The following is a 72,089-nucleotide window of genomic DNA, read 5'->3' on the forward strand; positions in this document are numbered from 1 at the left end:
AAACACATAACCTTAACACTTTCAGTTTACTACAAGAGCAGAATCAAAGACCTTTACAAGGTGGGAAGCACCTTAGGAGATTTCTAAACTAAATTTTTGACACTTAAAGGAATTCTTTAAGCGTGTGTGTGGGTGTGTGTGTGTGTGTGTGTGTGTGTGTGTGTGTGTGTGTGATGAAAACAATAATAATTTCAACTACATTTGCATGTAGTGGGAATATGTAGTGACATATTTACTCCAAATTCACTTATAATGGAAGTCTAAGGTTTACACCAAACACATAATTTTGTAAAAACAGTTATTTGCTCAATTTTTAGAAATTGAGCTCCAAGTCAGTTCAGAGATGGGACAAATTTGTGGTTGTGTGTTACCACTGGAAGTGTGTGTGTGTGTGTGTGTGTGTGTGTGTGTGTGTGTGTGTGTGTGTGTGTGTGTGATCAGAGAAAACCACAAAAGCACAATTTTGTACTGTATTAATTCTAGCGATGGAAAGTTGGATAAAATTCCATAAGAAGCTTCAATAGGACTTCCTCATCATCAGACCCTAGTGTGTAACAGTAGTAATATTGAATTTGTGTTGTATAGTCTATCCATTTATCCAACCATCCGTCCATCCATCCATCCATCCGTCCATCCATCCATCCATCCATCATCCATCCATCAGTCCATCCATCCATCCATCCATCCATCCATCAGTCCGTCCGTCCGTCCATCCGTCCATCCATCCATCTGTCCATCCATCCATCCATCAATCAATCCGTCCGTTCGCCCATCTGTCCGTCAGCCCGTCCGTCCGTCCGTCCATCCATCAATCCATCCATCCGTCCATCCAGCCAACCATCCTTCCATCCATCCTTCCATCCATCCATCCATCCATCCATCCAGCCAGTCATCCATCCATCCATCCAGCAATCCATCCATCCATCCATCAATCAATCCGTCCGTCCGCCCGTCTGTCCGTCAGCCTGTCCGTCCGTCCGTCCATCCATCAATCCATCCATCCTTCCATCCATCCATCCGTCCATCAATCCATCCGTCCTTCCATCCAGCCAACCATCCATCCATCCATCCATTCATCCATCCATCCAGCCAGTCATCCATCCATCCATCCAGCAATCCATCCATCCATCCATCCATCCATCCATATTCTGTATCACTTATCCTACACAGGGTCGTGGGTAGCCTCTTTATCCTAGGAGGCTAGGATAAAGGCAGGGGACACCCTTTATGTGGTGCCAGCCCATTGCAGGGCACAATCGCACACACACTCACACACCCATTCACACACTATGGACACTTTGTCTTTGGACTCGGGGAGGAAACCCAGTGGAAATCCCTGAAGCACAGGGAAAACATGCAAACTCTGTGCACACAGAGTAGAGGCGTGAGTATTATATAGTCATATAGTTAACATTCATTGATGGTGTGATGGCCAAATCAGACCCTTTGACATCATTCTTAGAAATTATGCTTGTATATTGCATCTAAGTTGTGATGTCAAGGTGCTTTTTTTTGTGCCACTACAGTGACAGCATCTCAAAGTACTACTTACTTATTTAATACATTATTCTTCTAAATACTTACTATTAAACATATATAGTTAGTTAGCAACTTAGCAGTTTATGTTTAGCAACCAAAGTGATATTCCAGTAATCCAAACAAGGATAATCTGTAATCAGTGACAACATACAGGCAAGAGTCGAACGGCAAAACAAGAAAACAGGGCTCTCGAGGAAATACTCAACAAAATAGTACTTTAAGACTTCGCATTGATACAGTTACACAACAGGGGATAAAGGAGACAAACTAAAAACTACAATCAAAAGTAAACAAAGACACAAGCAGGCAACAAAGCAATGACAGGGCAATGAAAGGACAGGGACGGAGACAGGTATTGAAATGAAACCAAGCTATGAGCTCATTGTCAATTGTGACAAAACATGACACCATTTTCTGGAGATATTTGCTAGCTAGCTGTTTGCACTCTTTTGATAGCCCCTTGTTGCAATGCTAGCTCGATTATTGTATAGCTAGTAATGCTACTTAGCATGTTGTAAAAACTCACGACAGAATTAAAAAGCTGAGCTCTTGTATTGTTAGTTGGTTAATTCTTTCTTTCTTTCTTTCTTTCTTTCTTTCATGCAGAAGAGGGAAACATGTTTTGTTTGTGGTAACAGAGATAGAGATTGGATCAGAAAATACTGTGTGATTTCTGCACTGACAGATTTCATGCAACTCTCTGAAGTTATCTACGTCTCAGTCGCAACATTTTACTGGCCGAGAAGGTGGGGCACTAGATCAAATGTGTGTGTGTGGGTGTGTGTGTGTGTGGGGGGGGGGGGGGGGGGTAACGTTTGGCACTGTGTCAGTGTCAGCACCCAGATGGTTAGAAGAGGAGCTGAGTGACAGTCTAATGTACATGATGCACACTGGGGAAATCTCCAGGTGCTCTAAACACACACACACACACATAATAACATTCATAACATGTGACCTGGTGTGTGTGTGTGTGTGTGTGTGTGTGTGTACAAGTGGAAAAATGTGGGTCAGGTTTATATTCAACAGTTAGTGTCAATTAACTGTAGCAATGCTAATACTATACCTATACTAAACCAAATAGTTTGGCACTTTTAGTTTTTTGTTTGTTTGTTTGTTTGTTTTTACATAAGTAATTAAGTGAAAGTTTCCATTGGTGCAGACACTATAACATCAAAACTGCCACACATTCCCATCCTTGAATAGTCTTTGTGAATAGTGTTTGGTCCACTTTTCTGAAACAGGAGTGACTGCATTCCCTCATAACAGCAAACAAAATGGCCGACATGTGAATGAGGCAACATGAAACCAGAAACGTTCTCTATTTCACTGGTAGTGCAGATCAGTGGCTTTGAACAGTGCAGCTGACAACATGAAGTTGACAGAGTTGACCACACACACACACACACACACACACACACACACACACTCATTCTAACGTAGTCATAGATTAGCAACACACTATTAGCTGCATGTGTGCGTGTGTGTGTGTATGTGTGTGTATGTGTGTGTGTGTGTTAGAGAGAGAGAGAGAGAGAGAGAGAGAGAGAGAGACTCTTGCTTGCTTTCACAAACAGACCAAAAGCCCCGTGTCAACACACACACGAAGGCTCGTTGATGCCACCATGGATAAATATCTCTGCCTGCTGACAGCCAAGACCATGGAGAGAATCTCTCTTATTCACCCTCCCTCCCTCTCTCTCTCTCTCTCTCTCTCTCTCACACACACACACACACACACACACACACAGAGTGGATGATGGGGGGATGAGAGACAGCAGATGTGAAGACATGTTAAATTGCCCCTGTGATGTATGGCTTAATGAAGCTCTTGTGTTGATCGCTCTCGGCATTCATCACTGGTCTGGTGAGGGAAGCACCTCTCTCTCTCTCTCTCTCTCTCTTTCTCTCTCTCTCTCTGTTTATTTCTCTCTCTCATTCTCACACTGCACAGAGAAATTCTGACAAACTGCAATTCCATTTAACCTTGGATGGCCGGCGCTAACATCTTCCACGGGCCGATTTTCAATAAGGGCTGAGGGAAAGCTGTGATTAAACCAGAATCACACACACACACACACACACACACACACACACCTGCCTTGAAAACTAGTTTTTTTTTTTTTAGTATTTCTAGTGTTTACACAGCTCAATCACTTTTATTTCCATTATTAAACATACTCAAATACTTCAATATCTTCCAATAAAGACATTCCTCAATCCATACTTCCCTATTCACACCTTGTATCCTCCTTGTCCACCATCTCTCGTCCCCTTGAACACACCACTCACCTCTGCCCCTATACAAACTCAATTTACGCTTGTTGATGGCAGTGCCAGCATTTGTTGGGTCTACGGTGAGACAAGGCTGCTGATTGGGATGATCTCCTTATGATTGGACCTATGATTGTCAGAGCTGACCTATAATTCCCTGCAGTACCTCAGTGATTCAGTCTGAATGATAAGGAGTGCACACACACACACACACACACACACACACACACACACACACAAAGGTTAACTAGCTGTGGCACAAGCCCACTGACCTGTGTGTGTGTGTGTGTGTGTGTGTGTGTGTGTGTGTGTGTGTGTGTGTGTGTGTGGTATAGGGACCTCATAATATTTTACACTGTGACCTGCTTGCCTCAGAATGGTGTAATTAAATCAACAAACTGGTTATACACTCATTTATTTAACAGACACTCGTTACTACAGTGACTTTGGACGCTTTAAAAAAAAATCTATTTGTCTGTTTGATTAAGTTCAAATCTGATCTTCTAGTTTGTTTCCTATTTGAACTCATTCGATTTCACACATAAAGAGTAGTAAATAATAAACAAATCAATCATTTTAAAACTCTCAGGTTAGGTTTGTTTTGTGAACTGTATACTTAGCATATCTTTGTTACCTTTAAGTTACATACTAAAAAATGATTTGCTTAAAATGTATGCAATTCAATCTAAATATGAAAAGAAATGAGAAAATGAGAAAAAATCTTATTTAATTACTCTTTTTTTCCTTATTAATGTAAAAAAGAGGCATGCTGAGGTTACACGTTATTTATAATTATAAACAGATCAGACGTGTTGTTATTGATGATGTGTTGTTCTTTAATAAATAAATCAAAACGTATAAATCTGAGGTGCAGAGGAATACAGCAGAATATTCAGGATGTACTGTTACACTGTGGTTACAGGAACTCTGGTCCATCGCACCATCCCAGCGTTGATTATTTGTCTTTAAGTCTTCTCTTCTTTAAATATCTCAAAAATGTGTATCTAATGAAAGGAAGTTGATTTCCTGTGCTATTTTGCCCAGCGTGGTGGAATACGCAGGAGTGGAACATGCAGACTGTCGTGATAACGCAAAGAAAATATTCAAATCGAAGAAGAGTGTTAACACTAACTATCATAGGAAGTTAAAACTCTCAGTGCATGTGATGCTGATTTATGAAAATGATGCCAGATTGGGCTTAAAACAATAGAACGGTGGAAAGTAATAAGGGGAATTACTCCCGGAATCATCCTCTGAATAGAAATGGCAATATTTTCATATTTAGACATTCTAAACTTAGAAATATAATATTTGAAAGTAGTCTACTTTACAGTTTACAGTTATTCATTTAGAAGACGCTTTTATCTAAAGCGACTTACAAATGATGAAATACAAGCAAAGCGATAAATCAAGTGGAGAACAATACAAGTAGTGCTACTGTACAAGATCTTTAATTGAGTTCTAGGAAAGCAAAGTGCGCAGAGTAGAGGTGTATGAGAGTAAGGTTTTTATTATTATTAATATTATAAAAAAGGATAATGTGGGGTTGGCATTTTAGGGGTTAGTTATGTGTCCACAGAAGAGGTGGGTCATTAGCTGTTTTTTGAAGATGGTGAGAGATTCTGTGGTCCGGATTGAGGTTGGAAGTTCATTCCACCACTGAGAGATATTTAGTGTGAAGGTTCTGGAAAGCGACCTTGAGCCACACTGAGTAGGCACTACTAAGCGTCAGTTTTTAATTGATCGCAGATTGCGTGAGGGCATGTAAGCCTCAAGGAGAGTGTTGAGGTAGGAGGGTGCTGTTCCAGACAAGGTCTTGTAGGTGAGCATCAAGGCCTTGAATTTGATACGGGCGGCTACAGGAAGCCAGTGGAGGGAGATGAAGAGGGGTGTTACATGGGTTACATGGGCTGGTTGAAGGCGAGGCGTGCTTCTGCATTCTGAATCAGTTAATATGTTGAGATGTTTCCTTTAGAGACAGAAAAGAAAACATACTTTTCAAGGTCATTTTTCCATTGCATTGTATACTCAGGTTTAATAGGCAGGCTGTTCATGTTCTTCAGCCCAGATATACAGAATATTCTACTTCTTGCACTATACAGACTCTGGCACTCAGTTAAGCAGCTTGCACGTCAAAAAAAAAACAAAAAAAACCCTGCTGCCTAAAATCCTTAATAAACAGCATGTTCCTGCAATTGGACCGAAACAGGCTTGAATTATAGTTCCACTGCAGTCAAAATATACGGCTTTCCATGGAAGTGGACTGTGACCACTACTCTCGGGTGAGCTCAGAGAGCTTGTGGTTCGTACCTGCCCAAACAAACCTAAAAATTAGGTTAGGCCTACCTAAAATGCACTAGATTTCTATTTTACTTGTATTAATACTGCAAATGTGATGCATAAAGTCACTCATGGATTCACATCAGAGTTAAAGATCTTGCCTGAGAGCTCAAAAACTCAAAAGCACAAAAAGACTCAATGTTCCTGAATGCAAGGTAGCTATAAAGCGCAGTTGCTCTTACTTACAGCAGAGACTCAGCTCAGATAGTTAGCTATCTTTGAGATTGATGGAGGTATTAGACTGCATGTTGAAGCTTTGGAAGCTGGTCTGTTTGAGCAGAGGGTACAGATGAGTGAGGTAAAAGAGAGCTGGACAGAAGAAGGCTCTAAAGCTCTGCTGCATCGCTCTTTTTAGAGGTAAATGAAGCTAGGAATAAATCCCACTGGCACCGCTATCAGCAGGTCGAATGGCATTGTGGATAGTGTACGAAAAAGGGTTAACCAAAATGAAAATAGACGAAGATGTCGATGAAAGAAGTTTAAACTCAAAAGGTCAGCTGGGAATTTCATTAAAATAATATACTGTAAATCTTGGATGCAGTTGAAGAGGTTCATTAATAAAGGTGTTAATGTTAATTAATAAAGATTGACATACAAGTCGCTCAGGGTGGGTTTTTCATTTAACTCTATGCCTGTGTGTGTGTGTGTGTGTGTGTGTGTGTGTGTGTGTGTGTATGAGACCTGGTTGTAGCAGTAATTACATTACCTGCACTACACACACCCTCAGCTGATAATTCCTGACCCCTGTGACCCCCCGTGACCACGTTTTCACCATTCTACCCAGATTAGCCATCTTCAGTCCTGGTCAATCCTGTATAAATCAATCCAGTATAAATTATCACCTCCACTAAAGGCTACTGTCTGATTAAAAACAATACACATCCCGGTTAATATATGACAAATCGAGAGAGAGAGAAAGAGAGAGAGAGAAAGAGAGAGAGAGAGAGTGAGAGAGTGAGTGTCTTTTCTCCTCTGGGAAATCTGCTGCTCGGAACTCTAATTAAATCACTGTAGCTCTCCGGTGGAAGCCTGTTTATTCACTCGGGGCCAACACAGACAGGACACAGGAGGTGTCTCTCACTCTAATCAAACGATACTGTCGTTCCATTCAATATAGGAATGAAGCCTGGAAGAATTAAGAGACTGCTTCTCTATAAGTTTGTTTGCTCCCTCCAAAGTTGTCCAAATGCAAAAGAGAAAAGCTGTTCCGAAGCAGAGGATGAAATAAATCATCGTTGGATGCCATGAAAGGTGTTCATTAGCACGCTCCAAGCAAATTTCATCTCTAGGTACAGTAGCTCCCTGTATATTGAATGATATCTGCCCTTACATCACACTTTATACTGACAGATAGCCTTCGTGAATATGATATGTGGCCACTCCTTATCGCTCCATGAGCTGAGTCGTCAGGCTGACACTTTTTTTTTTATCCTTCGTCTCATTCCTTACGCATCACTCCCTCTCTCCGCCGATGATAGACAGTGAATAACTTCCGCCATTATGTCCCCGGGACGAGAAACAAGGCCTCTCAAGAGGATAATTACAGGAAGCTGTCGGTCCATCTCCTCCTCACACACACACACACACACACACATTTACACTTGCTTACACATGCTGACACAGCTGCAAACCCTGTTTCTGTCTGAGAGCAGACTGAGAACACACAGAAACAGGTCAGGCCGCCGAACACCATTTAAAAGAGGCGATTGACACAATATGAAACTTTCATACTAAGTAGTGTGTCAAAATACTGCAATATCAATGGTAAAGTAAAATATGCTAGTGTGTTCACGGTGTTGTTTATGAAGTGAGGCAGAATTAAACACGGACTTCCTGTTTAGAAGGTAATAAGAAAAATCCTGCACCAAAAGAATGTAGAAAGTAATAAATTTTAGAATGTGTTAGGAACACTGTGTCATTTGGACTATGACCTGTTGCAGTGCATTGTGGGATTTCATCAGTACACCAAATAACACTGGGTTGTCATCATAATATTAATAATAATAATAATAACAATAGTAATAATAATAATAATAATAATAATGTTCCTTAGTAATTTAATGTCATTTCCTGATATACAGTAGGCTCCATTGAAAATGCATGGTAATTAAGAGGTTACTAATTAGATTATTAATAATTACTTATCAAAACCTCTGACAAATTGCAATTAGACCAACAGGATAAAGAATCCGATCTGAATAAAGATTCATTCGTTCGTTCGTTCATCTTCAATTACCACTTTATCCTGGTCAGGTGGAAGAAAACACCCTGGCTGGGACACCAGTCCATCGCAGGTCATCATGCACACACACATTCACTCACACATCCACACTTGGGGCGATTTAGTGCATCCATCTACTGATATGTTTTTTGGCATGTGGAAAGAAACTGGAGAACTCCAAAGAAACCCACACAAACACAGAGAGAACAAGTGAAACTCTGCACAGACAGTAAACTGAGCTCGGGATTAAACCCAGGACCCTGGAGCTGTGAAGCAGCAACACTACTCACAATTTTGAAACATTTTATAGTTCAATTAATATAAACAAAATAACATGATAAAAAATAATCCTACCATTAGGCTGTTTCTCCATGACCTGTATCTCCTGTCTCTTCACTGTGATTCGTCATGATCAATGAAGGTCAAACTGCCCACAATATTACAGTGATGAGTTAAATCAACATGAGCTGCACTGTACATGAACTGCAGTTGAGCTATAAATCTCAGAGACAGGTCAGAATTGGGATTGTCATTAGGGTGGCAATGCTTATTTCAAGGCCACCCTGTGCCAACCCATGTGGCCATGCCCCCTGAACCTTATTAAATAGCTTATAAACGTTATCGATATTAAATAAACGTATTAAATGTTTGTGATTTTAATTTTCTATTTTATTTTTGTTTTGTGGTGTGCTTGTAAAAGCACGGGGGGAGGGGGGGGGGACAACAAATATTTCACGAGATGAAACCTTTTTCCGCATGTAATTATCTGAGTAATATGTGATCACGTGAACATAAACACAAAACATAAAGGTGCATTTACTCAGGCTATGTCCTGGTTGGGGTTGAGGTTGGGGTGCGGGGGTGCGGGGAGGGGGTTGGGAGCTGATTGACATTTGACCATAAAAATGTGTGTGCATCATTCACGTGCAAGTTTCTGTAAGAGGAAGAAGCACTTTTATATATATATATATATATATATATATATATATATATATATATATATATATATATATATATATATATATAAAAATATTTATGAGCTGTGGGTCTGAGAAAATGTTATAATACAGAAGGGGAAAAAATGCGTGATGCGGGAAAGTTTTCTGAAGCTTTTATAAATTAAATAATTAGCTTCCTAGAGGTGGAATGATTTCAAAACACTGACTCGCTTTCTTACAGTTTTAGAAAAGTCACCAGTGAAACAAACAACAACGAGACAAAGAATCAACAAACAAACAAACATGAATGATTCATTTTTAGGCTGAATTTTGATCTGTCTATGAAAGTTGCTCAAAGTCAAATTTCATTAAAAGCAACGTGAGATCTAAACTATCCAATCTGATCATTTGTGTAGCCTACAATTTAAAAAAAAATTTTTTTTTAATGATTGTGTCGAGAGCTAATTAAGTGATGTAGGATTATTCAGCCTTCAGACATTTGCTATTTCCAGTTATACAGGAGTCCAACTACTTTGTCACTAGTGTTTATCAAACACTCATTTTCTGCAGGATGCTGTTGGTTTCGCATGACTGCTTTGACAACTATGTTTAAACCCTTAAGCAAAAAAAAAAAAAAAAAAAAAAAACCGACTGGGAGAACATATGTAAAATAATAATAATAATAATAATAATAATAATAATAATAATAATAATAATAATAATAAAGAAAAATAGCCTAATTAAAAGAAAAGACAATAAAGATAACATACGAATGCTTGATTTTTGGAGTCTTTATTGTGTGGAGCACAGCGTGTGTTTGTTACTGCTAAACTGTGTGAGCTTGCTGGTCATCTCTGTACGAGTCGTGTTGTTTGTGGGCTTCGTATGATATTTTATAGCCTGCTATTTCACGCAACACTGCGTCCGCTAATTTCTTTATGATAGGCAGCTAATTGCACGGCGGGTAATTACAGCGGTTTGAGTAGCGCGCGCTTCCATTATAACAATTTTTTTTAATTAATACGTATTTGAACTCTAAAAAAAATTAAAGAAATATATAATAAGAAAACGCACAAATAAAAAAACATGCATATAATTATGCTTGAGAGGTAGGCTACTTAAAAATCCCGCACTGCTTGAATGACCTGAAGAGCGCGCACCTACACACACACACACACACACGCACACACACACACACACACACACACACACAAACTTGCATTGCATTAGAAGAATTTTTCAGCATCAAAACAGCAATTAAATCGCCCTCTTGCCATTTTTTCCTGACATTAGAGCCAAGCGGGCATTTGTTTTTTTGTGTGTTTTTTTTTTCTTCCCCCGCAGGATTGTTCGAAAGCACGCGAATCGCGCTGCGTTTTGTCCGCGCGCGCTGGTCCGTGATAATGCGCTCATTATGAAGCCGCGAAGGGAACAGGTTTCAAACGGGGATTCACGAGCGCGATATCCACCGCCATCAGTGTGAGAATAGACGAGCTGAAAAGACGGAACATCTGTTCCGGACCGGCCTGCAGTTTAGCTCAACCTGTACACCGGGCTTTGAAGTTTGCGACAGGGGTGAATGATGGGGACCTTATGGCACTGTAGATGCATGAGAAAATCGTTAAAGACTACATGCAGAGAGAGAGAGAGAGAGAGAGAGAGAGAGAGAGAGAGAGAGAGAGAGAGAGAGAGACTTGCTATAAACCCGACAATTCTAGAAAAACTTGGGGAAGTGTTGCATATGAGATTTAACCCGTTTGAACATTTTATTTTCTTATAATTTTCTTTATAATTTTCTACTGCAAAACATTTAATTGTACAAGGAAGCTTTTTATATCTTGAATCTTGATTCAACACCGAAACAAAACATTTCTGAAAATAAATGAAAAGACCTTCAAACTGAAGTACAGGATTTCTGGTCTCCCTGGAAACAAACAAACAAAAAAGTTCATTAGAACATTCCTTAAAAATATTATTTAAAACAAAGGATGGCTCTTATTTTGTAGCAGATAATGAACTAAAGAATCATTTCCAATTCTCAAGTCTTTCTACATAAACATTTTATGTGGCCCCAACAAAATGGTTAAAGAACAAAACATTAAAGAATTCTTTGGGGAACCAAAAATGACCTTAAAGCTCTAAAGACCTATTTCAGCACATTTATATTGATCAAAAATGCAACAAAGAAAATATAAGTAATAAAATAACGATGACAAAATACGTAGTCAGATTTCAGAGTCTAAGAACTACAAGAATGTTTAGATCATTATAAGAAATATCACTTACACTAGATGATTTATCACAAAACTATTTTAATTCTTAGAAACTCACAGACAACATAACACACAAAATCTGTCATCATATCAATAAAAAAATAAAGCGACATCTTCGCACATTTTTTCTACAACCTCTCAAGAGTGTACTGGCCTCACTGGTCCCAGTCTGATATCCAGATAAAGCGACAGGGATTTAATAGACTTGTGTCGTTTCTTTCTCTCTCGCAATAACCAGCTTGGTCAGACAGCGTATGCAGGCCCGGACAGGATACACGTCATATCATGCAAATAAAACTACGCGTGATTAAAACACGCCACTTTATTAAATTTGAATTTCAAATGAAATGTAGGCTGTCGGCGTGCAGCGCATGTTAATGGACTCAGTTCGGTTCAGTGCATGCACTTCAGGAGTCTTACATTTAGATATAATTGTTTTTTCCCCCCTTCTTCTTCTGTAGCCTATTATCATCATTATTATTATTGTTATTATTATTATTATTGTTGTTGTTGTTGTTGTTGTTGTTGTTATTATTATTGCTATTATTATTATTATCATTACTACTACTACTACTACTACTACTACTACTACTAATAATAATAATAATAATAATAAATACATTATTTGCATTTACCTATAAACTAATCATGACAAAGAAAATTATACACCCTTAAAAATGGTTCCATAGACCTATATGTTTTTTTTTTGTTTTTTTTTTTTGTTTTTTGTTTTTTTGGTTTGTCAACGCTATGTAGAACTCAACAACAGAGGATTTCCCCTTTAAAAAAAAAAACTTTCCAAGTAGAGCTCCTTTAGAAAGGACCTAAAAACCTTTTGAGGAACTCTTTGTCTAAAATAATGAAATACTCCAAACGTTCACCTTGATGTAAATGAAGTGAAAAGCAATGGGGCCAACGAGGATGAAGTTCATTCATTTTTTTCCCCTTCATATTTGACGCGCACGTCCTGCCACGTGCACACCCACTTCCGCCCCTTGGGCTGGTCAACCACGCCTTCACAAGGCACAATGACCCGTGAGCCCCACTTCACAGATTACACATAATTATTAGGATCCGTGTATGAGGACTGACATAAAAGCAGACATTCATAGAAGAAGAAAAAAAAGGTTCAATCAAAAATGCTAAAAACCCTAAATGGTTCTTCACTTTGGGGAGAACCTGTAGCTAAAGATTCCATGTAGAACCCTACAACACAGTATTTCCTTATCAAGTTGAATACCTTAATGAAACTATGAACCCTTAACCACCCAAAGCGCCCTTGAGTAACCTTTGTAAGTGATGCTGTGCAAAGAACCAAATCTTACCATCTTCACTTACACACTCTCATAAAATAGGGTACTAAACTTACCATTCCTTGTTGATAATGTGTCCTTACACTAATGTATATTTACCTAGGAAGGCATAAAGGTACATTTAAAGCTTTATTCTAAAATATCTGCATAATAATGGACCACCTTTCCAGGTGAAAGAATGTACAAAGGATCATGGTACCACCTTACACTCTGAGATATAAAGACCCCTTAAAGTTGTCCCATTAGTATGTAGGCGAGCATAATTTAAGGGGCCTAATTGGACCTTAAAACACTGGTGTACATTTAAAGATTTTCTCTAAAAGCTAATTAAAAGTACACCAGGTAACAAATTAAAATGATAAATGGCACAAATCATATCTCCTTATATCTAACCCTAACCCTGGTCCCATGCCAGCGACAAGAAAAAGTACAGTTTTTCTAAGAGTGTGTCAGTAAGGATGATAAGATTTGGTTGGTGTTTTTTCACAGCATCAGAAATAGACTGGCACAGTTTTACAAACAAAGGTTCCTCGATGGTACTTTGGATAGTTAAAAGTATTCAACTTGGGAATAGAGGAAAGCACTTTGTTTCTGAAAGTGCATCAACAAAGAAAGGTACAAAGAAAGTTGTTTTTTTTTTCACTTCTAGGGTGTTTCACTGGGATGTAAGCATTAATTCTTCAGCCACTATAAAACGTGGCAAACGTTTTATAGTGGCTGAAAAATTAGTGTTTACATCCTAGTAAAAAAAAAAAAAAAAACCCTTAGAAATATTATAGGCCTTATAAGAAAAGAATATGGCTGCCATGGTTTGATATATTCGCTTATAAATCGATGCTGCGTTAAACAGTCGTTCCAGGTCCTCATAGAGAAGAAGGGGGGATCCCCATCAGAAAAGATGACCGGACCTTGCAGCCACGCCCACTTGTATGCTTTAACATCTGCACTTGTGTTGAGAAGCTCGAAGAGCAGAGACGTCAACTGTAATGACGTCACGACTTCTACGAATCTGATTGGTCGAAAGCCGACTCCTGCGGAACTTCAAAGGCAGAGTGGAGCTACAACTGTACTGAGAAAGGGGCGGAGAGCACAGTGTATGACAATACTGCTTTAAAAAAACAACCCGAACAAGCGCGTAGTCTATAAATGTAAAGGTATTCTCAAAGGTGGACACTTCTGGGATGGCAACTTCACTTCTAGGGGTGAGTAAGAGTTTACCGTTTGCTTCTGAGTGGTATTTTTTTTTTTTTTTTTTTTTTTTGTATTTTCGTTTTTTCCAGATTTAGTTTGTCTTGCTCGTAGTTGAAGACACGGATCACGCTCAAAAGTTTGAAATCGATCTGCACATTTGTAATAAAAATATAAATGAAAAGAAATATATTGAGATATGTTTACATGTACATATATACTTCTACAATAGTTCAATTACATTTTAATTTGTTTAATGTATCACAAAAAGTGTCGGGTTTTATTTGTAGAGAATATGCTACTTATAAAAACGTGCATAATTATATAATATAATATAATATAATATAATATAATATAATTTTCTGTTTAATAAGTTCTTATTTTACCTTATTATATATTTTTAGAATATTGTTCTGAGACCACGCGTTTTTTCCCCTCTGTGGCTCAACATGTTTTTGTATTTGTTGTCTGTAATCACTCCAGGAAGAGCCCAAGTTTGGATCTACTCCTTTAGCCATGCTGGCTGCAACCTGTAACAAAATCGGCAGTCCGAGCCCTACATCTGCCATGATATCGGACAGCGCGTCGTTTGGAAAAGGCTTCCATCCTTGGAAACGAGGCTCTCCGGGAAGCTGCAGTCTCGGGTCGAGTCTGTCGTCTCGAGGAGGAAACGGCCTGGCAGAAACCTTTAGCGCAAACGGTTCTCCAGTTTCCAGCGCTTTCTCACTAACGACCAGCAGCGTGTCCGGGAGCCCCTTCGGGAGCGATTACTCCGCGTTTCAGACTTCGGTGTCCATCTCAGGCGGATCTCAGGAGCCGAACTCACAGCCAGTGTTCATCTCCAAAGTGCACACTTCGGTGGACAGCCTGCAGGGCATCTACCCGAGGATGGGCGTCGCGCACGCGTACGACTCTTGGTTCAAGTCGGGCATCGCGGCTGGGGACGTGGGTGCGTCGGCTGGCGCATCGGCCTGGTGGGACGTGGGCACGGGTTGGATCGACAATCCGCTGGGCGCCAACGGCCTCCAGACCTCGCTGCATTCTCCGTTAGGAGGCTACAACTCGGACTACTCGGCGGCGCTCGGTCACTCGGCGTTCAGCGCTGCTTCATCGCCGCACCTACTCGCCGGCGGGCAGCACCTTGTGGACGGATTCAAACCCGTATTGCCGGCCTCATACCAGGACTCTAGCCCAAGCTCAGTGGCGGGCGCCAGCGGAGCCGTCCTAACCGCATCGCCTGCTGTAACCCTCGCGGGCTCTCCACGCTCGTCTGCGCGGCGCTATGCGGGCAGGGCGACATGCGATTGCCCGAACTGCCAAGAAGCTGAACGGCTCGGACCGGCAGGAGCGAGCCTACGGCGCAAAGGGCTGCACAGTTGCCACATCCCGGGCTGCGGTAAAGTCTACGGCAAGACGTCTCACCTGAAGGCTCACTTGCGCTGGCATACGGGCGAGAGGCCGTTCGTGTGCAACTGGTTGTTTTGCGGCAAGAGATTCACACGCTCCGATGAGCTCCAGAGGCACTTGCGCACGCACACCGGCGAGAAGCGCTTCGCCTGCCCCGTGTGCAACAAGCGCTTCATGCGCAGTGACCACCTCAGCAAACATGTGAAGACACACAGCGCCGGCGGCACCGAAAACTCAGCATCGAACGGCGGCGTGTGCAAAAAGGGCAGCGACACCGACAGTGAACAGAGCGCGCCGGGCAGCCCTGCGTGTCAGTCCCCGGATAACGCTGCGCACTACGGATCCAGTCCAGACGGCAAGCACGAACGGCCACAATTCAATCAACTGAACAATCTGAATTTGTAAAAAAATAAATGGTAAAATTGCGTCAAGGCTGTGTCAGTACGCCTACTTCTATCGATCCAGTACAAAAAAACTTTTTAAAAAAAATGTTATCTAATATTTTATTCAAAAGTCTCAGGTGTCTTCATAAACACAGACAGGGAGCAGTGACAACTTCCAGTAGCCTACAGTGTAAAAGCCTGGAGACCTTCGTGGAACATCAATGAAAAAACACCCTTATGTTTACTGTATATATTTAGGTTCACTATGAGATGTCTTGTTTGATTTAACTATACTGAGGCACTTTACTCTTCATATTTAAAAACGGTTTATTTTATGATAAACCAAATACACCATACACTCAGCAAGACAACCCTGAGTACATCTGATATTTTAAAAACTCTGAATGGTGTTTGCCTAAAACAAAAATCGATCAAATGTTGCTTAGTTGTCAGAGAAGGCTCTAATGGCCTTTAGGACACTTGTGAAATGTATACTCAAGCAAATTTAAAGAATCCAATCTCAGTGTGGTATTGTACCGTAGTTTTTAATTTCTTTGTGACTCGAAACTGCTCAGATATTTACCACAGTGCGGGACATGTTCAGTTTCTCCTGGAAAACAAACTGAAAAGTTGTACATACAAGTGTCTTTCAGTTTTATTTATCCACGAGTTTGAGCTGTACTTTGAAGTCTGTCAGAGTCGCACTTTGAATTTATATTTATGATTTTAGAATAGGAGCATTTCTATCAGGTTGTTAATCTTTTTTCCCCCCCGTTATTTAATATTTTTTTTGTTTGTTTGTTTAATTTAATTGCGCATGTGTGTTTGTATTTACTGACGATTGGTTTTAAGGTTAATATCTCTTAATAAAGTCAGATTGAGTTTGACTACAAATGAAATTCACTTGTTTTGGTCTCCGATGCAGCACTTAAACGAGTCGGGATAATCCTAAATTATTTGTGTTGCTCTGTGAACTGCGGCTGTGTGTGTTAAACAGAAGTTAAATAAAACTTTATTATCGAATTGTTTTTTTTATTATTATTTATTTAGAATTTTATAAAGCATGCTAGCATGTCCTTGTAAGGGTTAAACTCAGTTTGGAAACGATTTTCGGGAAAACTTCAACACTCGGAATGAAAAATCCTAAAAACAAAAAAGGAAAGAAAAATAATGAAATTACGTCCAACACAATTACACAATTACACAATTAATAAGGTTGTTTTTATATAATTCAAATGTACGATTGGAATATGCTCTTTTTATATAAGTTATCAGTTAGTTGCCATGCAAGGCTTTATAACGCGTTATAAGGAAGCCAAGATAGTTGAGCCATTAGTCATTCTAATGATTATTGTTGCTGCTGCTGTTGTTGTTGTTGTTGTTGTATTTTAAACCAGGTAAACATAAATCTGGTCATGTATGGCGAATTTCTTGCTTAAAGTCAATCAGTTCAACTTGTCACTTTATTATTTGGAGTGAAATTATTCAACCTGTCAGTTTATTAAAAAGGCTAAATATATAGATCAATATTTCAGTTAACAACAAGGAGGCAAGTTTACGTGTTAACGCGCTTTTTGTTCTGCTCTGAAAGATTTAATGAAAAATTTATTTTCAAAAAAGCATCACAAGTCAAACAAATATTGCAGGACTTTTTTTCTAAAGAGTGAAAAAGCTGAAGGAGGTCAGTTTAGTACTCAGTTTTGAGAGTGAGCTGGGCAAAGTCTGTATCTCCTCAGCCTGGATCTTCACAGTGCCACTGAAATACTGGACACTCTCAGGCTGAACATAGAAAATAAAAAGATCCTCCTTTAAAAAGTTGGAAAAGTAGGAATTACGAGTTTACAGGGGCAATATGAGGAATAAGGAGGGGGAAAATAGAATATGTAATATTTGTGGTAGTTGTGGATTTAGGGGTTTAAAGACCTCTCTGGTAGAAATAAGTTATTGCAAGTAAACTTCATTATATATATATATATATATATATATATATATATATATATATATATATATATATATATATATATATATATAAAGAATATAATGCCTTATGAGGTTGGAGAACACATGGTGAGGGATCTGAAAGCATTCCTCCATACAGAATCTCTCCAGATCCTTCAAATTTCGAGGTCCATGCTGGTGGACTCTCCTCTTCAGTTCACCCCACAGGTTTTCTATGGGTTTCAGGTCAGGGGACTGGGATGGCCAGGGCAGGACCTTAATTTTGTGGTCAGTAAACCATTTTTGTGTTGATTTTGATGAATGTTTTGGATCATTGTCCTGCTGGAAGATCCAACCATGGCCCATTTTAAGCTTTCTGGTAGAGGCAGTCAAGTTGTCAAAAAATCTGTTGATATTTGATAGAGTCCATGATGCCATGTATCCTAACAAAATGTCCAGGTCCTCTGGCAGAAAACAGCCCCAAAACATTCAAAGGCCACCACCATATTTAACCGTGGCCATGAGGTACTTTTCCATATATCTGTGTGCCAAAACCACCTCTGGTGTTTATTGCTAAAAAGGTCTATTTTGCTTTCATCTGACCATAGAACCCGATCCCATTTGAAGTTCCAGTAGTGTCTGGAAAACTGAAGACGCTTGAGTTTGTTTTTGGATGAGAGTAACGGCTTTTTTCTTGAAATCCTTCCAAACAACTTGTGGTGATGTAGGTGTCTTCGGATTGTAGTTTTGGAGACTTTCTGACGCCAAGATGCAACTAACTTCTGCAATTCTCCCGCTGTGATCCTTGGAGATTTTTTGTCCACTCAAACCGTCCTCTTCACAATGTGTTAAGACAATATAGACACACGTCCAATTCCAGGTTGATTCATAACATTTCCAGTTGACTGGAACTTCTTAATTATTGCCCTGATGGTGGAAATGGGTATTTTCAATGCTTGTGCTATTTTCTGATAGCCACTTCCCATTTTGTGAAGCTCAACAACCTTTTGCCGCACATCACAAGTATATTGCTTGGTCTTACCCATTGTTATGAATGACTAAGGGAATTTGGCCTATGTGTTACCTCATATTTATAGCCCTGTGAAACAGGAAGTCATGGCTGAACAATTTCCTATTCCTAGTCACCCAGTTGTACTCATATAATGTAAAATATCAATGGGAATATACTTCAAATATGTTTTTCTCTTATGAATTCATAGGGGTGCCAGTAATTGTTGCACACCTATACTTTAACAAACATGTTTGTTTTTTTTGATAAACCTGTGCTATGTTTGCAATTGTTTGAACAAAATATTAAAACTTTAAACAATAAAGACAATTTTTCACAGCCTTTTTTACTCATATTTACAAAGGGTGCCAATACTAGTGGAGGGCACTGTATATATATATATATATATATATATATATATATATATATATATATATATATATATCTGTGTGTGTGTGTGTGTGTGTGTGTGTGTGTGTGTGTGTGTGTAAAAGGCATTGTTTGCGTTTCAGTGTGAACCTGGCGCCCTCTAATGGCGCTTAATGGAACTGCAGCCAGCTGGAACGCAATCAGTATGGGGCAGGGGTTTCTGACTCGTCTATGTAGGAACATTTCAGTTGACATGGAATAAAATACAGTGTATAAGCCATGCACACATATGGCACATCACGTGCGCATTTCCCGACTCTACCCCTAACAAAAGTATACAACTGAGGCCAAAATTTAGGCTTATATAGGCTACACCTAGACTAAAGATATTCAATCTCATTTTCCACAACTCAACACATTTCATGTTACCTTACATTGATTTTGGCAAGTGAATTATGGCATCTAATTTCACATTTTACATCAGAGGTAATTTTACAGTTGACCAGAGACCACTTTTAAAACAAGTGAGCAGCTTTAATGCACTAAATGAGAATTTCAGCGTATCAAAAGTTTACATTCACTAAGTTGACTGTCTCTTTAAATACTCTGGAAGATTCCAGAAATTAATGAAATGACTTCTGATTGGTCAACTGTCATAATTAGGAGGGAGCACACCTGTGGCTGTAAAAGGGCTTACCTTTAGAGACAGTGCCTTTTTGCCCTTAACACTATGGGAAACTTCAAGCAACTCAGCCAATGAAAAGGAGCAATTTCCAAACGATTTAAAGTACCACAAACTTCTGTACAAACAACTGTATATATAAATTATATTATATTAGTAATTATATATATATATATATATATATATATATATATATATATATATATATATATATATATATATATCTCAAATATATCAATGTCTGACACACAGACATTGCACTGTTCAGGAAAGAGGCAAAAAATTAACTCCCTGGGATAAACCAACTTTGGTCCAAAAGGTTTAACTGAACCCCAAGACAACAACAAGGGAACTGGTGAAGGAGTTGGAGGCGTCACGTACCAAAGTATGTATAGTACATCCATCATTAAGAGAGTCCTGTCATGTGAGGGAGAAGCTCCTACTCTGAGACTGACATTTTAAAAAAGCCAGACTGAAGTTTTCAGGTGATCAACAGCCTTTTGGAGACCTGTTCTCTGGTGAGATGAAACTGACTGGTCATGTACAGAGGGGAAAGGGTGAAGCTTTTGATCTGAAGAAGACCAACTGTTTAGCATGAGTGTGAGGGTTTTTTAGATATGTTGTGTGGGTGTTTTGCTGGAACATGGACTGGTGCACTTTTGAAAATAGATCATTTTTCACATTAGATGCCTATAAACAAATAGGCCTAAAACGATTATAGCTATGATAAATACACATGAGCACAAGAGTTTATGAGACATTTGTCTGTAGCATGTAAATTAATATACTGAAAGTATTATTATTCCTGTCCTGGGTGTATTTTCAAGTATTTACTTGAGTAAATATGAAATAAAAAATAAGAAATAAGAATAAGTTAAATAAGAAAATAAAAACTCAGTGCTCATATATACAGTGGTGTGAAAAAGTTCTAGTTCTTTTGTCTTTGTGTACATCTCCTACAAAATTGTTTCAGAAATTAAAACAAAATCTAAGATAAAACAAAGGCAGCCTGAACTTTTTCAACAGCATGAAGTTGGTTAAAAGGTCTTACCCAGTAACACACAGAGAAACACAGAATTCCACAAAAAGAACATCATACCTACGGTAGGGCATGGTGGTGGAAGTGTGATGGTGTGGGGATGCTTTGATGCTTCAGGGCCTGGACAACTTGCAATCATTGAGAGAAACATGAATTCTGCTCTCTACAAGAAAATCCGAAAGGAGAATGTCCGCTCTTCAATCCGTAAAAATTGAAACTCAAGTGCAACTGGGTTATGCAGCAAGACAATGATCCAAATCATAGGAGTAAGTTCTAGTCCTAGACGTAAGTGAAAGACTGGTCTCTAGTTATTGGAAGAGTTTGGTTGCAATTATTGCTGCTAAAGGTGGCACAACCAGATTTTAAATTTAAGGGGGCAATTCGTTTTTCAGATTGTTGATATGTGTTGGATAACTTTTTTGTTTTTTTTTCTTCAATAAATAAATAAATAAATAAATAAATAAATACAGTATTCTGTGTTTACTCAGGTTGCCTTTGTTCTATGTTGTATTTTGTTTGAAGATCTAAAACTGTTTAGTATGAGATATACGCAAAAACAAAAGAAATCAGGATGGGGGTAAATACTTTGTTACTGCACTGTAAGTAATGAAGTTGACATTTTTGACCTAAATGTGCAAAATATTTCAATACTAATCTGTGTATTAACAATAATCAGGCCATTTTATTACACAAGGTCTGCTAATAGCGTCTTTCAAGAAGTGATACACTGTTGATGAAAATCAGGTCATCTCTCTTTATTAATATGCAAGCACTGAAAACATGAAAAAGCACAAAAAAAAAGCAAAAAAAAAAGCAAAAAAAAAAAAAAACAATGCAAGGGATGGGATTTTTATTGAATCAAGGCATGTAAAATCAAATAAAAACAACAACAGACAAACACTACAATGCTTTGAACAGTACTAATGCCCAATTGTTCAGTGATCTGCCTGCCACACAGACTATCAATGGTTGTATTGTGTTCAAGTAAAAATCACAAATCTACTGATTTAGTGTTTTAGGACCTACATATACAAATACAAACTACACATATTAATAGTGCATGAGAAATATGCACTAATAGCAGTTAATTTCTTAACAGCAACATTCTACAGAGCAGTCAAAAGTCAAATCTATTACTAACAAAAATAAAAGATATCAAGTTAATAAATAAACTTCTTAGTGTTGGAAGGTTTGATTGTAAACAGTGTTTAAACTAGTTTATGGAAAAGGAAAGATTGGAACATCCAACAGACCTCGACTCTGTATCAGTACCGCGTCAGATCATGGAGAAGGAGCATCGCTGGACTTCAGTAGTTTGATGCACACAAGTGCAACTCACTTGGCAATTCACATTTGCAAACAAACACACACACACACACACACACACACACACACCTCTTAAGAAATACAGTAACCCAAGTGAGGAACACAGACATGACATGAACCACCCATACAGTAAAATTCCAGTTTTGACAGCAAATCTCAAAGTAAAATATTATTTGAGATAGACAAAGTGCAGTAATTACTGTAAGTATGACCCCCTCATCTTTGTACACTAGATCTGATTCAAATGCTCTACATAGATATAGTACAACATATATTTACATACATATAGTAACTATACAATTGGTTAAATGAGGACTCATAGAAATCACATACTTTTATTTAACACCTGCTCCACAGGTTTCCAGCTGTGGTTCTGGAGAGCCCCCTGTCCAACTTTGTTTTCTCTTCTTTAACACACCCACTTCAACTAATATGCTGAAATGGGTGTGTTAGAACAGGGAAAACACTCAAACATGCATGAAAGGAGTTGTCCAGGTCCACGGTTGGGAACCTGTGATCCATAACAATATGAAGTACCTACTGAACATGCCACTTAATTGTAAATCAAAGCATTTCTTGGTCATGTCTATATCATCCACTAGGTGGCAGTCTAACACCAGCCATTAAAAAAGGAACTGGCTCAGACTTGAGGTCTGCTATGGCTGTGACGTAGTGGTGCGGGGAAAGAATGGTAGTGTTACATTGCGACAAACTGACTTAAATAAACAGTATAAACTTAAATAAAACAATTTTTTAAACTTAATTTAAAACCCAGATCCAGTACCTTTGCCTGTCACACAGGCTTAGAATAACATAAACAAGCAGATGTCACTTTATATCAGAGGCTGTATAAGTTATATAAAGTACCATAAGTACCAGAGAGACCCAGATAAATTTCCACTTCATGCAAAAGGAGTGAAATCAACTCAAAAACCACACAAAAAAAACACACACACACACACAAAAACAAAAAAACCCCATGGAGTGTGTTTTAGGAAAACAAGTGTGCATTCATTTGCTTATTGCTCTTGTTCGCCTCCTTTCTTTCTTGTTCTCCGCCTGTCATGGAAAGATGTCGTGCAGGGGCATTTTGTGAACATGAACGTGCATCTCCATGGGCCGGTCAGGGAGACAGTCCCGCCTGTAGGTTATCGTCTTCTCACTGGGGGTGGGTGCATATGACAGGTTCTGTGACACAAAATAATCAAGATAATTCAGCTACACATGCATGTAAGCAGTTTGGACAAAATATGGATGGTACAACAGAGCGTATGTGACATATGCATAAACATATATGTAGGCTCAAATGTGGTCCATGTAAAATGTAAAAAATGCTGTGTAAAATGTAAATAAATGTAAATAAAAACAGAATGCATTGATTTGCAAATCTCATAAACCCATATGTTATTACAGTAGAACATAGAAAACATATAGAATGTTTAAACTGAGGAAATGTAGTATTTTTAATAAGGTCATTTTGAATTTGATGGCTACAGTACGTCTCAAAAGAGTTGGGATGGGGCAACAAAAGGCTGGAAAAGTAAGTGTTACTAAAAAGAAACAGCTGGAGGTTAATTGGGAACAGGTCAGTAACATGATTGGGTATAAAAAGAGTATCTTAGAGGCAGAGTCTCTCAGAAGTAAATATGGGATGGAATCTGGATGGAAGCATATCTTGCTCTAATTGATGCTGCCTTTCCAGATGTGCAAGCTGCCCATTCCATAGGCACTAATGCACTTCCATACCATCAGAGATGCAGGCTTTTGAACTGAGCGCTGATAAAAAGCCGGATGGTCCCTCTCCTCTTTAGTTTAGAGGACGCGGCGTCCATGGTTTCCAAAAAGAATTAAACATTTCAATTCGTCTGACCACAGGACAGTTTTCCACTTCGCCTCGGTCCATTTTAAGTGAGCTTTGGCCCAGAGAAGACGGCGGTGTTTCGGGATCAGGTTCACATATGGCTTCTTCTTTGCATGATAGAGCTTTAACCAGCATTTGTAGATGGCACGGCGAACTGTGTTCACAGACGATGAGCTCTGGAGGTGTTTCTGAGCCCATGCAGTGTTTTCCATTACACAATCAAAACACTGAGGGCCCGAAGATCACAGGCATGCAGTATTGATTTTCACCCTTGTCCATTGCACACAGAGATTTCTCCAGATTCTCTGAATCCTTTGATGATATTATGTACTGTAAATGATGAGATATTTATAGTCTTCGCAATTTTACGTTGAGGAACATTATTCTGAAATTGTTCCAAAATTGTGGACGCAGTTTTTTGCAGATTGGTGAACCTCTGCCCATCTTTACTTTTGAGAGACTCTGCCTCTTTAAGATACTCTTTTTTATACCAGTCATGTTACTGACCTGTTCCCAATTAACCTCCAGCTGTTTCTTTTTAGTAACACTTACTTTTCCAGCCTTTTGTTGCCTCCGTCCCAACGTTTTTGAGACGTGTTGCAGCCATGAAATTCAAAATTACCTTATTTTTTTTCTTAAAATGATACATGTCCTCAGTTTAAACATTTCATATGTTTTCTATGTTCTATTGTGAATAACATATGGGTTTATGAGATTTGAAAATCATTGCATTCTGTTTTTATTTACATTGATTTACATTAGAATTGGGGTTGTATGATGACATACATTAAACATAAATACAATAAACACAATGATAGCAATTCCAGATTTTTTTTTAGATTGGATCCCTCTTGTAGAGATGTCGCTAAGACACTGGATGTTACAGTTCTATCACTTATTAGGCTTATTAATAATCATACATTATGTAAGGAATAAAACAAGTCAGGGCACGCTGTTATAGGAAAATGATCATCAACGTGGCGGTGCGAAGCAGCCCAAGGTATCCAGTAACTATTACCACCCTGAAGTTGAGTTTTTTACTATAACAGCATACCCTGATGTGTTTTATTTCACTTATAACACAGCAATTTGCCAGTTGATTCAAGTTATTTATTTATTTATTAATCAATCATGTCAAAACTTTAACTATTTATTGTTACATTCAATGTTGGAATGCCTGCAAGACAAATTACTTCCTGTTAGGGCTGGCATAATACCAGCTACAAACAGTCCCACACTTTCTCTTGTAGTTAATAAAAGCTAAAAAAAAAAAAAAAGTGCAGCTTGTTTAACGGGAAACCACAAAACTGAAACATCCTCTGTTCTGAAGACTGGTGGTGGAAAACTTAAAGTTACTGTTACAAAGCTGGAGACTCTTTCCATAAATGTTAAATAAACATTACCTTACAGAAAAACTGTTTTTACGCCATTTATTATTAGGCTTAGTTTATGTGTATCAGTCTCTATGCATTAGCTGTTACTATAGAAACTATAAAGTATTAAAATGAGCGCATTCATATAAACCTGTGATTTGAATTACAGCTGGAACTACTGTCAGAGCTGCTGTTATAGAAGATTAATTAGCACCTTCTGACCAATCAGATTTGAGATCTCAACAGCACTGTTGAATAAATGCATTCATTTCCTTCAGATTGCTTCAATCTAGTAGCCTTTTTTTTTGTGTGTATTTAAATTTTGTATGATTTTTCTTTCAGTTTATATTGTTTTTGCCATTTTAGTTCGAATTTTATTTGCAATAATGACCTTAAATAAGCAATCAACTAAAAACAGAGAGAGATTTAAATGAGTTACATCTCTATGTTTATCAAAATATAGAAATTCTTGACTGTGCAATCCTTAGCACACTTTCTTATCCATACCTAACTATACTATAGGATATATTTAAAAAGCAGCAAACATAATTTTAGGTTTTAATAATCATAATTTTCATCAGCCAACTCATTCTCTCTCACTTCCCCATACCACACAAACACACACCTTATTGCTGTCGTCAAACTGCTCCATGACGTGTCCCCTCAGCGACCAGTTCTGGCTGCGGAGCAGTAAACGCACTACAGCCAGGATTCCCAGACCCAGAACCACGGTGAGGAGGAAAACACTGAGGAAGGTTTTAAAGTACCGGTGGCTGAACACACACTCTGAGGAAACAGAGAAAAAATAATTCAAAAATAATTCAATATCACCAGTCTGATCAAATCAAATATACATGCTAACGACATGATAATGCTTTCTCTCTCCAGTATTGTTTAGCACAATAATCATAAAGATAATGATATTAAATATAACAAGCATATGTGTCTAAGAAGAAAACAATCAAAAGGAGGCAATGATGATTAATAATAATGATTTTTTTTTTTTTTGTCAGATGTATAGCATAGCGATGCTGAATGCTCAATTCTGAATGGTCAGAAGGTCTATAACAACAGATCTAACAGTAATGCTGGCTGAAAGGTTTCTACTGATATGCTTGTTCCAATATGTAAATGTTTCTATAGCAACATCTTACACTGGGACTTATAATAGATGCTCCAGATAAATGGATCAAATCATATGTGCAGTCATAGATTTGGTGAAAATTTTATTTATTTTCCGTTTCATTTATTTAATATTTCAGTCTCTGGTGTCAGAACTTTGTATCTGTCAGACATAAAGCTGGAACATAAGTATTCCAACACAGGAAAGTCTTGGACTTTCCAGTGTTGGACATCTTTATGTTTTCTCAGTAAACTGACAAGTTTTATTAGATTCAAGCGAGAGAAAGGAAGAGAATCCAGTGAGAGAGCAACACTTTATAGCTGCTATAGCTTAAGCAATAGCTATCACGATTTCCCATTGAGCTAGCGGTGTAGCATGCAGCGTGCTCGGAAACCCAAACCGCGAGCTCTTAGCGAATGCACGCTTTTGAGTCTTCTGTGGCATTGACTTTGTTTATTTTCGACACGTTCTTTTGTTATGGTTCATGTCCTGTCTCCGCCCCTGTATTGTCATTGGGTGTTTCCATCATTGACGTGGTGTCAACATTGTTTTCAGCTGTCTTGTGTTTCACCCCTGATTACTTTTTACATTTGAACTCCTTCTGTCTCTTTGCACTTCGCGTAGTATTGAGTGTTATCACCATACCAAGTGTTTGTACCTTGTTCCTTGTTTTGATTCATGCTCATTGATCTTGTTCTTGTTTCTCGTTTTCGATTCTAGTCTTGCGCAGTTTATGCCTGTTTGCCAATCCCCTGACCCTTTGCCTGTTTCTTGACCTCGTTATTGTCTCGTGTTTTGGATTTATCTGCCTGTCTCTCACTCAATAAACTCTTATCTGCATTTGCATCCGTCCTAACCTTCATTACCTGGATTATGTGACAGTAACGGGAAATAACATGTTTTAAGACGTTCCCCAACATTCAGTGTACGAACGAATTAATGTTATAACGCAGTGAGGTTGAATCCTCGAATCTGATTGGTCAGAAGGTTTTGTATGGCTCAGACAGTAATTCCGGCTGTAACGTGACCGATATATTGATATTAATTAACATGACCGTTTATATTTTTGCACTTGTTCTAATACATAATGGTGACCTTTGTGGTCATAACAGTAACTCTGATTTGATTATTCTGTTGCAACAGCAAGAACACTTCTAATCAGTTTGTCCTTGGATGTGACATAGTTTAACAACGGAGAAAAACCCTTGGAAACTATGACCTCCATTTTGATGCAGACCCAAGAACTAAGAAAGGGAAGCCGATTGCCAGAACTTAAATCCATTCACAAGCAGCGCACTGAAAACAAGCACATGTTTATTATATCATCAGTGAAGACGTCAGGAACAGCTGGACAGTGAAGACCAGTGGACTTTGTAGCAATGTGAAACGAGCTGGATTGAGCAGAAACCAAGACGCTGACAGCAACTGCAGGAGCACAGTAAATTTCAGCCATTTATAGATCATCAGCCGCTGTCAGCTGCATTATCAGCGATTGTGAAATCCACCAGGCTTGGCATCGAGCCACTACTCCACATACAAAGAGGCTAAAGTAGTGTATTGACATTTCAGCACGTCGCCATGGTGATCTGGGGACAGTGGGGACAGGGAGAGGGAAAGTGGGGAATGCTGACCTTATCAAGAGGGGACAGGGATGCACATGCACATGCACACACACACACACAAACACACACAAAGGCCTGCACTGTCTGATCACCTCAAACTCAGGGTATGAACGCAGCCTCTGTGACATTTGGAGGTGAAACACCATGAGACAGCAGAAAAGAAAAGTATTACAAACAACACCACCTCCACAACTCACACACAGTCCAAGATCCAGACATCACAATGACACCATAATCATCACAATATGAGTGTGTGATGAGAACAGAAAGGAAGATCAGATGTGTGTTGGCAGTGAATGTCATGCTTTCAGAATGGATCAGAATATGAGAGAGAGGAAGAGAGAGAGAGAGTTTGCATGTGTGTTTGTAGCTCCAAGCTTTACCAGCATGCCTGCTAATCTGTAGCTGTGGTCCGTGTGAGGCCATGTCCACATGGAACCTGATGACGCACTGCTCCCTGCTGTGGTACAGACAGTACTTCCCTCTGATCAGCTCTGCACGAGACGGAGAACTCTATGTAGTTAAATTTCACCTGACTCATCTTTCATATGTTCTTGATGCCCATTGGCTGTGTTCCAAATGCCATACTTATACTGTATACTACTATAAGACTGTATACTGTATGTACTGACACTACACACATTCAGAATTGAATGTAGTATGCGATAAACATCATGTGGTATACTACACAGTTATGTGACTAGCTGTCAGTTGCACACAATTGTAAATGCAATTCTTCCAGAATTCCCCTGGCCTTCATTTATGGATTTTCATAGCTACTATTTAACAGAAATATGTTAGCCTTTAGTGGTTAAAGCCAAATGTGAGGCATTAAAGCCACAGAGAACCGATAGTGACTTATCCAATGATTTTCCCTTCTTGTTAAATTTTCAGTTTTTACTGTTTGCCAAAAGGGAAATCCCAAATCTGAGAAAACAGTTATTCATGGACAATGTATCATAATGTGTAGCTCAGTATGTCTTTGATTTAGTCTAGTGCCTGCCAATATGACAGTTTATAATATAATAAATTATTTTATTACTTGGTTATTGTTAATGACTTCATTTGCCAGTTTACATGTAGCTTGTAGATTCATTTGTATTACACACAAGCCCCAGTTTGCTAAATACCGCAGGTATGTACCAAAGGTTAAGAAGGTGCCTTGCATTTAAAGAGCATTTACCATTACTGTAACATTCTGTCTTCTTTAGAATTTTCTCCCTATTTATTCCTTTGTCTTTTGAGCACTTCCTGATGATGTCATGCAGTATTACGTCACGTCCAAACCAAGCCACGGCTCTCGTGACATCATGCTCTGTGTAAACTCTGAATGTAACCAAATGTCCAGACAGTATGGCGGATCAATGAGAGATGACACAGATTCCCAAGCGCTATACAACCTTCATTACACTGACTTACCAGTAATGTCATCAACATAGGCCACCAGTGAAGTGCAACTTCTGTTGCATTGCTGTGTATCGTCTGCTGCGAAGCCTTTAGACAGGTGGCAGTCCACACAACTCCTGAGACAGTGAGAAGGAAAAGAGTAAGAGACTCAGTGAGAAAATTAATTATGGTCATTTCAAGGTAAACAACAAAAACAGAATCAAATCAAGCCAGATTTTATCGGTCACACACACACACACACAATGTACAACATGCAGTGAAATACTTTTCTGCTGGAATAAAACAGAATGTACAGAAAAACAGAATTTACTTACGTAAAAATATAAAAATATAAATATAAAAGATAGACAGCAAAGAATTTACGAACTGTAGGTGGTATAAAGTGCGCAATACAATGCTGTGCATCATCGAGCTGGGGTAGTTGCAGTGAAAAAGCTAGCAATATAATATTAATATTTATAAATATGGAATATGCCATGTGTACTGACGTACTGAATGTTTGGGTGTTGTGCAAAGAAATCCAAGGTATGTATTTGCATGTGTATGTATAAACAGTCCTAGGCGTCCTGGTCGAGGGCCGGAATGGCCTGCAGGAAGAACCGAAAGTAAAAAAGAAAGTAAAAGATTTTTACCAGTGTGATTGACAGGAGTTTACACAGGTGGCACACTTCTCACAGAACGCTCCAGAGCGTCGGGGGTGATCACAAACACACTTGCCACAGACACACTTTCCGTGCCCGCTGCACACCAAGCCATCAGACAAAACGCAGCTTTCTGTGGAGACAGGGCAGCCACAACTCTCACCCATCCAGCCAGGCTGACATGAGCATTCCCCTGCGATGCACTGGCCATGTCCTGATATCACAAACACACACACACACACACACACACACACACATAGGGATTGAGGGAGTTATCACTTTATGAACTCGTCACATATGACACTGAAGTTTCTTATTTGTTAACTGTAATGATCACTAGTTGTAGGCTGTGAGAAACACATACTGGGTACATGCAAAAACAAGAACCGGCCAAACAGGAAACAGTTTCTTCTTCTTGTTTATTTTCCACCAATGTAAGGGTCATAGTGATGACAGTAAAAGTGGCTACGTCATCATTTTGGCACATGGCCAAGTGCAACATGAAAGATGTGCCTGGGATAACGTTGTTCTTTTGACTCATCTGGTCATCTGGTTGTCTATATCAACTGAAATTAAGCTTTTTTTAAAAATATATATATATATATTTGTTCAGCAATAAGACGACAAGAAAAAAATATGTGACAAAATTTAACGTTTTTAAACGAGACATTTTAAAATTAAACTCATTGCAAGTAAAACACTAAATATCACGTATGAACCCCCAAACACCCTATATGATATTAATATAGAAGTAGTTTTTTGCTCAGTAGTGCTGTGTTTGTTAAAATTACAGGATAAAAACAATAGCCCCAATAATCCTGAACCTGCACTAGCTAGCCTGCTAGCATGCCTGGCTACTATTTTCTTTATACAATCAATTAATTTAACAGATAAGTAATTAGCTTAAGGTTAGATCGATTCCTAGCAAACTTAACTTGTTAAGTGAAAAAACCCAGTAGTTAGCTTAACACTAGCTCGCTAGCAACGATGGATGCTGGTTATAATTACACAATATAATAGTTAGCCTAACATTAGCTAGCTTGTTAAATCAAGATAGTCTTTATGGTCATGTATACGGTATGGTAAAAGACAGTGTATTTTATTTCTTCATATATCCTAGCTTGTTATGAAGCTATGGTCAGAGTGCATGGTCAGTCATGATACAGCGCCCCTGAAGCAGAGAGGGAATAAAGCCTTGCTCAAGAATAGCAACTAGAATAAATTAGCTAAAGCTAGACAGGTGGCATTAGCTAAGCTAACTAGCAAGATAGGTGATGCTAGCAAAGTGCTGTGTTTAAATATGGCTAGCTTAGGTAAACTAACTTAGAGAAGTGAAAGTAAGGGATGGTGGTGGCTAATGCTAGTGTCACTCTGGTGTAAATAGACATAAGGTTATGTGGTATGACTAACCAAGCCACAACGTAGAGTAGTGTTAGCACCATCAATAAACACCAGCATTTCCTGCTGGTATCTGTTTTGTGTAGATACAAAAAGTGTAGAAACAGGGCCTTTGACAGTGGACCAGTTTGAAGAAGCCAAAACCTCTGGTACTTTGCGCAGTGTTAAAAGGCCTACTCTTGGCATTGTTTTTGCAATATTGTGTTTACACACACATATACACACCTCCACACATTAGACCCCTCTCATTGGGACAGGAGAAGTCGTCCTTCTCGCAGAACTTTCCGTAGATGGTCCCAAGGCTGCTCAGGTCACACACACACGCCCCACACACACATGTTCCCCTGCCGCTGCACATCAGGCCTGTCTTCACATCTCGGCAGCTGTCCATCAAACTCCCCTCAACTCCTGGATCGTCTCCAGACACACAGAGGGAAGTTTCTGGATTGTCATGGCAAGGTCCTGCCCCACCACAGCTACACACACAGGCCTGCCGCACTCGCACAGTCATGGATTCGTTAAATCCCACAGGTCTCACCACCAACATCACCTCAGGCTCATTTTCTTTTTGCAGTGCATCATTCTTTTCTGGGCATGCTCGCATTCCCACTGTGATGTTGAAGAAGACCTTGAGGAAGGACAAATCAAGATAAGAGTGGAATCTTTATGAGGGAAATGTTTTACATTTCCAGTCCTGGAATAAGTGTGGTGCTTTCTGTTCCTGATTTAACACATCTGCTAATAATTAAGCTTTTGTCAGCTGAGGAAAATACTAGATCACACAGTTTAGGGGAACTAGATCGCATACTTTAGATGCAGTTAGAAGAGACAAGTTAATGGCATGTGGAAGGGTCTTTATCTGCAAATATTTCTTGGTAAAATGTCAGTTTCAAATGATTTTATCAAAATTTTTAGGCAGCTGAATGAACTTGCACATAAAGGGCACAATTTACCACATTACAATAGAGGAAGTTCAATTAAAAAAAAATAAATAAATAAATAAATAAATATATATATATATATATATATATATATATATATATATATATATAAACTAAGTTACAGCCAAACACAGTAACACAGTTAGTTTCAGATTAAATGTCATGTTTCTCAAATTGCTAGCTTGTATTATATAAAGGTCACATGGGCTCTGCATATTGAGCTGTTTCCTGTAAACAAGTTGGTTATAATCCGCTGAGCACTGCGCAATCGCCTTCTCAAGTACACACTATTCTCCCTCAGAACCTTGAAATACACATACACACACAGCATATCAAAAAAATAGAGATTGGCTATCAAAAGCACTAGATAGAGGTCTCTAGTGCCTGTGGTGTGAAGGGGCTTTTGTCAAGTGCTCCAGCAGTCGGAACAAGGAAGGTCTTGAGAAGAAGAAAACAAAAACATGGCTCTTACAGTTATAAAATATCCAGTATTCTTTTAACAACTCAAGGAGTTTCCCGTACTTTTTGCCCGGGTTGAACGTTGGTGCATTTGCTGCTTCCTGCCGCAGTGGATCCATTTGGGCAAACTGCTGTTACACTGACCCAGAATCTGTGTGCTTCTCTGTCCTCGACCTCCACCTCCACTCCGACATCTGATAGGAGTTTCTGAAAAAGGGAATGTGAGACAGACATGCAGCACAGTGTCAGTGTGAGAGTCACCATTATTCTAACCTATAATCAGGCTTTTTAAATGCATGTTAAAAACAGAAGCTCTAAAAATAGTTGGTGGCTGAGTGAGACGTGGTGCAGCGTCACTGCGGCAATCCAGGACAATCATAATGCAGGCCTGTGTTCAGCACAATTTGTGGATTCTATCCATTCGGGAAGGATGAACAATAGATTGTTGTAACCCCACTTGGTTTAAAGCATTTGCCCTGCTGAATGCCAGTGCAAAATCCCCGTTTCCACCTCAGCTCCCCTGCTGGTGTTTTTCAACTGACTCTGAGTCAGACAGAAAAGCACTGAGCATTATTTATGTGCACCCATGAGCAGCCTTATCAATAAATCCCAAAGGAAAGCACTGACTGGGTGATGATAAATAAAAGGGCTGGTTCTCTGTAGATGTTTAATGAGCAGCTCCAATTGAAAATTCAAGTCACAATGAGTCAAACAGAAACTGAAAGGATGGAGGTTCTTACCTTGTATGCATCCACCACAAGGTTTGTAAGATTAGAGGCTTTGGGAAGTAGCCTGCCCAGGTAAGTACCTGGAAGAATAGGCACCAAATCCTTTTCACACAAAAGAGACACAAGAGAGAGGGAGAGAGAGAGAGAGAGAGTCACTCGATATCTTCACCTGCTATGAGCCACAAGGTTACCTAATAAAGACAGGATTCATTTTCATTTGTCAGAAATTACCTCATACCACTTATATTGCATCTGATTCACAGCAAATATGGAGTAAATGCTGTTTTCTAGAAGCTTCTCTGCCAGCTGCCCGATGGTTGGGTGCTCCTGAAGGAGACCAAGAGGAATATTAGCATTTCTAAAAAAAACTGCACTTAATAAGATCTTAAATACAACCAATGGCTCTTAACATATTAGGATAAAGTAATATAGCAGAAATATCATGATGCAGAGGTGCCGATAATACTAACATTAAAAATTCTAGAAGACAGATAAATTTACAACAAAAACCCACACGTATTTAGGTGCATAAGATGGCTGGTTTATTTTTTAAAGATGTATGCCAAACAACAATAACAAACTAACAAGTCCACTGTGTCCAATACTTAATAATAAGCACCTCCTTCCTCCATTTTTATCGACCAAAGAGATAGCCCCGCCTTCTTGTTTTCTATTAGCTCAAAAGACCAAGGCTGTTTCTCAAGTCTAAGAACGCAAAGAATCGACTTGCCGAACCATTCTCCTGAAGACCGGTCTTGCCAGGCTACCTTGGAAGAACGAACTCGGAAGGACAAAGGGACATAGAACGCATCTTTGCGAGAATTGAGATGTGCTGTGAGCTTCCTGTTGTATAATGGACCATCCCAGCACATTTCTAGTAGTGGGACAGGGTCCTCAACTCTTCAGTGCTCCCTAAGTAATATGTTTCAGCTGGTTAATACTCTAGATTTACGTTAATTAAGCATGTTTTAATGTAGTAAGCTCACTGTTTGCAACTGCGGCCTCACGTTAACTAGAAACTAAGATAACGAGTTTACTGTTGCCTCAGGATGGAAGCTAGCATAGTTTAATTAAAATATTTCTGAGGGATAAATTCGACTTTTCAACAACCTCATATATAGCTCAATCTAAATCATGTATCAAAATGATTCTTTTTAGATGCATATTTTGATTTATTTAGATTATTGTTGTTAAAAAGATGTTAAAATTACAGGTGTAGGTCAGGCTTCTGTCATCCACTATTGTTTTGCCGCAATGATTTCTGGGACTTCAAGTTGGTTTGGTGCGCTCAGGTCTGCATCCGATGCATCGTTGATATCAAGAACACATCCTGGTAAATTCATGCGTCACTGGTACTTGAGTACACGTGCTTGAGTACTGGAATTGAACTTCGGCGGTGGATGATGAAGTAGACCGAGTTCATAAGGACGCAAGATCGCATAAGAACGTATATTGAGAAACGGCCCAAGACGGGCGAATTCACAGGTCAGGGTTCACCTATGAAAAATCTACATGAAGCAAAAGTAACCTCTACGAGAGCCGAATGTGTCTTTAACGTCCCACGTCCTTTCATGTTGGCCAAATTCTTCCGGTATCGCCATAGCAAGCACTCAAAAATAATAAATGCTACGGTTAAACCACAGATGTCGGCACCTCTGAGATGCTTGAAAACATTTTTTAGGGTACATGAAAGATAACCTGTGAAAAACTATAATGTCAATTATACTTTATTTTAAAATTGAGTAAATTAATTCGAAAACAAGCAATACTAAATACAGTTTAGAGCAAAAGCCTGCACCCCCCATGGTTTCTGGATGTAACACCATGTGGGTATATCCTACAACAAGACAACAATCCAAATCAGACAGCAAAAGTAGCCGAAAATGAATGTGAAATAATATAAATAAAGGTTAATATTCCAAGTTATATAAGCCAGAAGCTCAAAAAAGTGTGGCAGTTATAATGTTGGGGGCTGGGGTTAGAATTTATAATAAATATATTCTGAAAGGTAGAACAAAACTTTTATGAACTAATATAATTTTATTTTTTTTTGCACTATTAGTATTTATAATGCATTTTTTTACTAGTGACAATTATGGAAAATCTGCGAACACATGAAATGTTGATATTAACCGAATTTCTTTTCTATTTCATCTTGTCCTAAGAGTGTGCAAACCTTTGCATTCAACTGTACCTCAGAAAGGTTTACAGCAACAATATAAATTTTATACTATCATATCGCATGGCTTTAGTGTTATAATTGTGTAGAATTGTTTATGTAGTGTGTTTGATTACCATGTAGGCGGACTGGGAATAAATGCCGTCTTCTAGGTGACAGTGCCCGTCATGGGGCACCACGATGCCTGCCAGTTTGCTATCCAGTGCCAGATGAGATGGCTGATCGGTCATGACCAACAGCAGGTGCTTAGCCTCAGGTCGCCAGCCAATGTCTTTCTGCAAAAATGATAAATGAGCATAGAACTATAGAACAGATACTTTCTAAAAGTATCTGTGTTCAGTCTGCTTTTATTATAATCCCTTAAAGTCTTAACATGCATACTTGTTTTGAGTATGTCCAGGCCTTGTTTTCTTGTTTCCCCCTATTTGATCTGGTTTTCGGCTCTTGCATGTGGTTTTTGAATATGAATTGTTACGCATGTTTGTCCTGCTTCTCAGCACACATTACCATAAAAACACAGAAAAAAAAAATCTTATTCTAACTTACGAGAAGTTGAAGGATTCGACAAATGGCTGAATGTTGACACCTATAACGTGTCATCTGTAGGTTAACAGTATTGTATAACTCCAGAGTTAAGAATGTGAACCCTGTGTATGGTTATGAAAGCTGTTTAGCTCCTGTGTTCGTGTTTAAAAGCAAGCATTATGTCAGAGCAAGATCCAGCAAGCCTGCATAGCCTGTACATGCAACACCATTCATTACAAAAATGGTGATTTATTTAAAAAACTAAGCTCTACTTTTAGAAACATGTAGGAACCCCTGGCAGATGTGCAACTGCTTCCTATGACACTCATATGCCGAGCACTGTGGCAAGAGCAGGCAATTACACAGAGCAAACAGAAAGAGAAAGGAAGTCAGAGAAGGAAAGAGATCCAAGGTGCATATTGAAGATGGGATTAGTCACACATTAAAGATAAAGAAGTAGTTAATTAATATCTACTTTCTATTCCAGTAACTAGTACGAAAGTGAGACAGAAAGTGATGCAGAGAGCTGTAGGAGAACAAGTCTGCTGCTTATTAGAGGTCAAATCCGATCCATATCATAGTGATTCAGGGGAAAAAACCCAAAAGGTGGATACAAAAGCTTCTTTGTTATTAAAGGCCTAGTCAGCCTACAAATGAATTTCTTCCTCCTTACTCCTGCCCTGAATCACTCCCACGTTTATGCAGAAGAACAAATAAGAAAGCGCCACTCCTGATGATGTCATTAAAAAAAGCAATCTCAGCATCAGTGACACAGAATGACTCAGACCCCCAATGTGTAGCATGATGTCCTTACTAGCTCTCTCTGAGGGGGATGTTTAACACACATTCCCATGCGTTGTTCGCAGGCTTGTGCGGTGACGGCAGTCGAAATTTAGCCATCACAACTTAAGACTTAAAAGGACTTGTTTCTGGACACAGATCAGGCCTTGTACTGGAGTGCATTCCATCTAGGCGTGTTTTCAATGGAGACGTTAGGTTAAATGCCTGACCTGAAAATGGAGCCAGAATGGAAAACCAAGCACAAACATAAACTCAGCCTACAAACACACTCTGTGTGTTTTTTGGTCAACAATTAAGCCGAGAATAAAAGGGATTTCCATTGAAGTACTTGCATTTAACTTGTAACTGTGTGGCCTCCAAGCCAACCTAACCAGTTCAGCCAACCACAACATGAAAACTGTTATTATGAAGGTTTTATTGTACTAAAACAATTCCATGTACAATTTCCCCCTCCCAAAAAAACCAAGTAATTATCTAACCTGCTGCTGAGTTAAGCTCATTTCTGTATACACACACTCAGTATTTAATCACCAGAGCCTATTAAAGAATTACCTACTTATCTACAGCATTTGTAGTGTATGTGTGTGATTACCATGGCCAAAAAATGAAAGCATATTTGCCTGTAGTGAGAAAGAAAATGGAAAACCTGTTTACTTCAATCTCACTTATAATGGAAGTCTATAGCCAGTTGTTGGTGCATCAATAAATGTTCATGTGACGCTCTTATTTTTCTAGAACACTTCCATGAATTCTTAAATCAAACACCTTTGGAAATAAAGCTCTAAATCTGTATAATTGATACTTTTAGAGAAACGATGCCATGTCAGAGCAAACCAGTGACTACATTTCCCATCCTACACTGCGGCTTACAAACATGGCCACCATGGACCGCAATTCCCAGAACGCTCACTTTCATGCTAATCATGCTGATCACACCTGCATCCAATCTCACACACAATCACAGCACACATAAAAGAGACTGTTTGAACACTGGTCTTTGCGAAGTATTACGTGTGTTTTCTGTATACCAAGCCGTTGGTCGTCGTGTTTTGTGTCCTAGTTTTGGTCTTGTTCTAGCCCTTGTTTTCGATTCTTGTTTTGCCGCCTTTATGCCCGTATGCCTGACCTATTGCCTGTTTATGACCACGTCTGTGTTTCACGATTTGGATTTGTCTGCCTGTCTCTCATTTAATAAAGCTCTTATCTGCATTTGCATCCGTCTTCAACTCCTTTACATGACAAACAACTACTTTCTCAGGGGAAGAATTTCTGTTTATGTGTTAGCAATGTATCAATGTAGCTTAAAGTAAACACAAAGCTGCCTCAGAAGTGCCTCTGGCTGATCCAGCATAGAGACCACAAAACCCTGAGGAAAGCTGATCATTTACTGCTTGAGTATTTCAAAGCTGGATGAAGCACCACGAGACCCATTTTGTAAGCATTTATCTCCTGCCTATCATATTTGCATTTATTCACTTGGTAGATGCTTTTATCCAAAGTGATTTACACTTAAGGCATAATACAGTCCAAGCACGGAACTGAGCAGTTAAAAGCCTTGCTGAAGATCAAACACTGGCTCTCTTGCAATGCTGGGGTATATTTAAAATGTATTATAATCATTGTTATTATTATTATTATTATTATTATTATTATCTCACTCTGTCCAATCCCGCCACCTCCTGAGGTTATTATTTTTCTTTTTACCTGCTCAGAATTTTTTCTAATGAACTTAATTCGATCTATTTCCTAATATATACTCAGCAAAAAAAAGAAACATAAACATAATTAACATAAAGATCATTTTGTAAAATCCAAATAAGCTTTACAGATCTTTATTGGAAAGGGTTTAATGCTTGTTCAATGAACCATAAACAATTATCCGGTGCAGTCCATGAGGATGATATACTGACTGTTACTTTTAATATTGACACCCCCACTTTGTTCAGGGACTCATTATTCTATTTCTGTTTGTCAAATGTTTGTGAAACTTGTTCAGTTCATGTCTCAGTTGTTGAATGTTTTTATGTTAATACAAATATTTACACATGTTAAGAAATTTGCTGGAAATAAAAGCAGCTGAATGTGAAAGGATGTTTCTTTTTTTGCAGAGTATATAATCAAATTAGTGACTCAAACTACAGCAATGCTAATCAGGATGCTAAGGATGACTAAATGAATGCTGTAAATATGTCACGCAGCATTGCACTCCCCTTTTTTTAATCCCATGAGCTTCACATTAGACTGCCTCATTCCCAGTCCAAATATACACCTCTAATTTGAATCAGAATCTTAAACTTAACGATACCACTACTCAAATGTTAACAGTTAAAGCTTTCAATCTGTGTTATACAGTCCCATATTTAGAGAGAGAGAGAGCGGGAGAAAGAGAGAGAGAGAGAGGCGCCAGACCTCACTGATCGCTCAGGCCACCGTGGTAACACACTTTGAACGTCAGACGCTCAGGCTTCATTGTTTACCTGACACACAGCTGCTTGCAGCATGGCGTCAAAGCCTCCCTCTGGTGTGTCCATGTTCGCAGAGATCCTCTGCTGCTGAATCACATGCTTGAACTCTGTCATGTTGTCGGTGATGGGCAGGACGTGGATGAAGCCGTGGGCTGGCCGGCACTGCAACTCATAATTACTAGAGTGAGAAAGATAAAAGAGACAGCATGATGAAACCAAAACAGAAAAGGAATTGGGAAAAAAATGCAAGGGAAAGAATGAAGGAATGAAGAGAAACACTGTATAGGGGGGCAGGGTGAAAAGACATAAGCAACGTGGACAGGCAGTATAAGGGAAAAACATTACATGAGCCTCTCCACAGCAGATTCCCACATTACAACAGATGAGATCATCATGGAATGTGCTGGTGTTCCCCGGGCCTACTTCAGGGGGTCATGAGGTTAGTCCACTAAGCGGTGGCATTTTCTGTAATGTTAAAAAAATCCACTCTGCTATGCTAAAAATAAATCCACACAGACTCTTTAGAATGTGTGGATTCGTATGCACATGTAGGGGTTGATAAATAATCTGTAGCATGTAGCCCACTTTTTAGGCATATGAAATCAGATGGTCAGAACATCTAAACATATCTAAACCCACCTTCCATTTTATCAAGTTCACCTTCTTAGTGAAAGTATACAAGTACTGACCATATTGCTATACGGTACGCAATTTATCAGCCCTTGTCTATTACATCCATCAGTAGAAAGGGACCATATATTTATTTGCCTGATGGACCATTCTCAGCACATCAGTGACAATGACGGATCAGGTGCAGCAATAACACTGTTTTTTTTTTTTAAAGCAATGTTTTTAAGCACACTTACTGGTCACTTTATTACTGTACACACACCTACAGTACACACCATGTTAGTCTAGTGTGTAGGTGTACAGGCACAGACATGTCATTTTTTCCAGGCATAGTTTGTTGACAGCAGTCCTGCCTATCCTGAAGTCCCACTACAATGTTGGATGGGGGTGTAAAAACAGTACATTTTCTATATAATAGTCCTGAACAAATCAGTTGCGTAAGGAAGAAACTGTAGCATGCGTATATACAGTTTTTTACATTAACCATGGGACTCATTGGAGCGGTGGGGGCAGGGTGGAGAGCTGTCGCTTGCATGGTGGTTACCATAAAACCTAATTTTAAAATGTTCATTTTTAATTACATAGTTTTCTAATATTATCTAAGTAAAATATACCTTGATTGATTTAAAAAAAAAAAATTAACATTAATGAATTTAAAACACGCCATTTACCTTAACAGAAAGCAAGGGTACAACTTTCTTGAGTGAAAATTGGAGGAGATGAGACTAATGTCAGATCCCCCATCTAAGTAAGTGATTTCATATGTGAATAAAGTACACCTCCATGGAACTGCCCAATTACTTTTGTTCCCTTAAAAAAAAAGGGGGGGGGGGGCACGTATAAAAAGTTCTGTAATTACTACACAGTTCAACTGATCTGGTTGTAAATAAACTCAAATTAAAGCTCATCGTGTGCACTTTCATATCCATTATTGTATTTCAACTCTAATATGCCGTGGTAGACAGCAAAATGAACAAAATCTTTGCCGGAGGCAGAGTCATCCTGGAAGAGACCACTCCCATCAGGATAGAAATGCTTCATCATAAGATAAAGGTGTTCACTCAGAAGAACTTTATATTGATTTGCAGATTCTCTCTAAAAGGACAAGTACAGACAAACCATGATGGAAAAGTAAATAAATAAATAAATGGCCCCCCACAGCATAATAGGGTTACTATTATTTACAAATTAAAGGTTTGTTCCTTTAATTTGTCACACATCTGTCAGCTGACAACTCTACTCACAACACATCTGATCTAATAAGTTAATTCCATCCATTTTCTATACTGCTTATCCTACTGGGTCATGGGGAGTCTATCCCAGGGAGCATGGGGTACAAGGCAGGGTGCCAATTCATCACAGTGCACAATCACATAGACATTCACACAACCATTCATGCCAATCAGCCTACCACACATATTTTTGGACTGGGGGAGAAAACCGGAATACCTAGAAGAAACCCCCACAGCACAAGGAGAACCCACACACAAACTCCGCAGCAGGAATTGAACCCCCAACCCTGGACATGTGAGGCAAACATGCTAACCACTAAGCCACCACACACCCTAAGAAGTTAATTATTAGGCCTTTTGCGTGTCATGTTAGAAGGAGACTTTGGTCTCCTGGGCTGGAGTTGAGCATGCGCCAAGCAAAATGCTAACAGTGTTTGTGTATGTGTATGTGTGTGTATGTATGTATGTATGTATGTATATATATATATATATATATATATATATATATATATGAACCCAGGCTTAGGCTATTCGGAACTAATTCAAGGTGGCACCTGAACTCTCAGAGCAGCACACATTTGAAATGTAGGTCACGTTGATAGGATGTCAGATTTCCAGCCAACTGCACAAGGCTGCATTTGTTTCAGTTGACTAATCAAGCCATTGAGAGTGGGAGAGAAAAAAAACATTGCTCATCCTGCACCTGCTTCCTAACTGCTTTGCTCTCTGAAGCAGGCCTTTTCCATAATACAGCTCTGCTTTGGATTTTTACGGCAAAAGCAAGTGAGGAGACACTGTGATGTTGCAAACTTTTTTGAATGTCTATACAGAGTATGTTATGGTTTATCTTATTTGTTGCTTGATGCTGCCTTTAAACCCGTTTAAACCACAGCAATTTCTGATTATATGGGTCAGTTTCTAAGCAAAGATCAAGTCTTTCATTTTCTATAAGAAACTATAAGAACTTAAGACTAGGATTAATCTGTATCCTTAAAGCCATACATGCTAAACTGAAGCATCCCTTGCATTTTGGAAGGCTATGAAATCATAGCAAACATTTCAGAAACCTGCTTACCTGCAAGGGTTTTTGATTTTCGAAGGATGCACATCAATATAGGGAGAGACTGGCTTGTCCACAAATGATCCAAACCCCACTTGGAAATCGCTGGAATGTTCCTTCATGCGGTGGGAAAGAGTCACTCCGACGGTCTTCAGCCGGTCCAGGTTCTCCTGCATGGAGGCAGAGACGTCCACCAGGTAGTACAGGTCTACTGGATACAACTCCAACTGCTTCACTTCCACAATGAAGCTTGCCTCACTGCCTGAGACAGGAAATGATATCATTACCAGACACTTTTCAGAATAAGTGATACTCTGATGTAAGTGATACTGATGTAAAACACCAATGAGGATAAACAAGCAGGGAGAACAGAATGAGAAAGCAGCTCAAACGAGCTAGAATTGTCTGGTTTTGCTGTTCCTTACCTGGCCGTAGCTGGATGGAGATGTCTCGAGGAGTCACCTGTGAGCTGCTCACCGTCATGTTTACCTCCACTTTAACTCCAGGATTCTCGATAAACTCCTCCCCGCAGCCTTTAAGCATGAGCTGAGCAGCAGAATCACACCTCTCGCTAATATGCGTTCCATCCAGAAAGCTCTGTTACAGCAAAATACACATGCATGTATGATCAGATCAAAAGTATGGTAGTGTTTTGCAAATAACTAAGACAACATATTGTTTATCGTTTTGTTTTTTATTGGAATATATTGCACTGGTTTGCAGGGATATATTTTTACTCTAGTGTATTACTTACACAGAAAAAAAAAAACTATTACATGCTTAAATTGGCCACTCACTGGAAGGACAATCCAATCAGCCTGACTCGAAAGCCAGAGTGAAGAACTGTTTCTTTAGCCTGGATTTAAAAGCATCTGAAGCTAAGTGGCAGTGAGTTTCAAAGCCTGGGCCCAGAAACAGAGAAGGGCCAATCCCCTTTTCCTTTGAGCCGGGAACTTTGAACTTGGAACAGAGACAGGGTTTATGGCTGTGGAATGGCAGTGGAAAAGATCAGATACAGATACAGTAAGTGGGTGCCGGTTCAGTGGTGTCTTTAAAAACAAAGAGCAGTGTTTTAAATTCTACTTTGTATTTGATAGAAAGCCAGTGAAGAGATGCCAGGATGGGACAGATATAATCTCTCTTCTTGGTTCCAGTGAAAAGCCTTGCAACACCATTCTGGATAACATCTACAAGCCTGTCCAACATCTGACATCTGAAGCCATGACATCTTTCCAAAATGCTGCTAAATCAATATAATAGAAAATGTAACAGAACTCACTGGTAACAGAGTGCTAAATGATGTCTTCTGTGTACACGAGCTAGCAGACAACCATGATTGGCTAGTTTTGGACTGATTGACAGGGGGAGAGGAAAGCTATCCCCACCACCCAGTGAATAGGTCCAATTATTCTCTCTTGGCCAATTACATTTCCAATTACGGGCAGCTGTAGCATCCTTAGGATTCAAACTCATGATCTTCAGACGACTGGGCATACAATTAGACCATAATTATTGACTGTACATTTGCATTTATGGCATTTGGCAGACGCACTTATCCAGAGTGACTTACAGAGATTCTATCAATAATTGCATCCTGATACTGGTTCACTGGGTCACAGAATAAGAGTACTATCAATTTCTGTTGGGGAGGTAATATAGTATTAGAAACTCACAGACATTACAATACACATTTTAAACGCTTATTTATAAGTACTCCATGAAGCGATAGGTCTTTAGTCATCATTTGAAGACAGCCAGTGACTCAGCTGTTCGGCATTTAGGGGAAGTTCATTCCACCACCTAGATGCCAGAACAGAGAAATGCCTTTATGCATGCCTTCCTGAGAGATGGTGGGACCAGTCAAGCAGTGCTAAAAGATCAGAATGGAGAGTGGTGCAGTGCAAGGTGTTATAAGTGCTTTAGGGTAGATGGGTGCTCATCTGTTTTTCCCTTTGTAGGCAAGCATCGGTGTTTTAAATCTGATACAGGAAGGCAGTGGAGGGAGCATAGCTATGGAGTGGTGTGGGAGAACTTGGAACAGTTGAAAACAATTCGTCCAGCTGCACGTGGTAGGTGAATAGCTGTATGCAGTTACGCAAGCAGCACTGTTCACATACTTGCCTAAGTATTTTTTGAACATCTGGAGTGCTAAAAGCTATGAGCTACGTTATGGGGTAAGTTAGAGCCGAAACCACATGAGCTCTGGAATAACGTCTTATACCAACAAGGTAAACAGTGAAGTTGACAGGAGTTGGCAAGGCTATAATAATGGGTATCTTGACCAATTGGCTGAAACAGTGGCAGTGGCACCACAGAGATTGATACCAGGCCATTAAATCAATCTTGTCCAACAACTGAAATAATAATTCACAACGGCTGCCACACTTGCATTGTTTGGTGCATTGCTTCAGGTACTACCCGCCATCTTTTACGTTGGTATTGCACCAAACACTCACCCTTCCTGATAGTCGTTTTTTGTATAGCAAAAAAAAAAGTGTGTTAGAAAGGTGCTATATAAATTTATTATAATTATCATGTTCGTTTGCACAACCACTGAATAAACACATGATACTTGAAGTAGCCATTTTGAGTATGTACTGTATATGTACTGTACATACAGTAAGTATCTGGATATAACCCTGGCCTTAGACTGTCGGAGGTCCGTCCCCTAACCGTTGCGTCTTAAAAATAAAACTGTCACACTTTTTTGTTATTCATTGAAAAGTTAACGTTGATTGCTAGTTGATTTTCAGTCTGAGAGGGAATTCAGCCAGCTCATGGTTTCTTACAGGTTATGAAGCAAGACACATTTCTTTTGCCAGACAGGAATGTTGAGTGCATTCTTAATAAGAAAATACTCGACTGTCATATGATCACACCAGGCTGAGACAGAATATGGTGAATTACCAGAGGTACATGCAGGGTGTGGTATGAAGGGCTACAACTAACGATTATTTTCATAATTGATTAATCGGCTGATCTTTTTTTTTTGATTAATCGGATAGAAAAACCTTTCAATGTAATTTTTCACAAATTGAGTGTTACACATATAAACTTCAGACTAAATCTGTACATTAACACAACTGTTTATCTAATGATATGTAGACACACACACACACACACACATATATATATATATATATATATATATATATATTCATAATTAGTTATTAATATATAATTAAACTACAGTACTAAATTAATAATAAAATCTCACTTTGACTGGTTTTTGTTACTCACTGCCTTTAGACATGTTTTATTTAGACATTACAGCTCTTACTTGCGCTACACTGTTTATCATTTCACCGTGTCTACATTGCGAGTGAAGAGCAACGCGGTCTCGTTACAAATAGAGCACTCCTGTTATAATAAACGACAGAATTTACACTGCAAGCGTGCAAATACGGCATATAATCACAATAAACTTAAATTACACTAAACCTCTTAAGCATCTCGCACCAGTTTCCCGAGCCTGTTGCACACAGTTTAGCATTTTGGACAGCTTCACTGTCGTGCTTCCGTGCTACACAAGGTCCGCTTTGTAAAGTTTGTAGGTTACAATCTTCTACACTACATTTAATATAAAATGCACCCCTGCCTTAGAGGAACAAAACAGATTTGAACATCAGCCATCTATCCCAGAGATCATCAAACATATAAGCAAAGATCTGGTGTGGATGTGGGCTTTATTTCCAACCAAGCTGGAGCCACAGCTTATAATAAATAGGGCAAAAACAAACTGATGAAAAGGGTGGAATCAGGAGTGGCTGGAATGAAAATCTGCAGCCACACGTTGCAGATAAGAATGAAGGTCCCTGATCTATCCCAACAAATATATAACATCTTGGCTTCATCTTGGTCTAAGATAGCTTGTATGCAACTTTCACCAGTAGGCCTAGCTTAAGCTGCAAGGTGGAAAAGAAAATCTGGAACGGACTATAAAAAAATCTGTATTGGTCTGGTGAAAGAGTGCGAGCAACAATGCCCTGTCCTAACTTGTTAAATGTCACCAAATATCAAGAACGACAATGAAAAAAATACCGACTGGTCACTTACCTATAGCAATAATTGTATTACAATAAAATACTCACTCACCTAATCACCTAAAGTGGAGGGGAAATTCCCCCCATCCCCCTAGGCTATTCGCACCCAGGGTACATCCTTCAGTTCTCCCTTTAACAAGCACTACAAGTGAAGTTGGGTCCTCGAACACCCAAAAAAGACCACAAACATTATGCATATGTGTACTGATAATCAGCTCATCTTTTATTTTTCTTTTACCCTCAGGGGTCATTGATGTACCAGTTCCCATGAAACAAAATAAATGTGAATCAACATACATCGTTTTATAAAGTTTGCTTAATATATTGATGCCTATTACAGTATGGTCTAGTGTAATAATACTTATATTATGAATTAGAATGGTGATAGTGTCACTGGAAAATTAACTGCCTCCAAAGATTAAATCTCAAAGATTATCATGCCCAGACGTGATGCTTTATTTCATAATTGTTTATGGAGAGACTCTTAAAAAAAAACACACACACACACACACAGACATAGTAGACGATGGAAAAAACAGCCTTAACCTTTCCAACAACAAATGACTAAACTGTGTTATTGATCCGAGTGTGTGCGTGTAGGAGTAAAAGGTTACTATAAATAAGCGTTGAAAGATACCACAGTATTTTGAGCAGAGTGTAGTATGTCTTTCGTCATGCACCTTTTTTTTTTCGAGGTTAGAAATTTCTGTCAAAGTGTGAAGCCCCATCTCTCACAACCAGATTAGTGGGCAGTCATGGTCTGTGTGTGGGCTGGGAAAGCACCTGACATTGCAGCCTCTGTTTGCAGACGTCTTAGTCCATTTAAATGGGTTCCCACGGCCACTCCAGCCCTAAGCAGCTTGTTTAAGAGGCTGCTGGGGCTTAAAGGAACTCTTGGCCCTTTAAGGGCCAGCAGATCCAGTTCTGGGGGAAGGAGCAACGGTACAAGACTGGGGTTCTTCAGGGTCATCGCCTATCAGACTAAACACTACCATATCTGATTCGTAAGTTAAAAAAAAGCACTGAGAACCAAGACAGACGGCTCATTGTTGAAGTCTTCACATTACCTTCTGAAAGCACCAGGCGCAATCTGGTCCACGGCTCAGGCATTCTTGACACGTCGAGACGAGAGGTGACCCACACTTATTATCAGCTGCAATGCAGGGACAAAATGAAAGTCAAGATGTACACCCCAATAAACAAAGCTCAAAATTTTTGCTTTGAGAACCTTTCTCCATCATAGAAGCCCAACTAATTTTAGGGGCTCAAATAAAATAATATCCCAATTCTTGCTTTGTTTTATTGCTCAACACACCTGAGTTCAGCTCATTACATCAGTAACAAGCACTTTGTGAGGTTAAAAGTGGTAAATACGGATGCTCCGCTCAGGATTTTTGCAGCCAATACAGATTACTGATTTCTTCTCATCATGATGACCCAATACCGATCCCGATCGTTCAAGCTTTATATAAGTGATATGTAAGCTTTGATCATCACTGTTAATCTTTTTTTTTTTCCAGATAAAGTAATACCACAGATGTTGCCTTGGTTATATTATTTACAGTAATGTTGTAGATTGTTGTTTTAATTGAGAATCAAATAAATAAGCACAAGAAATATTCATTTTACAATGGACATTTTAATAGGCCTTTAAAAATACACGGTAAATGGCGAATTTTTCATTGTTTCTTGAGACCTCGTAATAATTCCACACTGGTGATGACATGACTGCAGCGCTAAAGTCTAACCTCATCGAGTGTTTTACGTCCTCACGTTTTTACGTCATCAAACTGCGATCTTGAGATCAGCCAAATTTAGAGACTGCCGATCGAGTCATAGAATGTGATTATTGGCCGATACCGATTGGCGGCCGATCGATCGGAGCATCCCTAGAGGTAAAAAAACAACAACAAAAAACATTTGCATGGCAGGGGAATTCTAGGCCTTGAGGAAGTGGCGAGTTAAATCATACAGGATACCGAATGGAGTTGAATGGCCATGCACCTGTTAAGCAAAGATTTAAAAAGTGAAACATATCATTAGAAAATAGAAAACAAATCAGCTACGGCAGACGGTAGAGTTACCCTGGTCCCGTCCTGAGCTGTGTGGAGTATCTGTGCATGTTCTCCCCATGTCCTTATGAGTTTCCTCTGGGTTCTCTGGTATCCTCTAACCTCCCAAAAACATGCCAGTAGGTAGACTGGCTACTCTAAATTGCCCCTGTAGTGAATGAGTGTGTGAATTTGTATGTGCATGGAGCCCTGTGATCCAAATCTCATATTATGACAGTACCTACTACGTTCGTTTCAGTACTTATTACTCTGATGTTGATACAGTACGCACTGATCAGTATAAGTGTTAAGCACAAATACAATCCGAATTCTGATAGCTCTTCCGTGCTAGTCCTGTAGCCTTATGGGATAGCGCAGTATCCACAGTGATTCCATACTGCAGAATCTTGGCAGAAGCCGTAGGTCATTCGGGTATTTCTCGCCTACTGTTTTCAGAACACTGAGGACACAGACATGCTACTCCTTTGGCATACTGCTTCCCACCTACTGTGCAGTAGTGTAGTAGGGATATTCAGATGCAGCCCTGGTGTCACATCCATGGTGTATTCTGGTTTTATGCCCAGTGTTCCCAGGATGTGCTCCAGATTCACCACAACCCTTACCAGGATAAAGCGGTTCTTGAAGATGGAATGAATGAATGAATGAATGAATAAATGAATGTAGTAACTCTGTATGTATGTTTCAACTTCATGTCCATGATGCAGTACAAATAAGAAAGTGTCATTTCATTGCTGATTATCCTGAAATTGTTCATCTTTTGGGGTGGGGGATTAATGTGAGTATTTAATATACATACATTAATTCTTTTATTTCATTTTAAGTACCATACAGGCTGTGAATAAAGGTCATTTATACTTTAACCACCCTCCATGCGCTGTTCTTATAATTATCAACACAATTTCTGATACTGAATCTCTAAACATGTCAGAGATGCCTGACCCAAATAATGGATTGTAGGCTTATAATTCCTCAACCTGATCCTCCTAACCATATATTCACTCACTGTAAACATGAAAACTTTTATATTATGTAGCTAGGATCCCTCTGGAGTCACCGGGAAACAAGGGAGTCTGATGTGACTCACTGTGTAAATCCCAAGAAATTCGTGCATTCTTTTTACTCACCCGAATGAGAGGATGCAAAGGCGAACAGAGCAATGAGCACCGCACTATGGAGAACGAGGTTACAGTATGTAAGCAGCCAGGAACTCATAGCAGCACTGGAGAACGGAGTGATTCCGCGCCAGGTAGTTTTCACTCGAGACTGAGACCGAGCGCGAGACTTCTCCGGAGAAAACGTCACTCTGTTTTAAACAAAAGACCGAGCTCGCGACCGGCACCGTAACGCATTTACCCCAGTAACCGCCTAATCCCAAACGGCGTTCAGATTTCCCCTGGAATAAAGTCGGATTATCACGGGAACAAACCCACAAAGCCCGTTTTGTTCGAGCCGAGCGCTCGTGGAGAAGGAGAACGAAAGTCCGCACCGTTCCTCCATTTAGCCCGAACACACGCGCAGGTGGTGGTGTCGGGCAGAAACCGGACCCGCGGCCATCAGCGTGCTCCTGTTACGGGAATGAAATGCGACGATGATGATGATGATAATAGACGTGCTGTTTGACCATGCCGGTCATCGCGCGCGCTCGCTCGGGCCCTTCAAAAGTGAGGTTGCACGCGCGCCTTTATTCGCGAGCGCCATGGTAACGCCGCTGCCCCCTCACTACAGAGAGATCTGCACCGTGCTGCCGGTAGGCGGAGTGCGCGCGCAGCTCGGGGCTCAGTTTGTCGGGTGAGATCTTCTTATTGATAAAAGATCATTTTATATTTCATTCGAAGGTATTTTATTATCACGTGGATTCTGCAGTGATATTCTTCTTTCTTAATTAAACATGCTGTGTGAAGGAATTCCATAAACTACTTTATAATACTATAATACTTCTGTAACATCTGTCTTTTTGCTTCATTCATTCATTCATTCATTCATTCATTCATTCATTCATCTTCAGCACTGGGTGTGAGGCGGGAATACACCCAGGCACCACAAGGCAACATGCACACATACAAACACACTCACACACTCTTTTACACATACTCATACTGGCATGTTTTTGGGATTAGGAATGAAACCTGATAACCCGGAAGGAACCTGGGACTGTGAGGTGTGAGGTGAGCACCGCTGTGCCACCTCATATTGATAAAAAGTAATTGAACTTTATGTGAAGGCTATCTATGGGCTACTTTATAAAACTCTTGTATTTTTAATAATTTTGTTAAGCCCCCTACCCTGTCCAGGGTGTACCCCGCCTTGTAGGCTCCAAGTTCCCCGTGGGGTGCACGGTGGCTTAGTGGTTAGCACGTTCGCCTCACACCTCTAGGGTCGGGGATTCGATTCCCACTGTGGCCCTGTGTGTGCGGAGTTTGCATGTTCTCCCTGTGCTGAGGGGGTTTCCTCTGGGTACTCCGGTTTATTCCCCCAGTCCAAAGACATGAATGGTAGTCTGATTGGCATGTGTCCGTAGTGTATGAATGGGTGTGTGAATGTGTATGTGATTGTGCCCTGCGACGGATTGGCACCCTGTCCAGGGTGTACCCCGCCTTGCTCCCTGGGATAGGCTCCAGGTTCCCCCGTGACCCTGAAGAGGATAAGCGGTATAGAAGATGGATGGATGGTTAAGCCCCCTGCTGTTATATGTTACTTGATTGTTTGTGTGTGTGTGTTCAGCAAGAATTTCTAACCTTTACAGATTCAAACTCGCCACTTGGAACACTTTTTTTGTGCACTCATAAGAACCAAGTTTTTTCTGCCAACCTGTCACAGGGCACAATTCCACACACATTCACACACCCGTTCACACACTATGGGCAATTTTGAAATGCCAATCAGCCTACAACGCATGTAGGAGAGGTAACCGGAGTACCCAGAGGAAAAACCTGAAGCACGATGAGTACATGTAAACTCCACACACTTAGGGCAGAGGCAGGACCTTAAACATCTAATGCTGAAATAGTTAAAAATATCTAGGTATAATATGTTTTTTTTTCTACTGTACAGGAACCTAAAAAAGGGACTATTAATTAATCTCTAGACCTTTTCCTGCATTAAAATGAATATATATAAATGTGTTAATTGATTTGCGATCTAAAACGTAACTGATTTTTCCATTCACTTGTTGCCTTCGAGCACCACAGTTAATGAACAAACATTTATTAGCAGTATAACGTCAAGTAGTAGCCTAGTTAGATTACTTTCCCAAAGATTGGCGACTGTACTCCTTCAAGATTATAGTAGGCACTGACGCCTACTTAAAATTCCTACTTAATGCATTAAGTAGGAATTTTAAGTAAGGTTAGTTTACTTGATTGGGTTTTCAGTATAATGTCAGTGTGTGGTGAGCCTCTTTACTAAGATTACTAGCACACTGAAAGTATCATGTCTGTAAAGGTTTTCAGTCAGCAAGGCCATGATGAACTGAAATAAAGAAATGTAAACTCACCTTGGATGACCCACACAGATACGGCGTGGGGGATTTACCAAGTTCTCTATGGGTTCTGTTGTGTTTCAGAGATAAAATATTACCTGTCTATTGAGTTATTGTTATTTGTCAGATATAAGTGCATGATAGCATAATGCTAACAAATATCACAGTGTAAAAAAGTGAAGGGTTATGTGGAAACAAGGTTTGTGTGTTATAATCAGGCCTCATGGTTAAAGAGTAATTGCTTCAGCATATAAGTTTAATGATTTAACTAACTGCACTTGTATATGCACTTGGAATCAGTGGAGGACGAACCAGTATCACACATCGTCTGAATAGTTTTTTTTTCTTCAATAGTAGTTACTTTTCTCAGCAAGCCATATTTGACAAATAAGCAGAACTTGCCTACCCTTATCATACTGTTTGTTTTATATATATAGTATTCACACCCGTGCCTGTTTACACATTATATGTTCTGACAAGTTAATTTCCTGTGGAATTTTGGCGAATAAAGTGATACTGATTCTGAAGAACTGCTACTCATTCCATCATCTCTCAACACATTCAGACCACAGACACTTCTGCATAGAACAGACCAAACTTTGCAAGTACAGCGTTTATGATTTGGTTGTGGAAAAGAGTGATCATGCACATTACAGCTACAGAACGTAGGAGACACTGACATCTTGGCATAATTAGACACTGGATAAGCTGTTTGGTCACTTGGGCCTGGTCAGTTCTATTCATTCAACATTCATCGATCGTCAGTAACCGCTTTATCCTGGTTAGGGTCATGGTGGAGCCAGAGCCTGTCCTGAAGTGGGAATACACCTTGGATGTAAGGTTAGTCCATCACAGGGCACCATACAGACACATTCACACACTAATTCACTCACTCACACCTAGAGGCCATTTAGAGTAACCAGTGTTTTTTTTTTTTTTTTTTTTTAGAGGTTGGAGGAAACCAGAGACCAAATCTGAAAACCACATGGACATGGGCAGAACATACAAAACTCTGAGCGGTTAATAACCCAAGCACAGGATCTAACCATGGATAATGATCCACAGTATACTGGTAAATGGTATCTGCAGTCTATTGGTAAAAGTCTGCAAATACAAAATCAACAAGACCGCCCTGTATGACAGAGTAAACCAATATTCCACAAAAAATCTTTGAAATTTCTGATGCTGGGCCAGAAGCTGGAACTGTCCTTGAACTAAAAGCAGTAGTTCTTCTCACTAGAGCTTATAGAGTGAAGCCAGCTCCATTAACTATTAAAAGTCAAACGGAAATTCAGACTCATGACTTGGAAGATGCTGGCTTCCACCACAGATTGCACCACTGGTGCACCACTTCATGCTTCACTACCATCTCTCTTTACCATGGGAACAGGACCTGACCTGCCCCTTAAATCAGTAGGGAGTGCTGTTCCAGATCACCAGCCTGCCACAACTGACAGGACAGACTATGTTACAACCAAACATTCGTTCATCATTCATTCATCTTCAGGAACTGCTTTATCCTGGTCAGGGTCGAGGTGGATCCAGAGGTTATCCTGGGATTCTGCCGGTGAGGTGGGTGGGATAACAGTCCATGCAATGGACTCTCATTCACACCTATGGCTATTCTAGAGTCAACAGTTCAACTACTACATGTTTTTGGGAGGTGGTAGAAAACCAGAGAGCCCTGAGGAAACCCATGTGAACACAGGGAAAACCATCAAAACGTCACACAGACAGTAACCTGGATCAACCCCAGGATCAAACCAAGACATTGGAACTGTGAGGTGGCAAAGCTACCCACTACGCCACCATACCACCTACAAGCAAGTTATTTAATGCTTAACAACATGGTTTGCAGTACTTTAGTCCGTTCACCGACAAATCCTCCATGCTTCAGTGAGAACCTTTTACTGAGTGCCAACTGTAATTGGCTATATAAATTCTGCAACACAACACTCCTTTTCAGAAACTGTGAAAAATGTCACCCAAACATGCCCAAATACTGCTCTGGGGCTGTGAAAGGTTCTGCCCCAAGCAGGGTGGGGAAGAAAGACAATAGTCACTACTATTTCCTAGACAACAAATGAATAGAAACAAGCCTGTTGGAATGGAGGAGCCAGGAAGAGATCCAGATTCAAAGGATGTGTCTGTTGAAGGGGAAATATTTGGGATGAAGCAGGAGATGACCCCAAAGAATAGAATGAGAAAGAATACAGAGTGAGGAAGGCTGCTGTGCTGCTGCCGACAGTAATGAGGGAATATTGTAGGTCATTCCCAGAAGTTACACACTAATTATAAGGACTGTTTTTTGTTTGTTTGTTTGTTGTTGATTTTTTTTTAAAAGTAATAGTTATATTGGAAGAACACTTAATAATTAATATAATGATTCAGGAGCACAGAGTAAGTCTATTTTTTTTAAGTATGACTTCTGTAATCAAAGAGATGAAATGCAAAAAAAAAAAAAAAGACTTTGTAAGATAATATAAATAATGTAATATAAATACTTTGGAGAAGCCAAATGGGATATGGTTGATGTGAGCCAATTTATTCTGGCTGCACCTTGCCCCCCTTCAGGTCTCACTCCCTTTCCTCTGTTTTTCTTGGCTTTAGGTTACACTTGTGTATGTTAATCTCCCTGCCACTGTGCATCACATACCACTGGCCTGCCTCACCATATGCCACCTGTGACTGTAGTGTCTACTGCCCCGACTTTGAGCCATGGTCTTTCATACCAATGCAAACACACCAACACATCAAATGAATGGCATCTGGACTGTCTACTTAGCAATGTGAGTTTTGGTAAAAGGACTTTTTTTCAGAATGAGCGTATGCAAGCATGAGCCGAAACACAGAGAAATAGATATACAAAGGAAGACCAGGTCAGCATTTTGGAATTTTTCCTAAAAAGCTGTGTACAACTACAAGATGACCATTTGTGTCACTGGGGTCAAGGGTTACTACCAGAAACTGTCCAGTCCCTTGAGTTTCCAAACTTGACATGACAGCCTAATCAGAGGTCAGCACCAGGGTGACTCCTTTTACAACACTCTGATCCACACACTGACTCGTTTTTACAATAACACTGAGTCAGTGAATTATACCTCATGACTACAAGCATTTAAAGGAACTGAAGCAGCAGTGGTGCTAAATGATCCGTACAGAACCTGGTGGGCTAAAAGTACATGATTTGCAGGAATTTCTGTTAACATAGAAATAAGACATCATTGAAGTCACATAATTACAGAGATTATCACAGCTCTTGTTTTTCTGGCTGAAACGGCTTTTAAAAAGGTCCCAGTGTCACACTTGCTGGTTAGATGAGTACATTTCACTTGGTTTTTATTTGTATAGTGGTTTTTTTTTTAGTATTTTGTATAGTTGTATAGTGCTGAGGAAAAACTCCCTGAATTGACATGAAGAAGAAGAAGAAGTAACCATGAGAGGAACCAGACTCAAAAAAGAGCTCTTCTGGGAGAAAAGGAATTGTGGAATTATAAATTATTACAGTATACAGGTGTAGAAGTGGAAAGACAAACAGTAAAGAGTGTGTTGAAAGGATGTTCAGTATGAGCAGGTTGTGAATGAGAGTCCTGGGATGAGCACAGGAGAGTCTTTTGATTACAACTTCCTAGGTGTAAATCTACATTATCCAGGTGAGATTATTCACTGAAACAAGAGAGAGACTTGCATATAAACTGTTTTGGGGAAGTGAAACTCTTTAGGGTACCCATGTGAGAAAATCAACAGCCGAAGTAGAGCTACAGGATGAATCTGAAGTGTGAGAGGAAGCACAGTAATTATATAAAATGTCTCATCTGAGGGACATTTCCTCTCCGCCTCCACCATGTTTTGGCCCTCACATAATTTATCTTAAATCAGCATGACGGTCGGTGTAACCTCCATCTATTTTAAGCAGCTGGAAAGCTTGTACGGTTGTTGAATTCCCCTTAGACATGCAGACAATGTATTTTTCTTCATTTTTTAGAGTCTGAAACTCCTTGACCTAACAGATATGCAACTGTGTAAAACGTACACACATTAAAGGTTAAATGATACACAGATATAGCACACAGGTTATATGTGAATTCACCCCGACAGACGTATGGGCAGACGTAGACGCACCCACACACTCAAAAAAAAAAAAAAAATTTACGTGCGTTGATGACATTCTGACATGACAAATAAAGTATTTCCCTCTTCTTATCACTTCCTCTTAATGTTCCTCTTTGAGACATATATTAGTCATCATCAGAAGATAAAACCGAAATGTTAACCAACACGAAATTCACTAACTGTAAAAGGTTTTATTTAGTAACATATAGTAAGAGAAATGTTCAGCACAAACCTGGCATATACAGTATAATAGAGCACAGAATAGCAAATAAATTAATCATAAGGTTTCATCATAAGGTTTGCTCAGAAGAAATGTAGTGGCTTCAGTTACACAGATGTCCCTACATTATCACAAATAACAAACAAACAAAAATAGTCAGGTTATGTAGAGGTTAAAGAACAAAAAACAAAATGATATCAGTTTAAAATTCTGAATGTGATTATATTTCTTTGCTTCCATCCTCTTTTGCATTCCCTTGAACAGCTTTTGGATTCCCTCAGCTGTAATATTTAGATATTGCAAGGCAAAGTCCCACTTAGAAAAGTCCAAGTAAGCCACTAACTTGTTTTAAGGCCCGTCCCACTGTCTCATAAACAAGGTGACTTTTACAAGTCTGATGCAGAAAACCAAGAAATCCAGCCAACCACCAACCGCGTCACTCTGTCCTCATGGTAAGCTCATAGTGCCAGGTCTTCTCATTGGTTTTATAAGTCCACGCTATGCTAACCTCAAGTATTCATATCATAACATTGTCACCAATTGTGGGATTTCTCAGCTACATTACGAAAGAGAATGTGCCAATTTGGCCCTAAGACTCAGTACTCTACTCCTACATCATTCCAAGTGTACACGTAATCCCACTGAACCACAGAGGTGATGTTTTTCCGGAAGTGCACTATGGCCTTCGGAACTTCAAACTGACCACAAGGCAGCGGTGGAAATCTGGTTCACAGACAGTGTTTTTTTTGTTAAAAAACAAAACCGTTTTTTGAATTGCTTCCTGCCAAACAAAAGAAAGAACTGTATATTATTAAAACACCTACAAGCCATATTATATTATGACAAATTACATAATCCACTCGAGTATTTTTTACACTTTGTCAAGCGTAATTAAGAACACCAATTCAATGTCCAACTGAAACATTAAAGTCTGAAACCACTGGGTGATCGTGTCATCACTGCATTTTATAAGCCATTCCGCTTCTGGGAACTGATTCAACTGATACTGGTCATCTTTTCAAAAGTTAGCTGCTTAGAAAACATAATAATTAGTGGTTAGTGTTTCCCTGTAACGTAAATGCTTCATTTTTCACAAGAAGAGACCTGTGGCTTTGGGACAAAAACATGGGAATTTACATCAACCACAATGAGGTAAACTTGAGTATCTCCCTATAGTATTTGTGTATATGATCAGTCAGTGTCTCACATGGTTTTTCTTTATGAGAAATAGACCAAGGTTTATTCCTATCTAGCGTAAATCAAACCCTGTAACAATAAATAAGAACCTTTCGGAAAAACCTGGATATTCTCTGAGAAAACACGAACATGGATGTGAAAACACCTTCACGAAACTCTCGAAGCGTATATATATGTATGTTGACTTATGGACTGTGTTACTCATCCTTGCAGATTAATCTGTTATTGTCAATTTTCTATATAGTCGGAGAGACTGACTGCTTTGTGACTAGTTTTTGTACTGTTTACCCTTAAATTCACACTTGTTTCGGTCAGTTGAAGAAATGTAGCTTTTGTATCGGCATTAAATCCTGTAGCAAAGGCTTATTATCACCACTCACACAATGGGCTAACAAATAAATACATCTGTGAAGCACTGTGTGAAGTACTGAGTGGAAAAGAACACCTCATGTAGCCAGTTTATGTTCAATTCCGTTCAATTCAGTTTTATTTGTATAGCGCTTTTGACATTCGACATTGTCACAAAGCAGCTTTTCAGAATTTCATGCAGAGATGCCCATGTGCATTTGTTATCGTTTTATCAGAGATGACTGCATAACAAGGTTATGAGATTTAAACTGAGAGAGTGTGTCTGAACCCCGAACATTATAAGGAAGACTATTCCAGAGTTTAGGAGCTAAATATGAAAAAGCTCTACCTTCTTTAGTAGACTTTGATATCCTCGGTATTATCAAAATTCCAGAGTTTTGCGACCTTAAAGAGCGTGAAGGATTGTAACGTGATAGAAGATTGGTTAAATATAACGGAGCTTGGCCGTTTAGGGCTTTATAGATGAGTAGCAGTATTTTATAATCGATACGTGTAGAGATGGTCAAATTGGGGTAATGTGTTCATATTTCTGTGATCTTATTATTTGTTAATATAGATATTATATTGGGGGCACACGGTGGCTTAGTGGTTAGCACGTTCGCCTCACACCTCCAGGGTCAGGGGTTTGATTCCCACCGTGGCCCTGTGTGTGCGGAGTTTGCATGTTCTCCCCGTGCTGCGGGGGTTTCCTCCGGGTACTCCGGTTTCCTCCCACAGTCCAAAGACATGCATGGTAGGCTGATTGGCATGTCTAAAGTGTTCGTAGTGTATGAGTGTGTATGTGATTATGCCCTGTGATGGATTGGCACCCTGTCCAGGGTGTACCCCGCCTTGTGCCCGATGCTCCATGGGGTAGGCTCCAGGTTCCTCGTGACCCTGAAAAAAATAAAGCAGTATAGAAGATGGATGGAGATATTATATTGAATATAAAGCTAGGATTGCTTTGTTTACTTTCTATGAGTTTTCGTAGATACTCTGCCCTAGCAGCTTTTAGAGGCTGTCTATAGCTAGACATACTGTCCTTCCACGCAATTTGAAAAACCTCTAGATTAGTCTTTTTCTATTTGCGCTCAAGATTACGAGTTGCTCTCTTGAGAACATGAGTATGACTGTCGTACCACAGTGCAGGATGTTTCTTAATTTGACAGGGGCAACATCATCTAGAGTGCTAGAGAGCATAGTGATATTGCTAGTCATCATAACAAGTTCAGTCGTATTTATAGGTATACAGCACAGTTGGGACAGATTTGGCAGCTTACTTATGAAACTGTCCGTGGTGCTTGGAATAATACTTCTACACATTCCATAACGTGGTTCTAAACGGCTAATCTGAACTACAGGTAGTGTTACGAAATTGAGATAGTGATCTGTGATATCATCACTTTGTGGTAGAATATTTATATCGTTAATCTCAGTTCCATGAGATATAATTAAGTCTGGTGTATGATTGAAGCGATGAGTGGGTCCGGTGACATTTTGTTTGACCAGTTCAAGTTCAATAGGTCTGTAAAAGTAAGTCCTAATGTATCATTTTTGTTATCTATGTGGATGTTAAAATCTCAGACAGTCAGTGCTTTGTCCACGTTACCTATCAAGCCTGAAAGGAAATCCCCCCCCCCCCCCAACCACCCCTCTGGTTAATGTTTAGGAGCCCAAGTTTTAATGAGATCTAATGTTTAGCAGCCCAAGTTTTAAAAATCCTTTCTGTTCACCTATTTTGCTACACAGCAAAATCACTAGTGTTGATTTAACACCCAAAGTGTTGAATTCACTCCCTTCAATGTTTATATGAGTCCATTGGACTCATATGGACACTCTGTGTGTTAATTCAACACTAGGGATTTTACTGTGTATTGTTTGGTTTAATTGAAATCAGATTTTTTTTCTAAATCCTGTATTATAATTGTTTTTATTGTTATTCAGGGAACAGACACAGTCTCTATAGGATGGACTACAAATGCAGTAATTTAAGTCATTTGAACACTGACGATCACAACTGTTATTGATATTTGTACTTACTTGTTCGTGGTAATATAAATGTTCTGACACAGGAAAGTCTTCAGGGCTTCAGGAGAGAGAAAAAACAGGCTGGTGAAGAAATGATGGTTTATAGGTGCTGTAATGAAATGATAACATGAACTAACATGATTAACTATCAAATTGTGGTATTGTGGTATAAGAGATATAAAACACTTTGGGGTATGCTGTTATAGGAAAGCAATCACCTGTATGGTGATAAACATTACAAAACCACATCAGTGGCTATTGGACTGAGTATAATATCTCGTGTATAAAGCACCTTGTTCATTTATTTAGATGTTCCTAATTTCTTGGTTTTTCTAGCTACACATTATAATTCCAGGCCTGTTAAGGAAATAAAGGTGTACCTGTGCTTCTATTATTTTCTGGCTACAATAAAGAGTAGAAAGGAGCTCATATTTCTGTGTGAGAACCAACACCCCATAGCAACAGCTAACCCTACTTCCTTGCTTCCAGCTAATTTAACATTTAACTGGATTCTGCTTCAGTTGTACGTTGCTTTGAATAAGTGTATAACGGTCGATGCTGAAATTAATCAGCAGTGGTGTGCTGTGATGTGATACGGCCTGATGTGAAACATAGTTACCACCTGGAGATTTATTACAGATTATTTTCCAATAACAGCATATTAATATTAAGCGGTGAGAACTGAGAATTCAACATATGTTAATGTCATGCTCATTAATCCTTGGCTTATTCAAACTTGTGTACATCAGAATGTTAAGAAACACCCATTAAAAGACATATTAATGACAATGTTTTGCGTATATATTTCTCTGAACAAATTACAAAACATTTGAAGGCAATCCTTTATAAACCCAAAGTCAAACCGAGAGCTAGCAAGCTAATTCTGTATGATGAATTAATATCAGTCTGCTTGCTTATGAAGGACTTACAAAACACATCTGGTAGAATGAGATGCCAGTGTTTTTCCCCCCTTTAGTTCGCACAGATGTGACCTCAACCTAAAAGGCAATAAAAGGATTATACGATTGCTTACATAGAATCTGTCCGGTCATTTTTTTTTCTGCTGCTGTTTGAATCTGATTGTATTTCACAGTTTTTCCTCTTGAGGAACCCACAAATGTTGGCTTACTTTTCATGAAAACAGTTCTAATGTTTCCCAAATTTTTAGGGAACTAGATCAAACACAAAAAAGCTGGAAAAGGAAGGAAAAACAGTATTTATCAACCACTATAGTGTATGCTTCATTAGACTAGCCTCAGGACAACCCTGACCTTCGCCTCATTTCTGCGCCCTGTAAAAGCATGTTTTGGCTGCATGGAGGGAGTTTAGGGGACTTTCCGGTCGGTATAAACACACCAGACCTACACACACTGACCAAAAACCTTCTGTGAAAACCAAGAATAAAAGCAGCAATTGCCCACAAGATGAATCATGCAGAGTCCCTGAAGTGACACAGTGGTTAATTTTTTAAAAGGCGTGCCCATGAGATACACTGAGATAACATCTCTAGACTGTAAACTCTGTAAAAGTATTTTGTGACCACAAATTATTAAACAACCCCAATTCCAAAAATGTTGGGACACTGTGTAAAATGGAAATAAAAACGGAATGCAATGATTTGCAAATCTCATAAACCCATGTGTTATTCACAATAAAACATAGAAAACATATAAAATGTTTCAACTGAGGAAATGTACCATTTTAGGGAAAAAATAAGGTCATTTTGAATTTGATGCCAGCTAGACGTCTCAAAAGAGCTGGGATGGGGGCAACAAAAGGCTGGAAAAGTAAGTGTTACTAAAAAGAAACAGCTGGAGGAACATTTTGTAATTAATTAGGTTAATTGGCAACAGGATAAAAAGAGTATCTTAGAGAGGCAGAACCTCTGGATGGAAGCATATCTTGTTCTAAAACCTGTATATACCTTTCAGAATTCATAGTGCCTTTCCAGATGTGCAAGATTCCCATTCCAAAGGCACTAATGCACCCCCATACCATCAGAACAGTTTTCCACTTTGTCTCAGTCCATTTTAAATGATCTTTGGCCCAGAGAAGACTGCAGTGTTTCTGGATCATGGCTTCTTCTTTGCATCATAGAGCTTTAACCAGCATTTGTGGATGGCACGGCGAAGTTCTGGAGGTGTTTCTGAGCCCATGCAGTGATTTCCATTACAGAATCATACCTGTTTTTAATGAATGTAGTGCCACCTGAGGGCCCGAAGATCACGGGCATGCAATATTGATTTTCACACTTCTACCTGGAGAGTTCTCCAGATTTTCTGAATCTTTTGATGATATTATGTACTGTGAATGATGAGATATTCATACTCTTCACAATTTTACATTGAGGAACATTATTCTGAAATTGTACCACAAATTGTAGATGCAGATTTTCGCAGATCTTTGAATCTCTGCCCATCTTTACTTCTGAGAGACTCTGCCTTTCTAAGATACTCTTTTCATACCCAATCATGTTACTGACCTTTTACAGTGCATCCGGAAAGTATTCACCACACTTAACTTTTTCCACATTTTGTTATGCTACAGCCTTATTCCAAAATGGATTAATTCATTATTTTCCTCAAAATTCTACAAACAATACCCCATAATGACAATGTGAAAGAAGTTTGTCTGAAATCTTTGCAAATTTATTAAAAAAAAAAAAAAAAAAAAAAAAAAAAAAAAAAAGGTACATGTACATAAGTATTCACAGCCTTTGCGCAATACTTTGTTGAAGCACCTTTGGCACCAATTACAGCCTCAAGTCTTTTTGAGTATGATGCTACAAGCTTGGCACACCTATTTTTGGGCAGTTTCTCCCATTCTTCTTTGCAGGACCTCTCAAGCTCCATCAGGTTGGATGGGGAGCGTTGGTGCACAGCCATTTTCAGATCTCTCCAGAGATGTTCAGTCGGGTTCAAGTCTGGGCTCTGGCTGGGCCACTCAAGGACATTCACAGAGTTGTCCTGTAGCCACTCCTTTGTTATCTTGGCTGTGTGCTTAGGGTCGTTGTCCTGTTGGAAGATGAACCTTCGCCCCAGTCTGAGGTCCAGAGCGCTCTGGAGCAGGTTTTCATCAAGGATGTCTCTGTACATTGCTGCATTCATCATTCCTTGGACTTCATGGCTTGGTTTGTGCTCTGACATGCATTATTAACTGTCGGACCTTATATAGACAGGTGTGTGCCTTTCCAAATCATGTCCAATCAACTGAATTTACCACAGGTGGCCTCCAATCAAGTTGTAGAAACATCTCAAGGATGATCAGTGGAAACAGGATGCACCTGAGCTCAATTTGGATGTCATGGCAAAGGCTGTGAATACTTATGTACATGTGCTTTTTTTTTTTTAATCAATTTGCAAAGATTTCAAACAAACTTCTTTCACATTGTCATTATGGGGTATTGTTTGTAGAATTTTGAGGAAAATAATGAATTGAATCCGTTTTGGAATAAGGCTGTAACATAACAAAATGTGGAAAAAGTGAAGCGCTGTGAATACTTTCCGGATGCACTGTACATAACCTCCAGCTGTTTCTTTTTAATAACATTTACTTTTCCAGCCTTTTGTTGTCCCCGTACCAAATTTTTGCGACGTGTTGCGGCCATCAAATTCAAAATGACCTTATTTTCTCCTTAAAACGGTACTTTTCCTCAGTTTAAACATTTGATATGTTTTCTATGTTCTATTGTGAATAACATATGGGTTTATGAGATTTGCAAATCATTACATTCTGTTTTAATTTACATTTATTTACATTTTACACAGTGTCCCAACTTTTTTGGAATTGGGGTTGTATTATAGCCACAAGATGCCAAGTTGTTGTTGCAAACTGTGTAACTTGAGCTTGTGATTTAATATGTTGTAGTAACATTATACTTAATACATGGTCTTCAGTTCAATTATTTATATATTATATAAGCTATTATTCGGTGAGAAGGGGTGGAAAAGTTCATCCAACTTGAGAATTTGTTTAAGGTGGCCTGGGCTAATGGTATATCCATGCTGCAATCCCGGTAACTCCAGTATGTCTTTATGCATCATTTAGAAATTGAAGTAAAGGGTAATTTTATGAATAACTTCCGTGCTTAAGGTCCAGTGACAACAATGGTTTATTTCAATTGATTACTCATTTTCAATTGCAATAGCTGCTACAAATTGCTTCATAGCTATGAAACAAACTCATGGCCTTAATATATTACTTTGTGGCCACACCTTAAGGAATAAAACACATTGTGTAGTGATTTCACAGGAAAATAATCAATGCCAGGGTGAAGCTGATTATACTACCAATGTTTCTATGCCTCTTATACTACAGTGTAACAACTGTGCCACTTGTATCACTTTCAGATTTAGCAAGAAGAGTGTGGGCAAGCAGTGACGTTGGCTCTCACTACTGCGGTGAGTCATCCGTTTAGATACGAGAAAACTACTAACACTCGATCTAGTCTCAACGCATATACGGAATTTTTTCTCTAATTAAATAAAACATCTAATTTTGTTTACCAAGATAAGGACCATGTGGTTTTTGGGAAAAAGGGACAGATGCAGAATGTTATTATTATTAAGCCTACAAAAATACCCTTCCTTACCGCTACTGATAATAATGTCGCCTAATAAACATCTTTATTTATATAGTTTAATTAAGCACACAGCACGCTGATATATTATTACTTTTTCTGTAGGGGTATTAAGTGTTTGTATTCATTAGTATTAGTCCCTGCTTCTTTAAATGTGTTTTTTATTTAAAGTTATATAACAATAAATATAATTGTAATAGAACACACTTCACAGGGGCCATTGGGGACTCCAGGGGACTTCGAGGTTTTTTGTTTTTTTTTTAAAATGTATGATGTAACAACACCAGATACTGATACACAACTATTCCCGATATAGTCATTAGATTTGGTCCATTAATTACTTCTTATAGGCCTAGAAACAGGTTTAAAATGATCACAATCACATTAAGCATTTTATCAGAAGTTGTTTATTTCATTTACTATAATAATAATAATAATAATAATAATAATAATAATAATAATAATAACCCTGTCCAGGGTGTACCCTGCCTTGTGCTCCATGCTCCCTGGGATAGGCTCCAGGTTCCCCGTGACCCTGTAGGATAAGTGGTATAGAAAATGGATGGATGGATGGATGGATAATAATAATATTAATAATAATAATAATGCCCCCATGCTTTGGGGGTTTCCTCCGGGTACTCCAGTTTCCTCCCCCAGTCCAGAGACATGTGGTGTAGGCTGTATTGGCATTTCCAAATTTCCAAACTTTATTTAATTTTTTTTTTTCATCACTTTTCAATTTTGAGCCCGAAATCTGGAAAAAGGTTTACATGTCAATGACACTATTTGGGGAAAAAAATCATTAATGAATCCACAATCATAATTAATAAATTATTAATAAATCTATACATCTGAAAGAAAAACACAAATCGGAGAACAAAAATTTTTAATTAATCTAAATTACAATAAATAATATTTAGTTAGTTAGTTAGTTAGTTAGTTAGTTGAAAGTTGTTAGTTAGTTAGTTAGCTGAAAGTTATATGTAAAAAAAAAAAAAAAGTTGTGAACGCCTCCAGTAGTTTAACAAGCCGTTAAGGAGCGCCCTCTCGTGGCTGTACACCTGTAAAGCCCCTTTTACTCCTGCATTTCTTTTCATCTGCTATTGAATGGATAAGTGTTTATCTGTTGATCTCAAGTTCATGCCACACGAGTGATTTCGCTGTGAGGACAGTTTTCTCATGCACATTGTTATTCAGGCTGTCCGGCCATCTGCACATATTTTGAGTCACCGTGATCAGCTGCTTGTTGTGTTACAGCTGCATTTGCTGCTCCTAACTGATCAGTGTCCACAGCATCCTGCCGGTCTGTTCTCAATGCCTGGGAAACCCCAGCATTTCTTCAGTCACACTGAGGAATTTAAAATGTCTCTGCTAAAGCAGGGGAAATGAAAGCCAGCAGTGCCTGGGGCTCTTGAAAAGTTAAACAGTGCTGAAGAACTCTAGTGCAGCAAACTAGAGTTTATATATCCACAGTTCCACTTTCACATCAACTGTTATCTATTTTACAGTTCTGATCAAAGAGGAGAGAGAGAATTAAACAGTTTTTTTTTAATCCAAGAAACTACTCTTTACTGCTCTTTCTCTTTTTTGTGATTTCTGTTGATTAAATGCTTTTTTAAAAAATAAAAAAAAATAGTTTAACTTGTTTATTTTTGCTTGAATCACATCCTCTGTTCTAACACTTTTCACTGGTAGGACTTAAAAAGTCTTTTCAAATGTCTACTGGTCAACATAAGTTTGGAGTAACCCAAGTCAGGAAGCGAGAAAAGGGGCTAATAGAATGAATTTTAAAAAAGCATCCTAAATGATGAGGAAAAGAAAGTCAGAGCTCAGCACAATGACCTGGTTGCCCATGCGGCCGCAAAGAAGCGCAAAATTAACACTGCTCCTTTCTCAAACACTAGAAAATTATTTGACACCGGAAGTTCATTTCACAGAATAAATGTTCCAGCGAACACTTATCCATCATTTAGGGTATGTAATGAAAGAAATTTCCAAGAAAAGGATTCAGTTACACAGATCAAAATGCATAGATCTGTTTAATTTGGTGATAGGGTCTGTACATGAATATCTTCTGGATGATAGAGAGATACAGAGTGGACCAGACTCAATTATTATAAAGAAGAGTAAGGAGTAAAACATTTGGGTGTGTGCTGTCACAGGAAAATAATCCCAAAAAGTATCCATTTTCTTATTATGGTTTAAAGCATTACAACAACTCCAAATCATGGCTGTGTATTTTTCCACTCTCCTCCATTTTGCCCCACTTCTGTCATCTGTGCATTTTTCACAATCCCACTATGTAGAGCATCGATCATACTCTCCCCTTGTGCATGAGAGGTGTTTAAATTTCGCTGAGTACTGAAATCGAAATCAGCATCTTTTTTTCTACTAAGAATGCTCCCTGCTGTTGCAGTCCTTCTGGGTTTGTCTCAAACCACCTTAGTGGGCAGATCCATGGCATCGTTGAAAGTGTGGACTTTGGCCTTTTGTTGTCAAGGACAACTGAAACTTCAGCTTCAAGGGCATGGGTTTATTGACACAGAAGTTACTTAAGAGACTCCAAGGTAAAGACTGAAGGCACCTTACAGAATGCACCACACACACAGCATGAAAAAGGGCAGTGATCGAATGCAGAATTTCCCTGAAATGTATCAGTGCTTCCCTCTGCTGGACTGGCTCTTTTGTTATGTTGATTGGAATGTGTTCGTTTTGGTATCTACCTGTCCACTTTCAAGAGATACAACGAACCCCCTAGGAGTGTTTATTCCATCACCTTAAAACCTTGCAGACTGGCTGGAATGTAAAGGAGATTTTCTGGTCACACTTTGAAAACTTTGAGCCAATTTCACAGTTTATGCTGGATGAATTCTTTCTCAGAAGTCAAAAAGGCAGATCCTGAGATGCTTTTCTGCTTACCATGGTTATAAAGAGTGCTTATTTGAGTTACTGTAGCCTTCCCGTCAGCTCAAACATATCTGGCTAATCTACTTCAACCTGTCTCACTGGTTGTTTTTTGTTTTTTTGCACCACACTGTCTTTCTAAATTACTCAAACCAATTTGTCCGGCACCAACATCCATGCCATGGTCAAAGTCACTGCACCCACAAGACTTGTGGACATCAACTCTTAACTTGTATCTACAGGAATTTATGCACTGCACTGCTGCCACATGCCACACTGGCATGAGTTTAAAATTGCATGAAAGAGCAGGTGCGCAGGTTCCTATTAAAGTGACCGGTGAGTGATACAGCTCAATAATAAATGTCATGTCTTCTAGTCAAAATATACACCTACATGAGCACACACAAAACCAGAAAACAAACACACAGCTACTTATGGAAACGTTCAAATTGCTGATTTGTGCCAAAATTGTGCTCTCAATTATTAACAGTAACTACATACATTAATAATGAAGCTAGTTCAGTGCAATCACTGCACATAAAAATAGAATCAGAGTCATTCACTGTAACTTTCAGAACAGATATTAAAACACTTACTGCAGGCCTGTAGGACGAGTTACAGGATGTTAAGGTCTACTTATTCTTCCATCCGAACCAATTGTGATTGGTTAGTGAGACATGTCAAAGAATACCTATAACCTATGTAATGTAGACATATTCTCAAAAAGAATAAACCTATGTAATGCAAACATGGCTCAAAAATCGCAGAAATTTTCAAGAAAAACTCCAGGTTGTGCAGTAATTTTCTCCAAAAAATACTTCACGTGTTGTGGAGAGATATTTTATGTGTAATTATCCTTGCGAAGGATTTATTTCACTGCTGTAAATAACGATAATAATCAAAGCTAGATTGCGCGTACATTGTCTAGTGTTGCACAAAGGCTTATTAGCTAGATATGTTATTAGATATGTTATGTTCTCTAGTCTAATCCAGGTCAGCTAGATTAGACTACTTCTGTGCTATAATTCAGTTCAGCAAGTTAACAAACCACAACATTGGAAATATTGTTTCACTAATGGGAAGTAGTCTAATGACATTCCCAGTACATTTTTTTTTTTTTACATCAGGATTGGATTGTTTCCAATCCATCCAGCTAACATTGTGTAGTTAGCTGAATTGCTGTATTTGCTTTGATTACCATAAATGCTACATACTGTATCAGTGCTTTCCTTGCAGAGAGCTTTGACTTATAGGATTATTAAAGATCGCAATGAATGTTACAAAAGCCCATTACATCATATTAAATGGTCTGCACTTGTATGGTAAATGGTCTGCACTTATATAGCGCTTTTATCCAAAGCTCTTTACACTGTGTCTCATTCTCCCATTCACACATACACTCACACACCAATGGTAGCAGAGCTGCCATGCAAGGCGCTAACTTGCCATCAGGAGCAACTTTGGGTTCAATGTCTCGCCCAAGCACACTTCGGTATGTGGAGTCACGTGGGCCGGGAATTGAACCGCCAACCCTACGATTAGTGGACAACCCGCTCTACAACCTGAGCCACAACGGCCCCATTACCACTATTACCACAAGTTCACCATCAGAAACCATCAACTGACCTTTAACCCTTTAGAATCCCATTTAAAAACCATCAAATGTGTCTATCACTCTTCGATCAACTGTTAAACCATTACGATCATTTGTGTATAAGCATAAAATACCATTACAAATGAATCGGTAATGGTTTCCTGGACTGTTATGAGCAGGGGTATGAAAGTTTTATGAGGGCTTATGTAGGGAATTAAACTTAAAGGCTGGATATAATTCTTGGATAAAAATAGCATGAGCCAAACTCATTCAACTCACAAGAGATGTGGAGAATCAGAGCGGAAAGACTAGACTCAAAAGGATGAAGAAAAGTTTCTAATAAACAGTATATGAAGGTAATAAAAAATAGTTAAAGCACCTTCAATCTCTGTGCACATTTCCCTTAAGTGGCCATATTTAATTCAGATTTATTTGTGATGTGTGTGTGCCAGCTTGTACTGTAGTGCATGGTTTCAGTGTCTAAAGCTGTAAAGGTCGATGTGCGCAATCCTATTGTTTTATTTTCAAAATTATTTCATCTCAGTCAGCAATACATTCAGGACTTAACAATTGTTAGTAACAAATACATCTCTGGGCTTTATGGTATCGCAGTGGGCAATGGTGCTTCCTCACAGCTCCAGGGTCCTGGGTTTGATCCTGAGCCTAAGTTAACATCTATGTGGAGTCTTGCATGTTGTTCTTCCTGTGTCTGCATGCGCTTCCTTGAGGTTCTCCAGTGTTCTGAGACACTCCAAATATATGCATGTACAGTCCTGTGAAAAAATAAGTACACCCATGGAAATTGTTGGGGTTTTCTGGGTTTTTATTTTATTATTATTTACATATTTGGGAAAACAAACATTTGATCCTTTTTGAAACAGTGCCTATTAATAAAAGTGATACCCTCTATCAAATGACACATGAAATCGACATTTTGTATTAATTTTCACAATTTAAATTAACCCAAAAAAACCAACAGATAAGTCACATGGAAAAAGTAAGTGCACCCCTACATTTATCACACCTTCAAATTGATAAAATTAGAATCAGGTGTGCAGGATTGGGTGCCAGTGATTAGAACTTGCTTAGGGAGTACAGGTGGAACCTGTCTTATTTTATACCTCTCTCATATCTAATGTCTGGTGTTCCCTTTGCTATTGAGGTGTGTGGTGTCATCATGCCAAGATCTAAAGAGTTCTGTAAGGCCTTCAGAAAAAAGGTTGTGGATGTCTATGAGTCTGGCAAGGGATTTAAAAAGATCTCCAAATTTTTTGAAATACATTATTTCACTGTAAGGAAAATCATCTACAAATGGTGCAGATTTCAAACGACTGCCAATTTGTCCAGGACTGGCCATCCCAGCAAATTCAGGCCAAGAGCAGACCGTCTGATATAAAAAGAAGTCTCCAAGAACCCCAAAATTTCATCACAGGATCTGCTAGTAAGTCGACAAACTGTTGGTGTCAAAATGCATGCTTCTACAATCTGAAAGAGATTGCACAAATTTGACCTGCATGGGAGGCGTGCCAGGAAAAAGCCTTTGCAAAACTACAGTTTGCCAATGAGCATGTAAGCAAAGACCAAGTCTTTTGGAATAATGTGTAATCTGGTCAGACGAATCAAAGCTAGAGTTGTTTGGTCACAGTAACAGCAGACATGTTTGGTGCAGACTAAAGACAGCTTTTCAGGAGAAGCACCTCATACCAACTGTGAAGCATGGTGGTGGAAATGTTATGGTTTAGGGTTGCTTTGCTGCCTTAGGGACTGGACAGCTTGCATACATTAATTAAACTATGAATTTTGTATTATATCAAAGAGTGCTTGAAGATGCAATCACTGAAGAGGCCATCTGTCCGAAAGTTGAAGTTGAACCAAAATATAACATAACAGAGTTATTTCTTCTAAAGGAATCAACAAAAACTTCTAAGGCCAAGAGTGCATTTACTTTTTGCACAGAAGAACATCACATCTATTGATATTTATGTTGAATAAATGATTGAAAAAGTTCATTTTCTTTTTGGTTTTGTTCAAGTATATCAACTTTATTAATAAGTTAATAAAGATTAACCAAAAGGTTTCGAAGATGATCAAATATGTAAAAAGGTCAACAATTTCCATGGGGTGTACTTATTTTTTCACATGACTGTAGGTGGACTGGCTATTTTAATTTGCCTATGTCATAATATATCTGATTTTTCACCTGGTACACCTGAGTTGTGGTTGATCCGAATCCTATCCCAGGAACACTAGACACTAGGTATATAGTAAGTCCCAAGGCACCATTCTCACACACACATTCACACCAATAGGAAATTTAGCACAGCCAGTCTACTTACCTACATGTTTTTGGACAGTGAGTGGAAATCAGAGAATCCAGAGGAAACCCAGGTGAACTCTGGGAAAACATACAAAACTCTGCACAGACAGTAACCCGATCAGGATCGATCCACGGGCCCTGGAGTTGTGAGATTAGATCCGTGCCACCATCATAACTTGAATGGTATAACTACTTTATTTTTCTTTGCTTGTGTGTAAATGTTTGTCTCCAGCCTTGTCCCGAGGTCTCTGTTTGTGGTCCAGTATTCAGACATTGATAATGATTTCTAATTGTAGCGCTCAAATTAAGCCTGACCAGATACCTCCTCCTGGCAGGCTGCCACACAGGACACCTCCAGGCTCACTTTGAATTTCTAAAGCACCTGCAGTACACTGGAGCAGTTCAACTGATCCAATTATAACCCTGATTAATAATGCATCCAGGTAATTAAATACAATCCTCTATGGATCATCGAGAATTAAGAGATAATGAATGGTTTAATCTGTAATAAGCCT

The 72,089-nt window shown here is 39.1% G+C and overlaps 2 protein-coding genes and 1 long non-coding RNA gene across 4 annotated transcripts; 1 reads left to right on the forward strand and 2 right to left on the reverse strand.

Moving 5' to 3' along the window:
• Positions 1-4,954: 4,954 nt before the first annotated feature.
• On the reverse strand, positions 4,955-12,104 carry LOC128600503 (uncharacterized). Its single transcript, XR_008384565.1, has 4 exons — positions 11,718-12,104; positions 11,202-11,233; positions 8,726-8,798; positions 4,955-5,779 (listed from the first exon to the last, which is right to left on the reverse strand). It is a non-coding gene; the product is annotated as an uncharacterized LOC128600503 (long non-coding RNA).
• Positions 12,105-13,599: 1,495 nt separating this feature from the next.
• sp8a (sp8 transcription factor a) lies at positions 13,600-17,244 on the forward strand. Its single transcript, XM_053613463.1, has 2 exons — positions 13,600-14,097; positions 14,567-17,244. The coding sequence occupies exons 1-2, from the start codon at positions 14,077-14,079 to the stop codon at positions 15,893-15,895; spliced, it is 1,350 nt and encodes a 449-aa protein (XP_053469438.1). The 5' UTR covers positions 13,600-14,076; the 3' UTR covers positions 15,896-17,244.
• Positions 17,245-23,192: 5,948 nt separating this feature from the next.
• On the reverse strand, positions 23,193-50,480 carry itgb8 (integrin, beta 8). 2 transcript variants are annotated; one of them, XM_053613129.1, is made up of 15 exons: positions 49,921-50,480; positions 47,792-47,877; positions 43,107-43,278; positions 42,697-42,943; positions 39,772-39,937; positions 36,085-36,243; positions 34,021-34,116; positions 33,802-33,891; positions 33,125-33,268; positions 31,887-32,289; positions 30,255-30,477; positions 29,635-29,738; positions 28,599-28,709; positions 26,096-26,256; positions 23,193-23,424 (listed from the first exon to the last, which is right to left on the reverse strand). In XM_053613129.1, exons 1-15 carry the CDS (start codon positions 50,006-50,008, stop codon positions 23,299-23,301), a joined length of 2,376 nt encoding a protein of 791 aa, XP_053469104.1. In that variant the 5' UTR covers positions 50,009-50,480; the 3' UTR covers positions 23,193-23,298. The 2 variants fall into 2 exon arrangements, with proteins under 2 accessions (XP_053469104.1, XP_053469105.1); XM_053613130.1 differs by lacking the exons at positions 47,792-47,877; positions 49,921-50,480 and having other exon boundaries at positions 42,697-42,939; positions 43,107-43,195.
• Positions 50,481-72,089: the final 21,609 nt, after the last annotated feature.

This window comes from Ictalurus furcatus, chromosome 24 (assembly GCF_023375685.1).
Source record: "Ictalurus furcatus strain D&B chromosome 24, Billie_1.0, whole genome shotgun sequence".
Classification (NCBI taxonomy): Eukaryota; Metazoa; Chordata; class Actinopteri; order Siluriformes; family Ictaluridae; genus Ictalurus; species Ictalurus furcatus.

What these genes read in the sequence shown, in the direction of transcription:
- sp8a (XM_053613463.1), top strand. Translation starts at nt 14,077, where the DNA reads ATGGCAACTTCACTTCTAGGG. An exon ending in TGGCAACTTCACTTCTAGGG is followed by an intron (nt 14,098 to 14,566) that starts GTGAGTAAGAGT and finishes TAATCACTCCAG; the next exon opens with GAAGAGCCCAAGTTTGGATC.
- itgb8 (XM_053613129.1), bottom strand. Translation starts at nt 50,008, where the DNA reads ATGAGTTCCTGGCTGCTTACATACTGTAACCTCGTTCTCCATAGTGCG. An exon ending in TGCAATATAAGTGGTATGAG is followed by an intron (nt 33,892 to 34,020) that starts GTAATTTCTGAC and finishes TTGTGTGAAAAG; the next exon opens with GATTTGGTGCCTATTCTTCC. An exon ending in AACTCCTGTCAATCACACTG is followed by an intron (nt 29,739 to 30,254) that starts GTAAAAATCTTT and finishes TCACTGTCTCAG; the next exon opens with GAGTTGTGTGGACTGCCACC.